At 35.0% G+C, this 72089-nt stretch overlaps 3 protein-coding genes and 1 non-coding gene across 4 annotated transcripts; 2 read left to right on the forward strand and 2 right to left on the reverse strand.

Moving 5' to 3' along the window:
- The first annotated feature begins 18640 nt into the window (after positions 1-18640).
- On the forward strand, positions 18641-20374 carry LOC113771788. The gene has a single exon (XM_027316352.1). It carries the CDS (start codon positions 18641-18643, stop codon positions 20372-20374), a length of 1734 nt encoding a protein of 577 aa, XP_027172153.1.
- A 2022-nt stretch (positions 20375-22396) lies between these two features.
- LOC113771797 lies at positions 22397-24121 on the forward strand. The gene has a single exon (XM_027316360.1). The coding sequence runs from the start codon at positions 22397-22399 to the stop codon at positions 24119-24121; it is 1725 nt and encodes a 574-aa protein (XP_027172161.1).
- Positions 24122-28977: 4856 nt separating this feature from the next.
- Positions 28978-39044, reverse strand: LOC113777627 (la-related protein 1A). The gene is made up of 14 exons (XM_027322781.1): positions 38525-39044; positions 37126-37636; positions 36805-36973; positions 36250-36340; positions 36062-36133; positions 35376-35920; positions 34318-34387; positions 33683-33787; positions 33265-33605; positions 32916-33059; positions 32743-32806; positions 30173-30318; positions 29849-29953; positions 28978-29513 (listed from the first exon to the last, which is right to left on the reverse strand). Exons 1-14 carry the CDS (start codon positions 38786-38788, stop codon positions 29363-29365), a joined length of 2778 nt encoding a protein of 925 aa, XP_027178582.1. The 5' UTR covers positions 38789-39044; the 3' UTR covers positions 28978-29362.
- Positions 39045-70216: 31172 nt separating this feature from the next.
- Positions 70217-70323, reverse strand: LOC113752897. The gene has a single exon (XR_003464924.1). It is a non-coding gene; the product is annotated as a small nucleolar RNA R71 (small nucleolar RNA).
- Between the last annotated feature and the right edge of the window lie 1766 nt (positions 70324-72089).

Genomic DNA, 72089 nt, shown 5'->3' on the forward strand with positions numbered 1-72089 from the left:
CCAAACCTAAGCCCCCATGAGTTTGGGTATTCATTTTGGGTATCTAACGAATACCCATGAATATTTGTCTGAACATACAGTGAATAACTAAAATAAAAATATTTTGAAAATATATAGAGTTAAAAAATAATATAAATACCATCCAATTCTTATTTTCAAATAATAAAATTAACATTCACGATGTTGAATGCAATATTATAAAGTCAAAGAAAGAACTATTATCAACTAAAACTATTTATTCTCAAAACTTCATCTGCATCTACACTTAATTTTTTATTTGTTTGCTTTTATTTTATCTCTATTTCTTGAAAAAGTTCGTACTATGGCAATGACATAGAATTTTAGATTATTTTGTGAATTTAGTGATACATACATACATATACATACATACATATATATATAATTTATTCATTTATTTATATATGGGTTTGAGTATGATTTGGTTTGGATTTGGATTTGGGTCTAGATTATAGAAAATCAGACCTTATCCAGATCCATAACTCTCTTGCAGGGTTTGGGTTTGAGTAGGATCTGAGTTCGACAAATTAAACCCAGACTCTACTTAAATATGTTGGGTTTGAGTTGGATTTGGAGAAGACCCGACTTATTAATATGTCTAAATAGACCTTAGACTATGAGATGAAAAATGTTCATCAAGAATACATTTTGCATCATAAGATGTTAAGAAGTGTAGATTTTGTTTTTGTATTATGAGTAAGTTTTTTATTGACTGTTAATGCACATTTTTTTTACACTAATATATTTAGATCATTGCCATATAGCATAAATTCAAATTTTTAATTCAAATTATGTACATATAGTATATATCCACAACTGTTAGTAAAAACAAAATCATTACACTGTCAGTGTATAAAAAGTTAATCCTTATATTATTATGTACTAGTTTTTTAGCCCTGACGCCATGCGTCAGGTAGCTGAGACTCATTATTTTGCTGTTATGTTTGTGTGTTTTTTTTATTTGTTAGATACAATAGTCATGTGTGTGAGTGTATGTTTTTTCCTAATTACACAAATAAATATGGCTTTGAAATCAGGTTATCTTACATTCTTAATATAGCATTAATTAGTAAGTAATGCCTAATATTAGGTAGAACTAAAAGGCATATGACTATACATGTAATGTGTAGCCTTGCTTATTAGTTACGTTGCTTCTCTAAGACAAGCAATTTGACAATTTCCATTTTTTTTGACACTTTCTATTTGTTAGTACTTCACATTTAACAATCTTTTAGAAGAAAGAAATAAAGCAAGGCAATTATAAAATGGGTTTGTCATTTTCTTTTGTTTGCTAGACTTGAATGAGCATTCAAACATATTTAAAAATATTTTCACACCAATGTAAAATTGAATTAATATTTTTTGTATATTCAGTGGCTTTTTTGTTTTACATTAATAGGTCTATATTCATGACACATAATTTTTATTCAACTCTATCCCTCCATGATCTCGGTTTATATATACTACCATGTCTCCTAATCAGGGTTTCATATTGGATCCTATTCTTTTTGTTGCAATTCAGATGATTGTTTGATTGATAGATTAAAAGTGTTCAAGAATGGAGGGAGCGATAATGGTTTTTTTGGACAAGACATCATCTATTGAAAATGAGTATATGACTCTCAATATTGAACAAGTTTAACTTGCAAGGGTGAATATACATATTTTCTTATTTTTCTTCTTTCTTCCCTTTTTTAGGCTGTCTATTTCCTTTTTTTTTTTTTTGAGATTTTAATGATTTTGGTTTTGATAATTTGTATTTATTGAATCTTTTTTTTCATGCTCAAAAGAAAAAAAATTGGACCTACTGTAAAAGTTCAAAAAATATAATCCATTTCTTAACTCTCAATATTGAACAAGTATAACTTGCAAGGGTGAATATACATATTTTCTTATTTTTCTTTCTTTCTTCCCTTTTTTAGGCTGTCTATTTCTTTTTTTTTTTTTTTTGGAGATTTTGATGATTTTGGTTTTGATAATTTGTATTTATTGAATCATTTTTTTCATGCTCAAAAGAAAAAAAATTGGACCTACTGTAAAAGTTCAAAAATTATAATCCATTTCTTAAATTGCATTTTTTTTTTTTGAGAAAGAAACTTTTCAAGACATTTCTTAAGCTGCCAAAGAAAACTAAGAAGAAGAAAAAAGCTAAGAGAAAAGAAAGAATATTGCTGACCGCAACCGCCCACTAACTAATAGTAATTGCTGACTACCAAAATCGAAAGCCACGTGGACTTGCAAAGTTACAATCGAAAAGAGCCAGCGGACAGAAGCAAAATGCCAGCAGAGCCACTGACACCCATCATCAAAGGACCAAAAGGCCCCTCAAAGCCAGACAAATCACGGCATAACCGGCTCATCCTGCACTGTTCACAAGGCGTTGGACGCTTTATATATGTAAGATTAGTTGCCTCCACTTTTTCTCAAAAAAGAATTGAAGAAAACAAGTTGGATGAGCCTTGACCAATTGACTGTACCTAGTTGCATTTCGAAACCTTCTATGGTTCCACCCCTTCAAAATCAAAGAAAAAAACGTTGAGGGAGTTGATAAGTGACTAATTTACGTAATAATTGTATGACATTTTATATTATTTTTAGTCACTTTAGTTATATTATTGGTAGAATATGAATCATTTTGGCTATAATTGGTGAAAAATGCTTTTAAGTGATTAAATGAGGTTTTTATCACTTTTTACTTGGATTTTGTGTATTTTGACAGTTTTGACACATTTTCGTATTTCGGCTATAACTTGAGCTACAATGATCGGATTAAGATGATTCGTGAACCAATTTGAAGATAAGAGATAGATCTACAACTTTGGTGAAGACATCTAAATCCAGTTTGAAGGTTTTCCAGGTCAAAATGCCGAATTACAATAGCAAATTTCTACTGGTCGAAACTGGAACAGGGCAATGAGCAGGTAAGGGTATTTCGGTCATTTCTCAGCCTACACAGATCCAAATGAGGTGATTCTTGATGCATTGGAAAGCTAACTCAAAGGGCTACAAGTTTTATGTTTTGGTCAAGAGATAAATCAGCTTTTATCATCAAGAAAAGATCGGTTGAAGTTGGGCCAAAAACAGAGCAAGTGATCCACACTCGGATCCACTATTCATCCGAACCCTCGGTTGTTTCTGGGTTAGTGGATCCGAGCTCGGATCCATACGGATCCGAGGTACTGTAGCAGCTCGGATCACTGGTCAGAAAAGGCTGCTCTGTACGCGTAAAAAATCAATTTCACCTCCACCAACTCACATTGGATGCTAGACATGTGAGAAACATTCCCAGCTGTAAAAGGGAGATGTAATCCTCATTTCTTGACCACCTTTCATCATTAAATAGCCAAATGCATTGCAAAAATAGGGAAGGGGAGTTCATAGGAGCAAAATAGAGAGAGACATACGGGAGAAAGCTTGAAGCTGCAGAAATGTAGCTCTTTCATCTCTCTAGTGTTAGTTTAGCTTAGTATAGAGTAGTGTTGCTTTTTCCATTCTTGTTTATTATCTAGATTAGGATGAAGATGGAGGATGAAGAAGGCAAGGAAGAAAGCTCATGTGACAAGGGTTGTATTCCTTCCAAATTCTTTATCTTTTGTATTTGATTCCAAGTTTAGTTAATATACAAGTTCTGGATTTTGTGTTTAATATGTGTATCTAAAGTTTAAGCCTTGGGTTTGGTTGAACTTTCTATAATTGTTAGTGTTTATTATTTGGTTATTTGATTGCTATGATTTGAGCAGGTTATTTAGCACTTTGGCTCTTTAAATCATGATTAATCTGGTACCATTAATTGTGATTATCTAAGGTGTTGTTTCTGCAATGAAAATTGAGATTTAACACTAGTTCAAGAAGTGCTAAACATAGGAAGTGCACTCACGAAAGTAGAGGTGCATCTATGTGGTTTTTAGTGATTAATTTCATGTAATTTCAATGAAGAAAGAACTTGTAGCTAATTTCATAACCATGAGAATAGGTATGGATTAGTTATAAGTATAATTGATTCACTACGAAAGTAGGATTCAAATGCATAAGGAAATTACACCATAATTAGCCTAGATGTAGTATTCAATGATCCAAATATAACACTTGCATACGTAGTTAGGGATACCACAACCCAAGGAGCTTTTATTTCTTAATTTCTTGTATAAGTGCAGTAGGTTAAATTTCTTATCATTAATTGATAGTCTAAATAATAGAGAAGCTTTAGTAATACCGGTAATTGTTCACTCTTCCCTGTGGGATCGACCCGATATATACCCTAAACTACTAGTTGATCTGTATACTTGCAGTGAACGGGTGTAATTCGGTATTTTTTAGCTTGCACGTATGTAAAATACCCGTCAGGAGTGTTTTCTAATACTTTTTGAATGCCATATATCGATGAGTATCGATTCACCTTTAAATGCATAAAAGAAAAATCATCCCTTAATTAATTTTAACAGTTTAAATTATTAAATAATATCACAAGAGTCTATTAGATTACAATCATTGGTAGAATTTTCCAAGAGGATTGAACCATAACATTTTGACGAAGTTTAAGATTAGTGGCTTGATTGAAAGGTTCCTTTACTACCTCCTTGCTTGATTGATTTCCTTTATTAGCTAACATTTTAATGTTTAAAGGTGGACAAATCTCAATTAATTTGAGAATCAATATCATGTTACTTGGTTATTTGATATTTTACTATTAAAAAGAAATCTATTGGTTGCTATTTTTTTTGCCTTTTTCTTTCTCTACAATCTAGATTTCCTTCTTTGTAGCTTTCTGTTACCTTGTAGCATCTCTGATTCCTGTTTTCTTATAACTTGTAGTTTACTCGTTCAACATGGCTCCTCCCAAGAAATGCATCTTCATCTTTCTTTTTTTCCCCCATTTTTCCCTCTATTTCTGGTTTATCTTAATAATTTTCATTTATTATCATTATCTATAGAATTTTATTAGTGCCCGACTAATACCGGACTTTAGTCTTTTTAGGGGTTTTCCAGAAAAAGCCCTTAACGTGTCTGTTACAATCTGTTACTCACCTGTAGATAAAGCTTTCAAGATCCACAATGAGGCAAGTGGAAAACAATTCGGATCAATGGAGGGAAAAAAGCCCATCATCAATAAGAGATGTCTTCACTATCCTGGACTCCTACTGTCAATCATGAAAGGTTGATAATGAAGTTGGAAAATCGACCCAAAAACCCAAAGAAGGTGAGATTGTTACCTTTGCTAGGAAGAATCATTTAGTCAATAAACTAACTTTATAACCCGTGCTATGAATAAGAATTATAAATTTTAAAAATAATTAAAATTTAAAATAAATATATAATAGCTAATAAAAAATTATAAAAAATCCTTAAAATGAGATAAAATTCAAGCTAAGAATGCATGACATTTTTGTACAATTATGAATATTAATTATGATCTAAATTTATGATTATGCTCGAAAGATGTAGGCATATTTTTCTCTAACATTTAAGTTTCAAAATTGTTTTCAATAATTGTTTGCTATGACTGAAAACTCTTGCATATATACTTAAAAATATGCATATTTGCTTTATTTCTGTATTTAAACATGGGGACGCATTTGATTGAACTTGTTGAAATAAAGATAAAAATCAAAATCTATTGTAATTTATTGAAACTTTCTATAAAAGGTACCTAATGTAACTTTGTTTAGATAATTTTTAATTCATTAGAAAATAAGAAGTCAAGAATAAGATGAATATTTGAAACGTTAAATTGTTATAACAATCTTATATGTTTAGGGAAGGGGTGGAGTTTAAGAAGTAGAAAGAAAGTCATATTTGAACCTAAAAACTCTAAATCTTAAAACCTCTACCTTAGCCACGGGACCAAGGTGTTTGTAAATATACTTATGTAAATACTTAACAGTTTATAACATGAAATGCACTTGCTCGCCCCATAATCTGATAGTATCCTTTGCAAATCATGCTTAACTTTAATATCCATTGAATAATATTTTCTTTTTTCATAGCTTGAACTCACAAAGAAATTATCATTCTTCACTTTCTTCAACCAAAACTAAAGCTGCCCATTATTATAGCATCAAAAAATACAACCTTACAAATTTACCAAAAGAAAAAGAAACAACATATTTTAAATTTTCACTATATGATACTCTTAAATGACTATGGCACAATTAAGTTATGAAAAATAATTAACATCTCAAAATTCATACTTAAAATACTAATGATTGTACCTTAATCTTATGATGTTATAACTTCTTTGAAATATGTATGGACTTTGAAAAAAGAAATAAATGGAATATGGAAGTTTTTCTTAAACTTAAAAATACAAAAGAAAAACATTGATAGTAATGTATATGGACGCGTACCTAAACGTAGTGCTAAAATTACTTTATCTTATCTTTAAAAGGCATTTGAATACCCAATCACCCATAAAAGATGAATATAAAAAAACACAAAAAAGAATATTGAAGGCTTTTTTTTGGTCATTTTGAATATGTGAATAAAAGTTGTATTGAAATATATAATTGTTAAATATTGTGCATCAAGTAATAGATAGAAAATGTCTATAACAAAAAAAAAGAAAAAAAATAAATTTATGCATAAGTGTTAATATAATAAAACTTACCATAGTTGTCCTTGAGTTATGGATAGGAAGTGAAAAGAAAAAGATGATAAATTAGTTAAATAGAGAAATCGAGAAAGGGAAGAGCTCAACCAATTGTTTGAACTTAACTTAGCATTTAAAGTAATAAAATTTGGATAAAATTTAGCAACTTTGTTGAATTTGGAAATAGATTGCCTTACTATCTTACTATATAATAAAGCGTGAGCAGGGGTTTGGTGTTAACAAAAAGTGTTAACATTTACCCTTCCAACATTTACCATCTATTCACATCTTATTTAGAAAACCTCCCACTCTTACATAACTACCATTACATAGCTATCACTACACTTTCTGATTAACTGATTAACTAGTCCATTAATGAATATTGCATCACCTCTCAAAAATCTCTCTAACTAATTAAGGGTCTGTTTGATAACATAAAAAAGTGCTGAATCTGAACTTTTTCACACATTCAGATGTTTTGAGTGTTTGATAAATGAAAATCTATTTGCTGAATTTGTTAAGTAGTGATGAACTTGTATGTATTATTTTCAGCACAAGAATCCTAACTGAATGCTTAATTCTGATAAGAATCAATAGAATTACTTCAACTATTTTATTTTATCTACCAAATCTTATCTTATCTAATTAAACAACTTAATATTCTCTATCTAATGATTTTCTATTTCTCTTTTCTGCCTTTTTAATGACTTTCACATATTCTCCATACTCATCATATAATATATTCATCTTTTATATTAATTTGATTTAAAAATAAATATTGTCATTTTTATACCTAAAAATTTTAAGCTAATTAAATCATAGGTTCTATTTCTTTTTTGGATGAAAAGATATAAGGGCAAAATTGTTAAATTTAACTTATTAAGTATTCAGTTATAAATGTTTATCAAACAGTATAAATAGATTCCACATTAAAATTCAGACATTCATATATTTCTTTTTAGTGATTAAAATTCAGTAAATTAATTATTTCAGTATTCAGATTTCAGAATTCAGAATTCAGAATTCAGACTTCAGAATTCAGATTCATCTTTATCAAACGGAACCTAATTTTTTATTCCATATTTTTTATATTATTTTCTTTTTTCTAAAGTATGCACACACATAGCGTGTGCCCAACCTACTAGTATTTGTTAATTTTGCAAGTAGATTAGATTTGGTAGTGGTATTTGAAATATATACAAATGAGTGTTAACTATTAAATCTATCCATTGTACTATTTAAATAGAACATAATACTGTAACAAAGTTTGGATAGACTTTAATTGGCAGAATTCAGATACTAAAAATTGTTAGATTAGAATTTAGACAATTGAATTATAAATTGGACATGTTAGCCTTATATAGCATAACATGCTTGGCATTGGAGACCTTTAAGTGACGAGTTTGAAATTTTTGGAGCATTCAAAAAAGATTATAAAACACATGCTAAACTGTTACTATTAAAAAACTTCTAGAACATCTAGATTTGGGAGGCTTATTGATAATTTGATTTAACTATGACTTTTACTACATATTGGAATCGTTAAAGTAAAGAATTTTTACTTAGTTTTTTGTTATTAAGTTAGTTTTGCCCAGCTAAACATTTGAACTAAACTAATAGATAAGCATTAGATAACATTAATCATCATTAGATAACATTAATTGAACTATTAAAGAATAAATAATTAAAAAATCTTGAAAAATGACACATGCCATATTATTGAAAATCTTCTACTCAAAAACTGGGTTTCGTATTTCTCGTTTTGCTTGACTTGCCTACTGACCAAGCCCTAATTCCTGTCGTATTCGCACTCAAGCGTCACCACCAAAAGTCGCACCCCACTTCCCTTCTTCCTCCTCTCCCACTTTGCCTCCTCCCTCCTCAGAGGCATGGCGGTAGCCTCATCTCCCTAAATACTGACGCGGGTGACTTCATCTCGCTAAGGTAAGTTTCTTTCTCTTCATTTGTTCTTTTTTTTTTAAATTTTTATTTATTGCAAGTATAAAAGTGTTAATTGGCATCTGCTTTGCTCTTGGGGATTGTCTGTGAAAAGGACACCAAATTGATGTTTGACTAAGCACTTCGATGTGTGGAATGATTCCACAGTAACATAGGCCTAACGTTTGAAAGATGGTACCAGTAATAGTTAAAAAAGTGCGTTAATATATGAGATGACTTATCTTCAACAAACAGCTATCTCTAGGTGAAAATTTAGTTAATCACTTCCATGACCTTCGAAATCCTTTGCAAAGTCCTCTGTGCACTCATATTGTTTGTTTTCATACAGTAGTAGATTAAAAAGTGCTTTAATATAAGAACCAGAATAGTACTAATTGATACTACTATCTGGGAATCAAGTTTTGTATTAGTGTTTTTTCATTTTTGGCATTCCTATTTCAGATTAAGCTTCGCATGTAAGAAGTAAGAACTTGCCAGAGATTATATTTTGCAATAATTTGTGACATATGAATTCTAAGAAAAAGAACTAAAATGTATATATTGGGCCTAGAAAATTTTTGAATAACTCAATGTATAGAAACTTAATATGTGTGAATATCTAAATAAATACTTTGTTATGTTTTCAACTAAACTAAACTTATTATACTTCAATTTGTTCTATTTTTGTTCTTTCAGATGATGATGCTGCCTCGAAGTTTTAGATTGAAACAAGTTATTACAGTATTTCAACTTGAGGGAGTTGATTATTATACATAAAGAGGTGTACTTTTCATATGTATTAGATTTCTATGCAGTTTAGTTTGTTAGTTTGGATGGATTTGGAGGTTGTTGTTCTTCATTTGTGAAGTTATTGGCTGGATTGTATGTATTTAAGTTTTCAAAGTTGGTTATACTTCATGGGTATGATAGGTAAGAAATGTGTAAGAAAAAGAAAAACACCAAAATGTATATATTTGTTATGGTATTTCAGGTTTTATATATTAAATATATATTTATGATATCATGATGACATTATTTGGTTCGATCATTGATCGAACCTATTGATCCCTGACCCCTGAGTTTGGTCGAGTCGATACCCGTTCCAAGTTTGAAAACATAGCTTCTAGAACATATCAACTAGTAAATGGTACATAAATATAGATATAGATACAACGAAGGACATGTTCAGGCTGGAGATCATCCCAAGAAGCTAAAACTCAATAATCTTAACAAGTTCAAAAGAGATGGATTTGGTTATGATCCAGTTAGAAGCAAAATTGCACAAATTTTTGTTTAATTTGTGGGAAGGATTTTCCGTTGATGAAGTCCTTGTTATACCACATGGTATGCCCTCCTACGAGGGATTGGAGAGCCATACAGCCTCCTAAGTCACCCCAGGAGACTTGTGATTTTTCTCCATCTATATCGAATGATAAATGCATCAAATTGAAAAGGGGTGGATCTACTTCTAATTTTGATCGACAAAGTCCTTGGAGATTTAACAGTTCAGTTTGTGGGAAAGAACTTCCATGAGTTAAGTCTTTGTTTTGTAACATGAAGTGCCTTCCTAACCGGGAATTGGAAGGCACGGCGACTTCCAATCAATCAGCATCTTTATGTGATGATACATTCATTGAAAGCAAAAGAGATGGATCAACTTCTGACGACGTTGCAACAAATTCTAGGAATATTGTTTGTTGAGTTTGTGGGGAAGATTTTCCATTATTTAAGTCTTCTTACCACATGAAATGCCTTTCTAAATTAGAGTGGTCTCAGAAGGAAGGAAAGGAAGATCCTAAGCAGATAGAACCTTCTAATCAACTCCAGGAGATTGTATCTGATGATGATGCTGATCATGATAATGATGATGATAATGAGTATTTGGAGATTGATAATCTGGTAGATTTAGCGGCAGCGACTATGTACACAGAAGTGGTTGATTTAAGTGAGTTCTTGAGTTGCTGGACCATGATTTAGGTAACACAAATAGTGGTGTTTCTGCTTGTATATCAATTTACAATATCTAGCTTTAATGCTGAATAAACTTTTCAGTTGATCTGTCTATCCAAATTCAATGTGGCTCCTGGATGAACTTACAATGTTTAGCTCTACTGCTGAATAAACTTTGCAGTTGATCCACCTGTCCGAAATCAAGTTAGCACCTTGGTATCTAATTCTCATTCGAATGTGGTTTGCTCTTTCCTCTAAACTCAACATGTTTGCTAATGTATATTTTTCACGTGAACTTTGCTGTGTTATATAATTGCTCACAAGCCAGAGTTCACTTGCAACCCCAAAATTCAAGTTGGTTTCAAACTTGTTTAAAGAGGCTTCGAATCTTCTGTCCCCAAATTAGTCTCTATCCCTCTGTACCTTCTTTATACAGCAGTCACGTGTCTCTAATTTTTTGATAACCCAAACTCAAACAAACCGATAATAATCAGTTGATAAGTTTACTCAAAACCAAAACTTGCAGTCTTCTTCTTCATGTAAACTAGAGTTGAAGAAATTCTGATTAAAGAACCACTGCTTGATTTATCCAAAGAAAAAAATAGTTTTGAGTTATTGGAACCGGAACTATTAGTTACATTCCTTTACCGTCCAGATTTCATTAGTTGTCTTTGATTTGGAGTCCATAAAACTAAATTAGCAGTACAGAGAGAAGTTACAGAAACCCATTTCTGTAACATTTTGCTTTTCACGTTTCTGTAACATTTTGCTTTTCTACTTGACAAAGATAGCAATGGCCAATGATGGAGGAAGATTTTACCTCACATCTAATCTAGTCATACGTTTTGATTGAAAAACGTAGGACGTTTTGTGTTTAAAGTTTTGTATGAAAGCTAGGAAAAATATTTAGTGATGACAGTAAATTTTACTAAAAAGAAGTTGTGCAAGTTCTCTCTAATCACTTTAATCAGATGATTTGTTCAGATTTGTTAAAAACTTTAATTAGATGCCTCACATTTGTTAAAAACATGCATCTTATTACCTTAGAAACTCATTCCATCAAATAATCACATACCTCAAATTTTGTTAAAAAAACATGCATCTGAACTGCCGATTTCTCTTGTAATTTCCCTCACTACTCATAATTCCATTCATCAAAACCAAGTGTATCTCTGATCTTGGTTAACGCATCTCCTGAAGAAGCTCAATAGTCAAGCCGTTCATCAAGGCAAGTGTATCTCCTAAAGAAGTTCAACAGTCAAACAAGCCAATCATCAAGCCAGGTGCATCTCCTAAACAAGCTTAGAAGTAAATCTCTTAAGGTTCATTCATCGAGCCTAGGAGTAAATCTCATAAGGTCCATCGACCCAAGTGCATCTCCTAAAGAAGCTCAGGTGTGAATTCGATTTTTAAGAGTAAATTTCATAAGGTTCATCGACCCAAGTGCGTCTCTCATATGGTTCATCGACCCAAGTGCATCTCCTAAGGGAGCTCAGTAGTCAATTCACCAAGTGTTGAGTTCGATATTGATGAGCTTTCTAAGGGGAAGATTCAGATAATACATAACTTTTGCTCCTACGCCTAGCAACTTTTAATATAGGGTGAAATTAAATGTTTGAGGCTTTTAACTAAAAAAAATAGATTACAAAAAACATCACTTCTATACATGTATAATTAGCTTAATTGGCAACTTTGAGATTTACATTTGGGGCCTCTATTTTTTTGGTACTACTTACCAAGAAATGGTTGATGTAAACACTAAACTAGAGTGAAACTAAACATACATTTTGAGATTTGAACCTAGAATCTCTAAACATTAAGGCTGTAACTTTGGTTGTTTAACATTGTTCTGTTGAGGCCTTATTGGTTTTTTTTTTTTAATAAAAAAAGCTATATATGTATGTTATTCATCATATTAGAACAAATTTGAGATTTCAACCTAAAACTTCTAATTTTTAGACCTTCAATTTTAGTTATTTTACCAGCAAGTCAATGTCTCGTTGGCAACAAAACAATCCATTCAATTTGTTATTTCTTGTATTATTGTACTATGATTTTCAATGTATTTAGCTGGAATCTATTCAATTTGTTATTTCTCGTATTAGTGCAGTTTGATTTTCAATGTATTAAAGTGGAGAATTGGTTTAGGTACATTGAGGCAAATGGTAATGGGTACTCGAATTATTGCACAATGTATTGAACTTGGCAAATGATTATAGGGAAGAATTGCTTTACCACTAAAGACCAATCTTTATCATCGTTTGCAGGTTCTCTACTGAATTATAAGGATAGTGCTGCAGTACCGATGCCACTAGGTGACTTAATATAAAATAATAGCAATTGACATGAATATCCGGTTTTCCTTGAGCAAAAAAAAATAAAAAATAAAATCTGGTTTTCTTTCCTTTTGTGACAGTTGACAGCCTTTTGCGTCCATTTTTTTATGAATTAAATAATTCATCTAATGGTACATGTAACTTTTCTAAATAAATCAGTAAGATTGTCTTGCAAAATGGTAAGTTTTAAGTACTCAATAAAATTTAGTTTTTTAATATTGAATATTACCATTTATGTAATGAAATTTACTATATTTTTTTTTTGTCAAACTTACTCACTTTGGCAATAGGTAAGTTTCCAAGGTAAATTAGTAAGTCTGTTCAATAAAGTAGCAAATTTCAAGAGTTACATTTTTATTAGTAAAACTTACTATTTATCTAACAAAACTTACTATTATTTTGACTAAACTTACTAGTTTAGTTGTATGTAAGTTTTTCAAGTAAAATAGTAAGTTTGTGCAATAAAAAAGTAAATTTCAAAAATTACCTTTTTATTAGCCAAATTTACCATTTATCTGACAAAACTTACTATTGACCTCAGTAAACTTACTAATCTAGCTGTATGTAAGTTTTTCAAGTAAAATGGTAAGTATGGACAATAAAGTAGTAAGTTTTAGTCATCCATATAAGTTACCTTTTCAATGCACAAACTTTCTGTTTATCTTCCAAAACTTACTATAATTATAAAGAATTTACTAAACTAGCTTTAAGTAAGTTTCACGAATATATTGGTAAGTTTGTGCAATGAAGTAGTAAATTTTAAACACTTGTAAAAAATACCTTTTTTATTAATAAGACTTACCATTTGTCTTTCAAAACTTACTATTATTGTAATTAAATTTACCAATTCAACTTTGTGTAAGTTTCACATAAAATAGCAAGTTTGTACTATTAAGTAGTAAATTTGACAAAACTAATGCTGACCAAATCAATATTCAAACTTACTATTTTCATAGCACAATTTACCCTAGCTATAGTAATCTAATGTTACTGTTTTTCAAGTAAATGTCAGATGGGTCGGGTCTCGTACGATTAATTGAGAATTAAATGTGAGAACTGGGCCTCTTTGGATAGGTAAAAGGGTCGGGTCTTAGACTAAAAAATGAGAATTACGCGGAGAAAAGCTTGATAGGGTTTATCAGGGGTTTTGCTCTAACTAGCCTGGCAAAATGTTCATTGATTTACAAAATCAGAAACTTAGTTCATTAATTTATCATGTGAATATATAAACACTCATTTATTGTCCCCCGCATTTGGTGAAAGCTTTCATTCAACTTCTGAGACAAAATTTTTTTTATAAAAATTGTGAAACTGATAATATGAAAAAAATTAGAAATAAAGAGATGCAAAATTAATCAAGCTTTGTGAATCAATTCATTCGCAAATCCCGATCAGAGGCAACTTGGAACTTGGAAAATGGGTTGTCGGTCCCTTGGTATCTGGACATTTTACAGTGAAGATAAGTTGTGGGCACAATCTCCATCTCTAGCAGTCATTGAAAGGGTTTAGGGAATTAGAGATAACGACTGGACAAGAGGTGGAACGACGTTAGAAACTGGGGGTTTAGGGGATGGTGCGGGGCTTCTGGACATTTTTTTAAAAAAGTTTTGTAATGATGGTTTAGGAGGAGATTTCATGGGATTTTTGGTAAAATTATGTGAAGAACTGGTAAGTTTCAATGTAAAAATGGTAAAATTTTGGTATTGAAGAAGTAATTTTTATCACAATCATAGCTAGACTTACCACATTTTCATTTTGTATTACATTTCAAGTTTTTAAATACCGGAAACCTGAATCAACAGTAGTAGAAGCGTCCCTAAAAGTGCCCATATATGGTGCGAGGTCCACTAATGACCAGCGCCACAAGTATTTTAATGTAAAATATTGACAAGACATGGTAACTTATCGTTACCAAAGCATTTTCCCTGAATTATATTTGGATTTGTAGTAAAACAACATCCTTAGAGTTCCAAAACCTTCAGTCTGTAATCGCATTAATCCTCTCTAAATTTACACCCAAACATAATTTTGCAAAACTCGTATTTGTAAACCAAGCTTAAGCATCGTACTTTGAGAAACAATTAATGTACATGTACATTAACCTTAAGTAATCTTTGAGGTACGTAATTTATTGCTAGTTCAAGTTTTGAAAGTAAAAGAAGGAAATCATAATGGGAAAGAGTGGGACGTTTCTAGTTATACAATCGATAAGGTCAAGATTTAAACTTCTGCAATTCAATACATTATTATATACGGAATCGATATCTCTTTTTTGGATGGTTCATATTATTCTGACAAGTATGCAATGCATTGTTATACACGGAATCAATATTTCGTTTTTTGGATAGTTCATATTATTCTGATGACTAAAGAACAATTTGGAAGGAAAATCAAGTATTTATGAAAATTCTAAAACAAAAAGCCCTAAAAAAAAAGAAAATCTTCTGAAAATAACACCATATCCAATTCCAGAAAATACATAGTTCTTATTTAAACTTACAATTTTCCAAACTAAATGAATAAAAATGGTAAGTAATAAGGAAAGATAATAAAAGATCTTTACAATTAATTGCACCTAAGACTCAAGATAGGTGAGACCAGAAGAAGAATGGTAACTTACTTATAAAAATTGAAACTAGAATCCCGAAACAAAAACAATTCATATCATCATTCTTGAACATTATTCAGTCAATTCATCCCTCCTTTTACAAAGATTTTATAGCTCACTCGTGAGGAATCCTTTTATTGTGCCCATTTTACAGATTATTTTTTTTATCTGTCTTCTTCCTTGACTTATTTAACTATTTCAAATATAAAGTATAGTGCAATGGTGCACATTGAAATAAATATATAACATATGTAGACAAACACACCAACTAGACATTGAAATAAGTATATAACATATATAGACTAACGCATCAATGTCTATATATTTAAACTAGTATTTTGACCCATGCTATATACGGATTTATATTTTGACTAAAAGAATAATATAGTTTTGTAACAATTTATTTGTAAAAGTCCAAAAAGTTCAAAGTGGTGTTAATTTTTGAGTCAATTTGTACACTAAATATGTTTTTATAAATAAAAGCATGAAAAAACATCTCCACAAATGGAAGGTCGGCAGTGGCTACACTAATCAATGGAAAAAAAAACTAGAAATTGTTTTCAACTGATTTTTACAATTTCATGTTGTTTCTCTTATTATTGAAAAATACCTTGTTGTACCCTAAATATCCAATATATTCTTAAAATATCTATGAATAGTAGAAAAAAAAAGAAATCATTTTTTTCAACGACTACATTTTTCATAAAAAAATTCCAAAAACACCCAAAATAAACTAAAAAATCCACAAAAAAACTAAAAATACACAATTTCCTTTCACACATCATGACCTTCCCTTCCATTCTCCTTACTTTGTATCCCCACCTAACCACCCCTTCCCTTCACACATACAGACACACATCATGACCTTTCCTTCTATTTCCCTCTCTGTTGCCTATCCCATATTGTAATTGCATTTTTCGTACTGCTCTTTCCTTCTTTCCACCATACTTCCCTTAACTTGTAGCATCACCTCCAACATTCTCTGTCGCCACTAATATTCGCCTCCATCTATTACCCCTCTTACACTGTAACTCTACTTTTCTCCCTCCTTGTAATCCTTCATCTATCTTGCAAGCGCCACCTCCTCCATTTCCTATTCAAGAGTCTCATATTCCTACCTATCCTCATATGCTTACCAGTCTCTTCTCTCACCCCGTCCCGTCAATCCTACAGCCTAACCACCTTCTCGATTATAAATCGTTCTCCCTAACCTCCATTATTACTCATCCTGTTCCTGAATCGCTGCATTACTTTCGAGACATTTTTGAACAAATTCAAGGATGAAATCATCATTTATGTTCATACAAGAAAAAATTAATTCGCCTTAAAGATCACCCTTGTTATAAGATTATTATATTGGACATATTCCGAAACAAAATTATTTTGAGCACATGATATACAACAACAATGTAAGAAAGAAAAGCGAAAGAAAAACTCACACGTTATATTTCAGTTTCAGTTCATTATCATATTTTCTTTTAGCATTGAAATGGCATTTATTTTTTCTTCATAATTATTCAAATTTATAAAGGTTAGGTTAAAAAAGAGACTAAAGTTCTACTTTTATTTGGTACGAACCATATTTGGTTTAAAGGTAAGCTAATTTCATTTTGGTTCTATTTCATTATGCTACAGATTAAATGTATTTTTTAAATCTCCTTTATTTATTCGATCAGTGTTATATATACTGTCAATATAAAGATTTTTATACTAACAGATATATGACACATAGATAAAATGCGAATTTAAAATTTGAACAGTGATGATGTGGTATTCATTTAAACTTGCTTGTGTAAAAAAAACTTTACATTGACAATGTATAAATATTAATCCCTTATTTATTATGGAATATGCAGTCTATTTGGGTTGCATTAGTAGATCTAAAAAAAATGAAATAGATCTAAGTTCTAATATAGATATTAAAATTTTTGGATTTGTTTTATATGTGTATAGCAAAACAAAAAAGGAATAATTTTCCTTATGCTCAATATCTAGATTAATAAAGTGAAAAAAATTAGATTTGAAAATAGATATGGGCATAATAATTTATGTATTGGTTTTTCAAGGGTAAAGCTTATAGATTATGTTTTATAGTTCATTTTCATAATTTCTTTTAGCATAGATTTTAATTTGTAAAAGTTAGGCAAAAAGAGGAACTAAAGTTACGATTATTTGATATAAATCATAGTTAGTTCAACAATAAGCTAATCATATGTTGTTTTTATTCTATTTGGTAACTGATTGAATGGGTTTCTTTAATCTCCTTTATTTATTTTGAAAAATATGGCCCATTTGGATTTCATTAGTAAATCTTTCCTTGTCCGCTTTCAAAAATTTTCAATTTTAAGTAGTCTATTAGGTTATGGAATCATCATATTTTAGGTAAATTGTAAGAAGTAATGAGTGCTAAGTATTTAGTATCCATTTAAAATGTTTATAGAGATTTATTGTATATAAAAAAATTCAAAATTGTAAGAAAAAAGGATTGAGAGTAGGAAGCTTCAAGATTTGCCATAGGTGAAAACATCTCTCATAATACATACATACATAAATGCACACATATTATATACATACATATATACATACATATATATATGTGTGTGTACATGTATATGTATATATATGTATATATATATACACGTATGTGTATTAGAATGTGTACATGCTGGCTAAAATTTCGAGCAAGTTCCCTTCTTCCTCGGTTCGTATTTAGCTACTTCCTTCTCACCTATAGTTTCCTTGTTAAATATATATCTATGCGTGTATTAGAATATGTACAGGCCACAGCTAAAATTTCGAGCATGTTCCCTTCTTCCTCGGTTCGTATCTAGCTGTATCCTTCTCACCTATAATTTCCTTGTTAGATAAGTAAGAAGCACTGCGATTAAATCTCTTTTATTTTTATTTTCTTATTTTTGTACTTTTTTATCCAATCACAACTTCCAATTATTTTCTTTAGTCTTTTTTTTTTTTTTTGAAATTAGGCTGGCCAAAACTCACCTTTTGATTGCGGCAGTGCCCTTCTGTCATTCTTAAACTACCGTCCCTTTTGTCTTTCTTTAGGGTTTATCTCAAAGTGGCCTCTGATCTGTCACTCTCAAACTATTACCTCTAGCTTATATACAGATAGCACCCAAGATCTCAATATACACATCTACAATATCTTTTCAAGATTTTCTTCTCCCCTTCTGCTAATCTTCAACGATGGAGGAAAATAAAAACAGTAATCTTGGAAAAGAAAAGCAATCCAGATTAGTCGAGGAAGAGAAGAATCATCATGAATCAAAGACTAATCCTGTTTCCATGGATGGAAAGCTGCTAGTGAAGCTGAAATTTCCGAAAGGCGCCGAAGAAACTGAAGAGGGGGCTGAGGTGGTAGTTAGCCCTGTTAAGAAGAGTCACTTCTGCCATGAATGCAACAAAGGTTTTAGCTCTGGGAAGGCTCTTGGAGGTCATATGAGCAGTGCTCATGTTCAGGCTAGGGAGAACCTCAAGAAGCTAAAATTCAATATGTCCGTCAAGTTTAAGAGAGATGGATCTAGTTCTGATGCTGCTGCAAGAGAAACTATTTGCTCAATCTGTGGAAAAGATTTTCCATCAAGGAAGTCTTTGTTTGGACATATGAGATGCCATCCTGATAGGGAGTGGAGGGGCATGGAGCCTCCCAAAGAACAAGGAAAGATCCCTCGTGAACATCCTCAATCTTTATCTATTCTTGATGATGATGATGAGGAGGAGGAGGAGGAAGAAGAAGAGGAGTCCTTGGAGACTGATAATCAGGCTGATTATCATGTTCATGTGGCGGCTGATAACGTAGCAATTTCCACCGTTGCAGAAGTGGTTGATTTAACCAGGTCTTTGAGCAGCTGGTCGGTGAAGGGCAAGCGAGGCCGCGAATGCCCTAGAGTTCTTCTGGATACTTATCCTTATTGTGAGGAAGAAGAGCAGAAGATACAGGATGCTGTAGATCAGCTAATTAGCCTAGCTTACAAGCAGAACAAACATGATGGTTCGTCGACCAGGAGAGGTCAAATCAAGGAGGGTAGGAATAGTGCTTCTGGCTTGAAGAAGAAAAGGGTTGATGATCCAGTCCATCCAGCTAGAGTTAGAAGGGATTATCCTGTGAAGAAACGACGATTTAGTGAAATAGACACAGATTCTGAAGAAACCCTTGATGGACTATCGGACAAAGGTAAAAGAAAAAATCCAATGAAGCCTGAATCGAGTGTTGAAATATCACCAAGTAGTCAATCCAGGCATACTGTAATAGGTAAAATATCTGGTAGGAGCAATCATTTCTCAGCTCATGAATTGGATAAGATGGAACTTGAGAAGCAAAATCGTTGTTTCTATGATGATTGTAAGAAGGGTAATGTGGGGGTCAAGAACAAGAGAAGGGGGCCAAAGATGACACCCAAGAATTCAGAAACTGAAGGGGAACTTACCCCTCTAGATCAGAAGCTGGATGGTGAAGAGAGTACCCCAGAAAAATTTAGGTGCAGCACTTGTGACAAGACTTTCTCGTCTCACCAGGCTCTTGGGGGTCATAGGTCAAGTCACAACAAGTTCAAGGCAACGGTTCAGAACACTGCTGATGGATCTTCTCCGTTTCCTTTTGGACACGAAAATCGTGCTAATCCTGTCTCCCAAACTGCTGTTGAAAATGATGAAATTAAAGGGGTAGAGGCTTCAAAGTTTCCAGAAAATATTCATGAATGCACACTCTGCAAGAAAACTTTCCCTTCCGGTCAAGCACTTGGGGGTCACAAGAGGTGCCATTGGCAAGGTTTATCAAGCCAAGTTGCTTCTCCAGAAGCAGAAGAACCTCGCCCATTGGCCAGAAAAGGTTTGCAATTTGATCTGAATGAGCCAGCAGAAGAAGAAGATGCAAATGCAAGTGACTTGGGAAATTCTAGTGGATACGCTTCTTGCTCCTAACATTAGGTGCTTAGTTACCCTAAATCAATTCCATTTTCTTCAGCCCCAGCTAGGCCTTATTTTTCATTTGATTAATTTTGCTCTCTTTTATTTGGTCTTTTTTTTAAGTACATTAGAGCAATGGCTGGCAGTGGAATTAATTGATTGTCTTTTGTGTTCTTAGTGTATTAAAGGTTTTTTTTTCCCTCAACCTTTAGACGCTGCAAATGAATGTGATTTATGTTTCATGACATTGTTGTATTTATCTAGTGATGTTAGTGACGGAGCCAGGGTTTTTTTTTTTCTAGGGGGCCAAAATTTTCTTAATATGCTATATTCAAAATAATTTCCATCCATTTAAATATATGACATCTAAAAAAATCAAATATTAATTTTAATTATACATATATATATAAACTCTCATAATAAAAACTAAAATTGTAAAAAATTGGGGGGTCAACTTTGTTTTACGCATATATTTACACACTATAAATTAAAATTTTCAAAACTTAGGAGGGGATATGGCCCCTATCAGCCCCCTCTTAGCTCCGTCATTGATGATGTACAAGAAAGACTTTGGCAGATGTTAGAAGTCTACTTTTGTGTGGACAAAAGGGGATAAAGGTGCAATTTGGTTAAAACTCTATAATACAGATAATTAACTTGATACTTATTTAATTCTAAAAGATTCATGAATATTGCGCTTCAAAAGGGAATATTCACTAATAACTCAGAGATATTTCAGGTTCCAACATCAGACGGAATTATCTAGAATGCTGTGTTGAAATAGTTAAAAATGAAAAAAAAAAGTGTAGAAATAGCTCAAGCACTTTCTTTTTTAATACATGAGAGTATCAAATTTCATTTAAAAGATGGAGACTAAAAATTTCGATCAGGAATCTCTCTCGCATGTCCCATCATTAGATAGTCTTATTTTGTTTGGGTTTTCTCAGGAGTTGGGGTTTAATTCATAACACCAACACATATTGAAATGTTGTGTTGATATTAGGCTAAATTCCACTTTGCACCTTTAAACTACATAGGCACTCTCATTTCAGTCCTTGAGTTTTAATTTCAGATAATTTATCTCTTGAAGGATAAAATGTATCTCACTTTAGTTCTTAAAGTTTAAATTTGATAGTTAGACACTTTACATCCTAAAGTATGAAATCCGTTCTACAGAATTATCAACATTATTGTAATAGCAGGCAAGTGAATCTTTCCTTGTCTGCTTTTCAAAATTTTTAATTTTAAGTAGTCTACTAGTTTATTGAATCATCACATTTTAGATAAATTGTAAGAAGTAATGAATGCTAAGTATTTAGTATCCATTTAAAATGTTTATAGAGATTTATTTTACATAAAATAATTCAAAATTATATGAAAAAAGGATTGAGAGTAGGAAGCTTCAAGATTTGCCAAAGGTGAAAACATCTCATAGAATACATGCAGACATAAATGCACACATATTATATGCATATAGATATATATATATATATATATATATATATGAATATGTATATATGCATGCATATATATAGGATATGTATATATGTATATATACACACGTTTGTGTATTAGAATGTGTACATGCTGGCTAAATATGCAAGCAGGTTCCCCTCTTGCTCGGTTCGTACTTAGCTATATAAACACACACATGTATGTGTGTGTATTATAATGTGTACATGCTAGCTAAAATTTCGAGCAAGTTCCCTTCTTCCTGCGTTCGTATTTAGCTACATCCTTCTCACCTATCGTTTCCATGTTAGATAAGTTAGAAGCACTGCGAATGAATCTCTTTTATTTTTATTTTCTGATTTTAGGCTTGCCAAAACTCACCTTTTAATTGCGGCAGTGCCCTTCTGTCATTCTAAAACCACTGTACCTTTTGTCTTTCTTTAGGGTTTATCTCAAAGTGGCCCCTGATCTGTCACTCTCAAACTATTACCTCTGGCTTATATACAGATAGCTCCCAAGATCTCACTATAATCATCTACAGTATCTTTTAAAGATTTTCTTCTCCCTTTCTGCTAATCTTCACCGATGGAGGAAAATAAAAACAGTAATCTTGGAAAAGAAAAGCAATCTGGATCAGTGGAGGGAAAGAATAATCATCATGAATCAAAGACTAATCCTGTTTCCATTGATGGAAAGCTGCTAGTGAAGCTGAAATTTCCGAAAGGCGCCGAAGAAACTGAAGAGGGGGCTGAGGTGGTAGTCAGCCCTGTTAAGAAGAGCCACTTCTGCCATGAATGCAACAAAGGTTTTAGCTCTGGGAAGGCTCTTGGAGGTCATATGAGCAGTGCTCATGTTCAGGCTAGAGAGAACCTCAAGAAGCTAAAATTCAATAAGTCCATCAAGTTTAAGAGAGATGGATCTAGTTCTGATGCTGCTGCAAGAGAAACTATTTGCGCAATCTGTGGAAAAGTTTTTCCATCAAGGAAGTCTTTGTTTGGACATATGAGATGCCATCCTGATAGGGAGTGGAGGGGCATGGAGCCTCCTAAAGAACAAGGAAAGATCCCTCATGACCATCCTCAATGTTTATCTAATCTTCATGATGATGAGGAGGAGGAGGAGGAGGAAGAAGACGAGTCCTTGGAGACTGATAATCACGCTGATTATCATGTTGATGCGGTGGCTGATAACGTAGCTATTTCCACAGTTGCAGAAGTGGTTGATTTAACCGGGTCTATGAGCAGCTGGTCGGTGAAGGGCAAGCGAGGCGGTGAATGCCCTAGAGTTCTTCTGGATACTTATTCTCAGGAAGAAGAGCAGAAGATACTTGATGCTGTAGATCAGCTCATAAGCCTAGCTCATAAGCAGATCATACACGATGGTTCCTCGACCAGGAGAGGTCAAATCAAGGAGGCTAGGAATGGTGCTTCTGGCTTGAAGAAGAAAAGGGTTGATGATCAAGTCCATCCAGCTAGAGTTAGAAGGGATTATCCTGTGAAGAAACGACAATTTAGTGAAATAGCCACAGATTCTGAAGAAACCCTCGATGGACTATTGGACAAAGGTAAAAGAAAAGATCCAATGAAGCCTGAATCGGGTGTTGAAATATCACCAAGTAGTCAATCCAGGGATACAGTAATAGGTAAAATACATGGTAGGAGCAATTATTTCTCAGGTCATGAATTGGATAAGATGGAAGTTGGGCAGCAAAATCATTGTTTCTATAATGATTGTAAGAAGGGAAATGTGGGGGTCAAGAACAAGAGAAGGGGGCCAAAGACGACACCCAAGAATTCCGAAACAGAAGGGGAACTTACCCCTCTAGATCAGAACCTGGATGGTGAGGAGAGTACCCCAGAAAAATTTAGGTGCAGCACTTGTGACAAGACTTTCTCGTCTCACCAAGCTCTTGGGGGTCATAGGTCAAGTCACAACAAGTTCAAGGCAACGGTTCAGAACACTGCTAATGGATCTTCTCCGTTTCCTTCTGGACACGAAAATCGTGCTAAACCTGTCTCCCAAACTGCTGCTGAAAATGATGAAATTAAACGGGTAGATGCTTCAAAGTTTGCAGAAAATATTCATGAATGCACACTCTGCAAGAAAACTTTCCCTTCCGGTCAAGCACTTGGGGGTCACAAGAGGTGCCATTGGCAAGGTTTATCAAGCCAAATTGTATCTCCAGAAGCAGAAGAACCTCGCCCATTGGTCAGAAAAGGTTTGCAATTTGATCTGAATGAACCAGCAGAAGAAGAAGATGCAAATACAAGTGACTTGGGAAATTCTAGTGGAGATGCTTCTTGCTCCTAACATTGGGTGCTTAGTTACCCTAAATCAATTCCATGTTCTTCAGTCTCAGCTAGGCCTTAGTTTTCATTTGATTAATTTTGCTCTCTTTTTTTTTTTGTCTTTTTTTAAGTACATTAGAGCAAAGGCTGACACTGGAATTAATTGATTATCTTTTGTGTTCTTAGAGTATTAATGCTCTTTTTTTCCCTCAGCCTTTAGACGCTGCAAATGAATGTGATTTATGTTTCATGACATTGTTGTATTTAGCTGGTGACGTACAAGAAAGACATTAGCAGATGTTAGAAGTCTATCCTTGTGTGGAGAATAGAGGATAAAGGTGCAAGGTTAAAACTCTATAATACGGATAATAACTTGATATTTATTTAATTCGACAAGGTTCATGAATATAGCGCTTCAAACGGGAATATTCACTAAGAGCTCGGAGATATTTCAGGTTCCAACTTTAGACGGAATTATCTATAATGCTGTGTTGAAATAGTTTAAAAGATGAGAGTATCAAATTTCATTTAAAAGATGGAGACTCAAGACTCCGATCAGGAGTCTCTCTCGCATGTCCCATCGTGAGATAGTCTTATTTTGTTTTGAGTTTTTCAGGAGTTGGTGTTTAATTCCTAACACCTCCACATATTGCAATGTCTTGTTGATATGAGGCTAAATTCCACTTTGCACCTTTAAACTACATATGTACTCTCAAATTTGATATTTGACATTTTACATCCTAAAGTGTGAAATTTGTCCTATAGAATTGTCATGTGTTCTAAAGTTGAATTTCAAATTCAAATTTTACATAGTTGTCAATTATCTAACGCTGATAGTGTATACATTGTCAGTATAAAAAAGATTAATTCATACATATAAATATATATATATATATATATATATATATATATATATATGTCTCAAGGAAAGCTTATGTAGTGAAAGTCAAGTTAGCAAGTTTACATAAGTCAAATGGATTATTTACGTGAATCTTATTTCAAGATAAACGAAAAATTACATATTGATTTCTAACATTCTAGTTTTTGTACTTTTCAGGAGGAATATTTGGTCCCTGCAAATAATATGTTCCAGTAAAATTGCAGATTATTTGATCAGCAGTAACTACATTCTATCTTTGTGGTACAGAAGCTTTTTACTCAAGTTTACTTGATCAAGTTGTACCATACTATTTGAAAGAGATGAAGCATAAAAAAGAATTGGTGCAAAGATTGAAGCTTGTTAGGCACTTGTTTTTTCCTAGATCCATTCAAGTCCTATTAAATGAAAATATGGTTTTTTTTTTGTTTTTAGAATATTCGTCTTGGCAAGTTATTATCTCAAACGGAATTTCTGAAAAGATTCTTTAGTCACCTGAATTAATTAAAGATATTAACCTGTTGATTGCAACTCCAGTTTGAAACTTGAGACCTCAATATAAAATTTACTAAATCATTAATTCCTTTTCAAAACATGCTTGCTCAAAGAAAAATGGAAAATTAAAAGTTATATGTCCGGGAAAGCGATTGGAGGATTCTCAAGTTATTAAAATTGCAATTGTAACAAGCAGACAAAAATATAATTTGAATAATGGCTTAATTTTTTTATTTTGATCCGAAACCAAAATAGAGTCCATCAAGAAAGGAAAGAAAGTCACAAACTCTAGGGATTAAAATTTCAATTGTGTCATTTTCTTTTCACAAATGCTAGGGATTAAAATTGCAATGTTTTCATTTTCTTTTTTTTTTTTATATGTACTTATCCCTAAACCAATTTCAATTTGTTTCTGTCATATACATAATCTGAATAAATAAATAAAGAATCATCCAGGTTGGCCCGATGGCCAGGAGCTCGTAAAGTTCTTTTCATATTAGGTTTAGGTTTGAATCTTATACTTTGCCAATCAGGGAAGAAAGGGGGTTGAGAGAGGTGGGAGGGTAAAAAAAAAAAAAAAAGAATGAAGTTATTATGACATATGACACAATTGCTTCGTATAAATCTCATGAAGGATTTCTCCTCTGCATCAAACATTGACAAAAATCTCGAGAATGCATTTAATTTAGTTTGAAGAATATAATGCACAATTAATATTAACGATAACTGTATGACTTCCTTTTGCAATAATATAAAGTAGGGTTATTATCACTTTACCCCCTTAACGTTTGGTGCTACTATCAATTTCCCCCTTAACGTTATCTTTTAGTCATTTTACCTCCAAAATTAACGGTCAAATTTAACAGAATTTGTTAATTAAAGTGAAAAGACATTTTTAACCCTTAAAATTATTATTACTTACCCCCATAAAATATAGTCTCATTATCAATTTACCCCCTAGAGTTATTTTTTAGGCAATTTATCCTACCATTAAACCAACTTAACAAATTAAAAAACTTTAGAAGAAAATACCCTCCTCTTTGTATAATAAAAATAATAAAAAATTTAAAATGACTCTTCTCCCTTTTAGTATCAATAAAAAAAGTCAAAATATTAATTTCTTTCTTCTTGGCAATTTTATTAATATCGAAAAAAATAGAAAGATAGAGAAGGGGAGGGGGAGGGGGAGAGGGAGCTCAATTCTTTTTTTTAAAAAAAAATTACAAATAAAAAAGAATTAAATACTTTTATTATTTTAAAATTATTTCACTTTTTTGTTTACCACCAAATTCCAATTCTAATCTCGACAACCTTAAAGTAATACGATCATGTTAAACTTTTCTTTATTTTATTTTTTTGCAAAATCTAACTTTTCGTCTCCTTCTTTGCTTTCTCTTTTTCTTTTCCTAGTATTAATAAATGTGAAATTTTTTTTGAGAAAACCCTTTATTTTTATGTTTTTCGATCTCTTAAAGTAAAAAAAAAAAAGAAGAATAACCATTTCAACTTTTTTATTTTTAATTATATATTAAAAAAGGTAAATATATTTAAAATTTTTTGACCATACTAGTTAGATTAACGATGAGGTAAAATGTCTAGAAAAAAATGTTAGGAACTAAAGTGATTGTATCGCTATAATCTAAATGAATAAAATGATAATAACAATGTAGTAATGTTATAAAATAAAAGGGTATTTTTGTCCAAAATTTCTTAACATGTTGAGTTGAAATACTTATAGGGGTAAAGTGACTAAAAGATAACGTTAAGGGGTCAACTGATAGTAGTGATATAGTTTAAGGGGGTAAAGTGATAAAACCCTATAAAGTATAAATCATATTTATGGCCAAAAAATGAATCATATTTAAGTTAAGAATATCAAATTAGGAATGGATCTCATGACACTCACCAACATTAGTTAATAAATTACTTGACACGTGAAATTTGATGCATGCACATATTATATGAAATTTATTTTCTAGGAAGTATGATATAAGGTTACTCAAGAGAAAGAACATACAAATATAGTGCATATGTAAATTGATTAATCTTTCCTATATTGACAGTACACTTTCAGTATTGGATGAATGACAACTATGCAAAATTTGAATTTAAAATTCAACATTTACATACATGTCATGAATTAAACGGTGATAGTGTATACTTTTTTTTTTGTTCCAAAAACTATAGATAGATTTATTGATAGGAAAAAAGCACTACACTCAACAACATAATTGGTTAAAATTTCCCAGTTGATAATCGTTTCTGCGTTGAGTTTAGACCAACCTGCCTAAGCCTTTGGAAATTTCCAGCAATGCAATTGCCTCTCAAATTAGAATACCTCTCAAATAATCCAAATAATGTAGAGATATTTGAGGCAATTTCAAATGCTTCTTCAAATATCTCAATCCAAACCAACCATCGTTGATATCTTTGGTTAACAAGAAGGAGTTGCCAAATTTGAGAAGCCCAACCACATGACCTTTTTGCATTAAGGGATAAATCCGAGTAATTAGCACGGCCCTTAGTTACTACATTGCCATCAACAATAACATCATGGACCGGAATAGAATTAACAATATCAAAACACAAAACTCAACTTGTCCACAAATTGATAGTTTATTAAATTAGTGCAACTTCCACCATATAGGGTGGACAAATCATTTTTTGCATTGAGCATTTATTTAATCATTTTACATCCACTTTCAATCCATTTTGGCAACAAGCGATGTGTTTTCCGTCCACGGAGTGCAAGAGGCACCACACCCATGTGTGTGCAATTTAAGAATAAATTAACTTTTATGAAATTTTGTTTAATAAATTGATAGTTATTTTAGTAGCTATATCAATTGGTAGTTATCTTGATAATTAAGAATTAATGGACAAAATTAACACCAAATTAACTAAAAGTTAATGGATAAAATTAACACCAAGTTAACTCCAGAGACGCTTTATTATTGTGTAGATAGCTAGGTCGGTCCCCTTGGCCGCAACCCTTTATAGTTTGTACTAAGCATTCCAATACTCCCTTTTTCCAATACCCTTTTACCGGATGATCCCTAAATTAGCTCAACTGCACGAGCGCTTTAAGGCCCTCTTGTCAGATCTACATTAAAAGACCGTCAAATTATTGAACCAAACTTCCTTCCTCGTAACAGCAACAGGACAACCATTTGGATCTCCAATCCTGTCTGCAAATGAATCTACTACCCACAAATTATTTTATTTAATTAGGATAGACCATCCGTTCTGTCTAATAAAGGTGAAATGAACCAATGAGTGAAATTTATTCTACAGCCAAAGATTAACATAATTGTCCAAATGCAATTTGCATCCCAAATCTTCTAAACTTTGCTGCAGCACCAAACACATGCCAAAGTAACTTTCACCAACATCAGGCTACCAATCTTCTCCCTGGCCAGCACTTCTAACTTTTTCTGTGGTGGCAACAATATTTGCCAAATGAAACAGGCAGTAGATCATCTAACAACCAAAAAAGGCAATTGTAATCTCCAAAACAGGTTTCTCATTTCATTGATTCACTCTCTCTCTCTCTCTCTCTCTCTCTCTCTTTAAGGTTAGGGACATGTTTAATTTCACAAGATGCAAATTACAATTGATGTCCATTATTTTTTTTTTATTTTTGCTCTCCCTATTTACAAACTATAATCTGGAAGGGAAAATGGATGCGTCACTGAGGTAGCAGACTTCTTCAATCTTAAACAAGATCTGCATTCAGCCATCAGAGGTATAGACAACCCTATCCAGATCCTATGTACAATATCACTATCACATTCAAAATGGATCACGAACTTGCTTGCAAAACTGTTACAACTGGCTTTCCAAAATTGACGATGTCAGACAACTGAAGCTGCAACCTGTCACGCCTGACAACTAGCCATCCTCTTTTACTGCTGGAAACTTCCCTTTGGCACGCTTGAAATCATCCAAACTACGATATTCTTCCCTTAGCATTCTATCCAAATCTGGGTGCTTCTTTAAAGGAGATCTCTCACCATGCTCCTCACGGTAATGGTGAAGTGCCCTGCAGAAGACAAAAAGCAGAATAATATTAACTGTGTTGCAACATCCAGTGTAAGATTGCCTAACCATGGCAGACAAACTGAAAACTCTTGAAACTAACAAGAAGTAGAATTTTATTCAATCGCTATGTCATGCTAGATGTTATATGCTCCATAAATGTAAGATTCGAGAGCAACTCAGGCTCTTCAAGTCAAAAGTTGCTCATTCTTTTTCAATTCCAGGAGCATGTAAAATTGTAGATAATCCCATTACTCTACCTTTTTCTTACTTTTTTGGTTTGGGCGCATAGGAGATGCGGATTAAAGAAAGACACAGCAAAAGCACAAAATGACGTACCAATACTTTTCCAGACCGTACAGACTGCCTTTATTGTAGAAGTCGAGCGTCAATTGTTCAAAGTCTGCATAGAGGTCCTCCCTAAACTCCTTCTCCAAACCATAACTGCAAATTTGAAAAAAAAAAAATAGAGAGCAAAGGGAAGTGTCCACCGGAGTTTAGATGGAGCATATACAATGCTGAATCAACTAGATACGTCGGGTTTAAGGCCAAGAGAGAAAGCATGGACTGAAGATGTCATTTGATGTTTTAAGGCCAAGAGAGAAAGCATGGACTGAAGATCTCATTTGATGTCCATCAGAAAAGGTAGCTGATAAATCATACCTGTAGAACCTGAACAGGCACTCCATTCCGTAATTATAATTTGCAGCAGCATCTTCTAGTGCCAATTTTCGGAATTCATTGTACATAGATTCTACAAATATGCTTCTTAAAAAGTATGACCAAAACCTATAAAGAGTATTCATTTCCTGCATAAAAAGAAAGCAGCTGTCCTTCAGATATCATAGCATGCACAGAAATAATGGTATATATTATGAGCTTGCATCACATAAATAAAAAGAGATGGACTTAGTGAAACATGAACTGATGTAAATGTCAAATCAAAGAAACTGCATCATGAGCATGTACCAAAATCTCAGTAGTTCTTGCAACTGAACATCTTGTAAATATCATAGCATAATTTATCAGAAGCACTATTGTACTCCCTCTAGGTCATTTAAAGAGTGCCCCATTATCTGCAATATCTTAAACTACCTTGGCTTTCATAAGATAATCCATGTGTAACTCAAACGAGAAAAAACAGTCAGCAGCATGATGAAGAAAAACATGACACACACAATAAAAAGGTAAAGTCGTAAAAATGGTGGATTTCATGGAAGAAATCATATAATACAGACATTTCCACTTAAAATGAAGAGGCACAGAATCTGTCAAAAAACAATTTAATGAGATATGCATCAAGCTTAAGTATATGTATGTCTACCCAATCAGTAGTAGACATGAAAGATGATGAAAATGCATACAAACATGTGTTGAATGTTCACGACAATATAAATATCTATAACTATGACACAGCAACACAGACACAATATTAGCAACCTACACATATACAGATATTTCTGCCATACAGCCAATTATTTATTTAATCGGTCCACCAAATGATGCAAGTTCCATGTCAAGCAGTGCATACTGTGTCATATTATGTCCTCAGTCTACATCTACCAAACTGGCGAAAGGATGGCTTTACTCAAGTGTGCAGATACACACACCTAACATGCACATTGAAGCATCAATTAGTATTTATTTCCCTTTCACCACCAAGGTCTTCTGATGCAAGTGTATATACTTAAAAGGTCTGCTGCTTTGTTATGACACCTAGATTGAACATTGTCATTTATAATATTGCTACTCATGTATTCTTTATAAATATTTTAACAAGGGCATCAGTTAAGATGTTCTCTTCCAAGGACTCTAAAAGTCCCACCTACAATGGCCAATAAAGATAAGCTTATAGCATTATATCATTGAAATGGAAATAAAAAGCTCAGGAAGAGCTAAAAATCATTGAACGACATGGAAAAAAAAAGGCTAGGAGTAACAATCTTTCAAAAATATAACATATTAAATTTCATTATTTGTGTAATCTAGTATACTATAACTGTTTAGCAGCAATTACCAGATCTATAATTTTAACAATTTCTCCTTTAAGCCTCATACATTCTTCTTATCCTATTTCTTAGCAACCTGACAAGCAGGAAAGTCAAACATCTAGGACTTTAGAGCTGGGATCTGTTTGAGTCTTTTATTTTTTAGGAGATCGACATTAGGCTATAGCCAAATACTTATATCTTGGCTACATTTTGCCATTCAGGAGTTGATGAACACTAAATCTCAAAAAGATTGAGCAAAATCTGTATATATCATGCACCAAGAATACATCATATTTATTATGCTTTATTAGAAAACCTTATCAGAAATTTGGAATTTTTTCAGAGTCAATTCCTTGATGTGATTTTTTTGACAGACCATCTCCATAAAAAAGTCCTATTAGAAAGGCATCTCAACATACTTGCAATACCAGTCAGTTCTCTTATTCTAGAACATAAGTTGGTCTTTGTTTCAGTCTTCAAACACCAAACAAAATTTTCATTCATATGTTCCTATCATTTCTTGCTTTCCGACACGTCATCTCAAGACAAGTGAATTTTTTAGTTAAATAGGACAATTCATGTTCGTGAAAAAAAGAATAAAATTCTGGGATGAAAGCTTTTTCATATTGGCAAAATCAGGTATATTTTGTTGCAATTCCTGGAACATAAAGACTGGGAGATATATTAGTTTTCTACCGATCCTTCCCTTCAACTTCGAAGGAGCATCCAATCACATAAGATTCATAATGCATGAACATAACAAAATGGAGGCCTAAGCTTATGCAAGGACATGCCATAGCAAAGGCCTATGCAGAGAGAGAGAGAGAGAGAGAGAGCAAAATACTCCTACATGAGCATGTGATATTCTTGATTACACATGACCTGGATACCTCACACAAATATACAGAAATCTAGTAATGAACCATAACGAAAGCCATTTTTTCCTTGCAAACTTCAGTATCATTAAAGGAAGGCAGTTTTATGTTTGGAGGAACGATAAAGAAAGTGTAGAAAGTTAGAAATGACAAACAACAGAATGCGAAAATAGATTATGTGGAAAAAAAGTGAATAAAATAGAGAGATGAAGAAAAGTCTTTGACATGGTTGGGAATTCCTAAACAATTCTAGCTGAAGAAAACATCACAATCCAAGGGATTGCCAAAAAAATTTCCAGAACCAAAATTTCAGCATTTCAAACATCAAAGGAAAAAAAAGATGAATATGTAAATAGGCATTACACACCTCACTGCAACCAATTCCCAGTTTCTTTCGTTCACCAAGGCATCGCTTGTGATACTTCTTGTACCTGCAAAAAAGACAAACCCATAATTTTGGGTGAACCAAGAATCCTGTATGAATGCAGAATTGCTAGCTGGCACATTAGAAACTACCCATCCTATGGGTAAAGTCCTTACAACTGTTGCTTGAATCCGTTTTCCTCTAGGAGTTTATGACTTGGATGCTGGAAAGCTGGAAAAGACTTTGGCACTGAACCTACAGGTGGACTACCGACAGAACTATTGCCACGAGGAGATGCATTCAGCTTTGAAGGCCTTATCCTGAAATTCATGCAGTTTCAGAAAAAATTTCAGTTATATATTATGCAAAACCCAAATGTAGAGTTATCTGATTCTAACAGCGCACAAAATTACTCTCCATTGCCAAAGTGATGCATAATTAAATTCTTATACCATAAAGAGCAGTCACTACCTATAAAACTAGCTCCAGAACGCAAAGGAACAATTTAAAACTTTAACCACTCACCCATGACTGTCAGGAGGTGTAGAACCAAAAAAGAATCCAACTGACATGCTTGGAGGACTTTCAGATATAGTTCCAAAAGAGTTCCTTCCAGTTCCATGATTCCTAAAGGTGCTGGGAAACAGCCGCTGCATGAAATTTGAATGCTGCTTAGGAAATCCTTTATTCTGCTTCCTTCGAGAACTGGAACTACCTGTACTTTCACTGCTACTGCCTCCAGCCAAGGTATTGACAGCCCTTGATTTGGACATATTTGGAGCAGCCACAGAAGATTTGGAACTGTCATCTCTATTTTCATGGCTTGAGATTTTATTTCTATTATTAGAGCGCCTAGCTTTTAGCTCCTGAAATGTCATATAGTCATATATAATTCAGCATGGCTTCAATGAGAAGTATATCATAAAAAGGTAACTCCACGAACCTGCTCATAAAATAAGAGGCCATCATTTATGGCCGAAGCAAGCTCACATGACATGGAATTTGGTCCCTTTACAACACTTCCAGATTCATCAACCATGCGAGTATTCTGCACACGTATACAATTGAAAAATTCAAATAACCACCAATACTAACATAATATGTCTTACAACCAATATAATCTATTGCTTTAAGTGAAAGTAAAGGCAGAATGACACTCAATTAATACAGTAACTAATGAATGTCAAATGCTTTAAGCATTAACAGGAGTCAAGCTTAACGATTGAGCTCTAAAACAAATTTATTTCATGATAGTCCAAATATTGATGTTGAAATGAATTTCACAAAACTCTGACCAAGTACAGATAGTCTCAGGGATCAGTGTAACATTAAGACTAAGTCTACTTGTACTATGAAAGGACTGGTAACCTTCAGAAGAAACTGTATAAAAATTAGAAAAAATAGAGAGACAGAGAAATGGGCAAAAACTACCACTTCCTCCAGCAAATTTATATTCCCTCAAGATTAGGGAAAAGACAAGCTCGATTTTCCCTTGAGTAATCCCATTTCTGCAAAAAGCTGAGAACAAAGAAACTCAAATCCCCCAAAGATACGGGATGGAATGATTGATATCTTTACCTGGGTAACAATTACAAGTCTGTCAACAGCCTGATCATTAACAACCATCTCTTCATCTTCATCATCAACCCTGTTGGCACAACTCCATCAACAATAGAAAAATAAAAGCCAAAAAGCACATGAATTTCCGATATTTAATTCTCAGAAGCATTTAAGAAATACATGCAAACTGGCAGATTTATACTCCTAAAATAGTGGGAAGAAAAATCAGCTAAGGTAGTTAATTTAAATGACACAAAACAGTATCACGTAAAGTAATTTAAGACACTACTTTGAGTTATGCAAGTTCCAGTGACTAGATAAACTTTGTTATGAGGGCCATCTTATAATGTTAATGTCAGTACGATGTTCAAGCCTGAACAGATTAGTCAACCATTACACTAAAAACAACAGGTGCTGACATAGACATCTATTAAACTTTCAATCGTCTCTTTCAGGCATGTTTATTGTGTCCTTTCTATTCAAAACCAAGCAGATTAGGTACATAAAATCTGGCTACATACCTCATACACCACCATTTAGATATTATCATCAATCAGCCAGGACATTGATAGAATAGGAAAGGATGACACAAACAAGAATAGGCTTGCAATTACCCAAAAAAAAGGAGATTAACTAAACCTTGACAAAAGATAACACTGCCAAGAGTTGATTGGATAACAAATATCGTAAAACTTAGTCTAGCTCTCCCGGAAGAATCACTGTACTAACTCAATTGAAAACAAAATTGATTCAGTTCTCATTTTCTTTCCACACTACTAGGCCATCCCAAATAAAATAAGAATTCTCAGTGTGTTAGAATTTCCCAGTTCTGCATGTTTCTTTTTTATTCAAAAGGACTTAATCAAATCACATAAAATAAATCCAACTTGCACTGAAGATGCATGCAAATGAACTCTGTTCAATCAAGAATATACATGAATGTTAGAGCTACCATTCCACAACACATGGTCATCCACACAATTCCATCACCCAAGAACAATTGCCTTGGACATTAGCAAGATCAAAAAGGCATATAAACCTACAGCTCATTCAGTAAATCTAAATAGATGTAATACCTTCCTGTGGCAGATGTATGCTTACTGTCTGTCTTGTGCTCAAGTTCTAACTCTTCATCAAGCATAAATGTGCTTGAAAAATCATTTGACAAGTCCTCTACTTTCTGTTTAGTGGCATCTGAAGGCAACTTCGCACATCTATTTGCATTGCCTTCATTGACATCAGATTTTGCTGAAGGTCCTTGTGAGCATTCTGGCATGGCTTTATTAGGACAAAAACGGGTGGACTGTCTTTTTGATGGAGAGACCAATTCTGGCGCAGAAACAACATTTCCTATTTGAATTGCTCGATAATTCTTCTCCGCATCATCATTAACTATCACATCTTGAGTACTGCTTCTTGAAGATGTGTAATCCACTACCCTCTCATTTCTTATAGATATCCGATTTGCCTTGTCAAAGCTGTCCTTATCGTGATTCATCTCGTTAGTAGCACTTAGAGAACTATCATTATTCTCCAAAGTTTTAGGGGAAGACCAAACTAGAGAGGACAATTTATGATTAATCCACTTCGACCATTCATCGCGTCTTCTTACCTTGTCACCCTATCAGAATAACACAGATAGCATCACATCACAGGTTATTAGGGCAAAGAAGTGGAGAGTTAGATACAAGATAGGAGAAATTTTGTCTAAATTTTACCTAGAAAGAGAATCAAAAAGGTTGATACATAAAACACATCCAACCTGAATTTCTATAGTAGTTGAAGCCTGCAGTGCATCCAAGATAAATGATATGTCTGTACTCATTTTCTTAACCTGAAACATAAGATGTAACATTCAAAATAACAAAGTTTTAACAGTCCTATCATCACCATACCAATATATGTCTTAAGAACCATCATCAAACTATGCAATAAATCCATCAAACATACCCTTTTGAAGTCAGCAACGATGGATATTGGAACCCAGCCATGGTCATCCATCAAGGAAAGCAAGTAGTGATCATGCTGTAGATTCTCATCACTACAAGAAGGAAAAATGAGTTGGATTAAAGATTAGATTCCTCAATGGAGGCAGTCCAACTTTCAGATAATAATATACCTAAACTTATTCATCAAAATTCCCAAGGCTAGGCTTGAATTTCACTGCTTACATATTTTACCTAAAACAAGAAAGAACTAATTTTGACTTAATCAGAGGCCAAGAAAAATTGTAGGCTTTGAAAGCCCTGAAGATCCACAGATGCCCATTCACACTTAACATAAAGTTGGACTTCTACTATAAAGTTAGAAAAGGATACTTAACATGTAGATTAAGATAGTTGATACATTTATTCAGAACCAAACATGATTCTAAAATAATTATATTATAAAGTTAGAAAAGGGTACTTAACATGTAGATTTAAAGATAGTTGATACGTATATTCAGAGCCAAACATGATTCAAAGAGAAAAAAAATCAGCAGCAGTTAAATCCCATGCTATTTACCTGAAGTAATATTCAATCTGCTTTACAATACTGCCTCTTAGTGATACAGTTGCGGAAGGTACCATAGGAGGCCCAGGGCTCAATGGATGCAGAGGAAAGAAAGGTGGATAAGGCATTCTTGCAGAGCCAGGAGAAGCAGGGCGGATATAGTAGATGGGTCCTGCAGGACCTGTGTCAGGGGTTATAATATCAGATTGATTAAAAAATAACCCATAAGGAGGGCCTAAAATTCAAACCAATACCAAGGATGAGAAAATCTGAAGGAAACCATAGGCAGAATACTCATTCTTCAAGGTAATAAAAATGCTGCAAAACAGTTACCTGGGAAGCCTGGCCCATCAATGAAGCCTGGAGCTGGAAAAAATGGAGGCCTCATGAAAGGCCTTGGTCCCATAGGTTGTTGGGATTGAACATTTTCTTTAGAAGTAACTGGTTGCTGATTTTGCCTAGGAGTGGACTGGAAATTCTGGTCCTGTAGCTCAGGTCTTCTTTTTAATGATTTGGCATCATATGCTTTAGTACCAGGTCGTGGTGAAGGTCTATAGCTACCATCTACTGGAGTAAAAGCTTGCATTGGGACATGAGTGTCTGCACTGGGAAAAGGTCCAGGGGCAGGCTGATAAACATATCCATGAACAGGTATGTGTGGCATAGGTACCATAGTATGAAAAACTGGAGGCATTCCTGGTTGATGGTAAGGTAAAGGTACAGCAAAATGGGGTGCACCATTTGGGTAGTGCTTAGGGCCCATTTTTTGTGGGCGAACTCCAGAGGATTTATGTGAAGCCTTAGGATTTCCACGGCCATTTGATTTTTGCTGCTCAGCTGATCCCTGTAAAACCACAGCAATGTACAGATAACACTGTCACTTAAGCTGAATAAATACAACTATCTACAAGCACAAGGATCTTTATGTAAATTTGCACCACATCGCACTTGAAATCAAAGAACATGAAAATCTCCTATAGCTTCTCTATAAAGCCTCCATCCTTTCACTGATAGCTGATGCTGAATGAATTCATAGGCAGTTGACAGGCAAAGCACCTAGTACTATGTGATGGTTATGTTTTGCATTTCTTCATCCACTGAGAAGGAATTAAATCAAGAGAACTTCAAAATGTATAAAACAGTCAAAAGTAAGCATGCAACATATCACACTCATCTTCCTAATAAATTCATAAACAGATCAAAATCAGCTTTTAAGTACATATTCTTGTCCTTGACCAAACAAAATTTCAAATTTTTCAGCTGTCCAGCTGGATTCTTCAGCTTTAGTATTCTTCCCTGAATCTTAAGTCATCAATCTTCTATAAGATGCAGAAGTATGAAAACTGAAGCATAATATCTACATAACTGTCATTGTCTGTGTTCGTAAGTCTTAATTCAGGTCGTATGATGGTCGAAACACATTACCCTTTCCACATTTGGAGCAGTATTCCTTCATTATACATGTGGCATTTTGGCAAATATTTGTTTGCCAAATCTGGAAAAAAGTTCATACACAAAAGTTGAGATTTGTAAACAATAAAGCCGCTAAATAAAATATAACCACTTTTAGCAGCTTAAAAACATATAAAACTCATTTGAAGCGACCAATTAAAACCAATCAAAAGCCTACACCAACTCCACAAAAGCTACATTTTCGCAACTATTAACAAGGGGAAAAAACAATCAACTTATTCAATAAAAGAAAGAAGAACAGCCCGTAATTCTAACTAACCGGAGGAGCAGGTGAGGAAGGCTCAGCTCCGTCAGCCGGAGCTGACTGTTGCAGCGGAGGAGGAGACTTGGGAGAGCGGGAATCAACGGAGATACTCTTGGGAGTGCGCTGCTGAGCATCGGAAAGCGCCGGCCAGGAATCAGAAGTCACCGGAGATGAGGAAGAATCAACGGCCGCCGTAGTTTTCCAGGGAGACTTGGGGGGCCCACTGGCCACCTCCTTTTGATCATCTCCTCCAGTTCCCTCATTCTCAGCCATCGCCATTTTCCCCCAAAATCAAAAACAACAAACAAATAAACTCTAGAAAAATATATATAGATATAACTCAGTTAACCAAACTTTTTTCTACGAAATTATTTATACTCGAGAAACTGAAGAATTTGAATGCTATTGTAGGAAAGGACAAGTTTTACGATGCCGTTGAAGTGCGTGTTGCCATTAGAGAGAACAAGCTGCTGGCGGCGGCGGCGGCGGTGGTGCTGGTGGTGGGGGTGGTGGGGTGGCGGTGGTGCTTTTGGGGGGGAGACAAAGAGAGAAATAGAAGGAAGGAAGGCAGGGTTTTACGAAAGAGAGAGCAATTGTACTAGGGTTGGTTGGGGGAGGGTACGGACAAAGGAAGATTTTGACTAATTGACTCGCTCACTAGTCACTGCTGGCGCTGGGTGAGTAGGGCAGCGGGTGGGACAAGGAGTGATATTGAGTCGAATCGAACTCCAGTATTAACGTCTAATGATACTATTCACATTTTAAGTTTAAAAGTTCGAGTAGGAGATTGAACGAATTGTTTGAACGAATCTTGAGCTCGACTCAACGTAATACTAGAATGGCGCGAATTTAACTTGATAAAATTCGAGAAGTTGTCAAGCTCAACATCAAGTTTGATTACTTGAATTTGACAAATGATTAGGATCAAAAATATTATAAATAATCAACCTAAAAGGGTAATTTAAATATTTATAATATATTAATTAAATATTATATCAAGTACTTCATAAAATATCATAAATTTTTCAATATATATTATACATACTCGAATTTACTTCAAAAAATTCAATTGAGTAGTTCAACCGCGACCTGTCAATCCCGAATGAAATAGTTTATCAAATTACTCGTGAGTTTGAGTTAAGCTATTCGTTTGAATTACACCTTAGGTGTAGACCTGTCAACGGGTCGGGTCTAGACCGGGATCCGGATCGGATCCGTGAAATTATTGCGGGTATGGGTAGGGATTTAATTCCGTTTTTCGGATCCGGATCCGGATCCGTTTTGTCAAACAAAAAAACGGATCGGATACGGAATATAGTATTCCGGCCCGTATTAGACCCGGATCCGGATATAAATGAATTAATAATTTAAAAAATATATATTTATCAATATAATTTGATTAGGGTGATGTATTTGAATAAAGTCAATTTGATTTCTTTTCTTATTTGGTTTTTTCTTTGCATTAGTTAGAAATTAGTTTACAAATATATTTTTTTCTCATTTTTATTAGAAATTATAAATTTTGCTAAATTTGTCCGGGTAGACCCGACCCGGATCCGGAACCCGCCGGATCCGAATCCGGAATATAGAATAAAAGACCCGTCGGGTAAACGGGTCGGATCCGGGTCCAATATAGTAATTCAGGTCCGGATCCCGAATAATGAATTCCGACCCGAACCCGACCCGTTGACAGCCCTACTTAGGTGAGAGTAAGGGGGCACAGTCAGTGTGGCTAGCGTGTGAGCGTGTGATTGTGAGAATGGGGCGGGAGGTGAGAGTGTGTGTGACTCAGTGTGAGTGTGTGTGGCGACTCGGAGTTTTACTGTACTAAGGAGCGGTAGCAGTGTAGTCGCATCTTGAAGTGCCAAAGTGTCGGGGGTTGAATGTCAAACTCAACATGGTTTTGCGTACTGTTGTGATTTAGGATAGGACCATTTTGGTATAGAACATGTGTCTTTCTTCTTTTGGGTTGATTACAGCTAATACTAGACTAGAATTCTTTTGGTTTGTAAAATTAAAAAAAAAAGAAGATAAAATACACTGACCTCTTGTGATTTGCCTACTACCCACGAAATCTCCTCACATTATTTATAAAGGGTTAATTCCACTTTGTCCCCCCAAACTTTGAACGATTACCCACTTAAATCCCTAAATTTCAAAATGGGACACTTAAATCCCTAAACTTATAAATATCTCCTACTTAAGGAAAATTATTAAAAAATCCTGAATGCCGTTGGTAGTCGAAGTGTCCCATTTTATAAGGGTTTAGGGATTTAAGTGTCCCATTTTATAAGTTCAGGGACTTAAGTGGGAGGTATTTATAAGTTTAGGGACTTAAGTGTCCCATTTTGAAATTTAGGGACTTAAGTGGATAATCGTCCAAAGTTTGGGGGGACAAAGTGGAATTAACCCATTTAAAAACACCTACATAATTTCGCTGTCCTTTGGATTTCTTTGAAAAATGGATGGAAATCATCTAATTTGACGGAAAATAAATAACACAATCTCGACAATCGAGTGTGGTAGTATTGCTTGACAAATAATTGGGTAATTCCACGTTTCATTGTTTTATTTTTTTCCTCCATCTTTTTTTCCTTCTTTTCTAGGAATAGCAATTGGGTCGGGTTGGGGCGGGGAGTATACACCCGCCCCGTCTTTTAATTTTTTCCATTAATTCCTTGCATCTTTTAAGTGCTTGACTTGTAATTCAATCCATTTACATCACCACATGAGAGGTTGCATAAATGTCCTCCACTATGATCGTAATCTTTTCTTTTGAGGAAACTATTAACATGCAAAAATTAAACAAGAATTAATATGGAATGAGTACCCTGCAAGAGTGTAGTATAATTGTGAAACAAATGTAATGAATGAACAGGAGGAAAGATTGGGTTGGACAGTAAGAGGGAGGATGGATTATAAATTGGGGGTTCTGAATTTAAAACCTCCAACTTATAAAAGGAGATATATATATATATATATTATGAACAAAGTCTAATTCTTTGCACTAAGATGAAATGGGCAAAGCAGTCACACGAATTAATGCACTATTATAAAACAATTTGTCCACTTTTTTTTTTCTAGTTATTAGTTATCAAAATTTATTCTCTTTGACAAGGAGAAAAGGCAGAGACAAATCAAGAAAAGTATCTCGTAAATAAGTTGGCAAAAGGAAAGCGATGGAAAGATTGAATTATGTTAATAAGCTCCAAACAATAATTTAATTAACGTTAGATTTTACAGCAACACGAGATTTCTATGCATTTAGCTTCTTGATGCAAGACTTTAAATTTTCTTTTAGTATCAATCATCCACGACATAGGAAGGCTGGGCAAATGACTAATACCTCATCCGAAAATTTGTCAAAACTTCGCCAAGGATGGCTTAATTTAGTGTTTAAAAAATTTAAAAAAGTTTTGTAGTGTTTTTCTTTTTGTTCCGTTTGGATTAGCTGTTTTTTGGGATGTTTTTGAAAAATTTTACTTTAACAACGTATATAAAAAATTTTTACTATAAAATTTTTTTGAAATATTGTATGGATGAGATGCTTTTTGAGTTATTTTTAATTGTGTATTACTGTAAGATTGTATTTGAAAAACTTGTTTTTTTTTTGGTAAAAAGATTTTATTTCAATTGATATTGATATATAATTTGTGCTCGAGTGTAATTAAAAATGTTTCTACTTTGCTTTGCAGTACAATTCGTTATTCTTTTTTTTTCTAATTACTTTAAATTGACTTTCGTGTTGTAATATTGTTGCTAATCTGATTTTATGAAATACAACTGCCTACTTGTTTAACAATTAGTGCTGCAAGTTTCGAGAGTTCACCTCTTCAAGGAAACAAGCATCTGAATCCCACAAGAAGAAGGAGAATATCTCTCGAACTGTTTCCTATTGCCGCAAGAAAAACGCTTTTGAGAAGGTTATTGTAGACACCAAATTTTGAATAATTTTATGTAGCATCTATTTCATGATTTTCATTTTAGATTGCTTGCATTTTAGTTCGTTATTGTGTGTTTTGCACTATTAATTGTTATGATATTTTAGTTTTATTCATTTTCGCCCTTTTAGTTGACCTATTTCATTTGCTATTTATTCTTGTTTACTTTTAGTTTTAGTTTTTAGTTTTAGCTTTTAAGCTTAAAATTAGCATAGAGTTTTTAGAAAAAAGAAAAGGAAAACATAAAAAATATGTTTTAGTCATTTTGTTTTTATTCAATGCTTTCTTGAAAGAAAAATGAAAATGAAAAATCATAAAAAAGGAGAAAAGAGAAAATTAAAGAAAAAGAGGAAAAAGAAGAAAAATTCAAAAAATAGGCTTTAGTTGGATTGGAAAAATGAAAAAAAGAGAAAAAAGAAAAAAGGAAAATTTGTTCACAAAAATATGTTTATTTCTTTTAAATTCAATCTTTGGGCACTTTAGTTATTTTTATTAAGTTATTTTGAGAAAAAGAAAATGATGAAAAATGAAAAAATTGAAAAATTAAAAATGGCCTTTGTTGTTTAGTTTTTTGTTTAAAATTATTTTTGTTTTGTTATTATTATTATTACCTGGTTTGTGTAATTTTGTTATTATTATTATTTATATTTTATTTTATCATTTCTGTAATTATCAAGTTGCGGAAAAAAAAAAAAAAATATTTTATCGCGGCATGCATGCTGCAATTTTTTGCAGCGTGCAAAGGACATTCACAAGAGACGATCGGAGGGTTGGATTTCACAGGGGTAACAAGCCCCTCATCCTCATCGTTGAGATGAGGGTTTAGGAGGTTGAGAGCTGGATATAAAAGGAAGAGAAAACCACAGCCGCGAGAGGGTTTTTCGGTGAGCAAAAGAGGATAGAGTGAAACAGCGAAAGCAAAACTAAAGGTGAGAGCTGGGGTTTGGGCCTAAAAAATCTGGGGTTGAAGAGAAAGAGGGACGGTCGGCTGTGGGAAAAGGCTAGGGTCTTGAGAGAGGTAAAAGCTGAGGAAAAAACGAGAGCTTGAGAGGAGAGCAACAAAGGAGTACCGAGAATTTCATCGTCAAACATTGGCTGAGGTGGTGACGCCGCCGTTGCTGGTACTGTTTTCTTCCCACCGCCGTTGCACTTGTCGCTGAGAGTACGGGTTTAAGGCAGTGGAGCAGTTTGGGCGATCTGGGATATCCACAACATAAGAGGAAGAATTTTTGTTCAAAGATATTTCTGGAAATGATACCAGGAAGGTGTCTAAATCGCGGCTCAAACTAAGAAGCTCGAACGCTCCAGGTCTGCTCAAGGGAAATTTCTTCCTCTCGTTCGTTCGATCGTTGGAGGTCTCCTGTCCGTGCAGCAGCCGAAGTGCTCTCAGGTATAATGGATCCCTTTCAAAGCTAGTTTAACACAGTTTGCACAAGACTCGGGCTTCATGCATAACTCTTTTCATCTTCTAAGTTTCAGTCATTACCCATGCCTGATGACTATGATTGTGATTGTGCTCGGTGTCGTTGTTTCTGCTGTTAGTGGGTTGTGGTGTTACCCTTTTGTTCATCTAATGCACACAAACACTTGGAATTTTCATACAATTGCACACGTGCACCTTTTCATACACTTGCACACAAACACTTGGAATTTTCATACAATTGCACACGTGCACCTTTTCATACACTTGCACACAAACACTTGGATTTTTAATTTCTTTCATACACTTCCACACTTGCACATTTGAGTCTCATTTGCATTAATCGACCTCTATGGGGGTTTTCCTTTGTTGGCCGCCACAATTCATGTGGTTTGGGACCAAAAGCCTCACGAGAGACATCGTAGAATTTAGGATTGCATTTTCCTTTCCGTTTTGCATTCATATAGTCATATCCAACGTGCGAACATACATTGGGTAGAAAAATTAGGAAAATTGGTTTAAGTCACGCAACTAGCCTTGGCTAGGTCGAAGGGGTGTCTTGGATTTTTATCCTTGCCTTCCCCTTCGTCAAATGTGACCCCCGATCCCTCTTTTGGTTACGCAGACCCAAAAGTTCTCAAAAAGGGTTTATTTACTTTTTTTTCAAAAACAAAAATCATTTTTGGGTGACTTGGTACACCCTAACTCTATACCAAGTGGCGACTCCATTTTTTGATACCAAAACCCTTTTGAACTTCACTTGGCCAAATCGTCGCATTCTAAGTCCCATGGCCTTTTACTTTTCATTCCGCACACGTTCACATGTATATCACACACACTCACACACCATCACAACACACACATTCGATTCAAAAAGTGGGGCGCGACAGTTGGCGACTCCACTGGGGACTTCCTAAGTGGGTCCAAGCATTTGACTTAGCCATTCGTTTCCTTTTTCTACCCTTTTTATGCATTGCATTTGGATATTAGGCTTGCATTTTCCATTTTTAGGGCCTTTTTGCCTCGCGCGCGTATCCAACTATTCCCTCACTCACGTATGTGTGATTGGTTGATTGGATGTGTGTTTACTTGTTATCTCGCGCTTGCATTGCATTTTGGGAGGTATGGGTCACCCTAGAGCCTCGCGCTGGTTCTTGACCCTTCCCCTCCAAACGAGCACTAGCATACGAGCATACGCTTTACTTCTTTTATCCCTTTTATTTTTCTTTAGTGGCTTGTCACGCCACTCCACCCTATTAGGATTAGGTGACTCACTTGGGCATGTGATCACGACACGATGTGTGTGTAGCATGTTCCAATGGGTCACTCAATCTTCCACTTAAAGCTATTGGTTGATAGCCTTTAGCTTTTGGTCGAAGATTGAGGTTTTGATAGATTCACTCAAACACGTAGCCGTGACACGATGTGTGCGTAGCGGTGTTTGGGGAATCGCTCGAGCCACCGACAAAGAACCTTGGGATTGGTGACCCTTGGTTTCTAAGTCTGAAGGCTCGGGGACCTGAACTTATCGAGTCTAGATGCATTAGCGAACCTCAACCTCATGCATCCATGATAGCTTGCCTAGGGTAGAGTCAGCTTTATCCTAAGCTAGGGACACTATTCACGAGGGGAGGGGTCCAACCCCTTTTTCATTGCTTTATTTCTTTGATTGCTTTACAATGTGTTATGTGTACTATCAATTGCACTAACCATTCTTTTGTTTCTTGGCTTGCATTCATATGCCTTAGCGATAAGAGGCCCTTTTGGCACTCTTTTAGTGACTCACCTACTAGATAGCTCACATGTTTAAATTTCAGTCTTTGCACTTACTTTTCAGTAAATACATTTCATTTTTAGACCTTTGCCCCCCGTTGCATTATTTATGTCATTTAGGTCATATTTGTCACATATTTACATCGCTTTGATAACTGGCATCACGCATAAACCCTAGAAAGGGAATGCCATTTAGGGGATCCCGTGTTAGGAATGAACCACCCCATGTCTCGGATATATAATCCAAATGAGACTTGCACGTTTACCTTTCTCGTACCATCCGAAGGGGTAGTGCACAAGGTAAGGTAAAGATCCGATCATTTTCATAAAGTGATCCTTGGAATATGAGCATCTAATAATCACTTTTTGGCCGTTTTATCAAAAATTGGTAAAAATCCCTTGCGTGAAGGACATTAATTTGAAGAAAATTCACAAGTGATTCCTCATGGTTGAAATGATAAATATGGAGGCCAAATCTTGATTTTAGAAGGCTCATAGACTAATTTTCTGAAATCACTAATAGCCGGACAATTCAACCAATCCATTTTGCCAATGCATTCAATAAATCATCAATTTGACCAATTTACCCTTTTTAGGGTCATTCGGTCGATTTTGAATAAATCGTCAAATCATTTGACCAATTTACCCTTTTTAGGGTCATTCGGTCGTTTTTGAATAAATCGTCAAGTCATTTGATCAATTTGCCCTTTTTTAGGGTCATTTGACCAATTTACCCTTTTTTAGGGTCATTTGACCAATTTACCCTTTTTAGGGTCATTTGACCAATTTACCCTTTTTAGGGTCATCCGGTCGATTTTTGAGAAGTCATCCATTCATTTGACCAATTTACCCTTTTTAGGGTCATCCGGTCGATTTTTGAAGAATCATTCAATTCATTGGACCAATTTACCCTTTTAGGGTGATTTGGTCGATTTTTTGCATAAATCATCAATCTCTCTTTCATTCATTTGGCCAGTTCACCTATTTTTAGGGCAATTTGGTCATTTTCAAATAAATCATCAATTTTATCCAATTTATTTGACCCGTTTTTTCCCTTTTTAGGGTTTAAGTCTAAGGGTCACCGAATAAATTAATTGAGACATTGCAATCTCTTTTACACATTATTCAAAGTAGCAATCCATGCGGACTTTTCCCTCATTTTAGGACAAATGTCTCTTTTCACTTCAGTGGGCCAAATTTTTCAAAATTATTTTTCACTCCATGAGCTGATTGGATCCATCAGGTATTGTATAGTGCCTGCTCTGGAGGATTGCATTTTCATGCTAGGCCTACCATTGGCATAAAAGGGTTCTCCCATAGGACATGCATACCGATTTTGCAGTTTTGCCTACTAACTCGGGGTATTTTTCTTTTGTTTCCCCCCTCCCCTGCATTCATAAAAATATTTCAATAAGACGAAAATGTTCTTCTATATCTGATGATAATTTTAATCCAATAAAGTTTGAAGATTACAAGTGTTATTTGATTCTTGGGCGGATCCTACGATGAAAACCCTCTGAGAGATGTTGTAATTGTTTTCCAAAGGGAAATTTTGTATATTTGAAAAGGAGACAAAAGTGTATATGTGGAGCTCTTTACAAGTTTCTCCCTTCTCACTTGTATCGTAATTGAATGAGAAAATTTGTTTCAAACTTTTTCAGCAATAAACTGTTTGGACAATCATTGTTTTGTGTATATTTATGTACATTTCATTCTTTATTCTTATTCATTGGAGATTTCATGATGAATTTTAAGAAATAAGACTAAATTGGGATTTTTTCAACCTCCGACCTGAAAATTCACAATAAGAGTGTTCAGAATTAAAAGAGGTCATTCAGAAGGCCCAATGAGATATCTTTTTTCCTTCACTGAACCCCAAAATAAAATCAGTCACATTGATTGATAAATCGCAAATTGGGGCCATCTTTGCTTGAAAATATCCATTGTGTTTAATCGATTCAATTCACATCTAAGTGAAAGCAAAAATGTGCATTATTCTTGTTTGTTTTGAAAATTTGGAATGATACTTCGAGCATTCTTTTCTCTACCTATACAGATTTTTATCACTTGCTCTCCCATTTGAGCCTATGAAAAGAATAATTTCGTTTCAGATAAGAGCCCTAATGATCACTACCCTATATTGGAAAATTTTCAAATATCAAATAGGGGAATGGATTTTCAATAACCGTTTCGTTACTTTGGTTGTCATGAGGTGTAAGAATGATGCTTTGGCCGTCGTTTCTACAACCTAAACACTGATCACCCCTTGCATCCCCATTTTGAGCTAAAATTGGTGGTTCTTTTCTAATGCACTCATGGTCGTACCCCACATTGGGGAGGGAGATTGGAGAATTTTCAAAAAAAAACAAAAAAAGAAAAAAGGAAAAAGGGAAAAAGCAAAAATGCTAGAATAAGGAGGGAACTGCAAATTGGGGAAATTTGATTCCACTTGGGTTCCAAGTTTGAAAAAAGAAAAGGAAGGGTTTTTGTCCATGTGAATCGCCTATGTTTCACAAATATGGATGAGCAAGGGTCTTCCTCAGTCAATTAATTCAGATACACGCAAAAAATTTCGCATTAACGAAAGTTTTCTTTCAGAGTTGTTGTAAGGAATGGAATACAAGTCAGGCCATCTTCTTTTCCAATCAAACATTCTACCCCTCGTTATCCTTTTTGAGCCTTCAGAATAAAATACTTCGTTTGGCAACCCCTGAGAGTCGCAAACCCCACACTGGGGCAAGTTTGAGTTGAAGAGGAAAATTTCAAGAAGTGAAAAAGTGAAAAGCCACAAAATCAAAAGGCAAAGGAAGAAAAGAGAGCCTCAGTTCAAAAATAAACTGGGGCAAATTTTGTGAAAGTTCAAAAAATGGCAGAAGGCCAAAAAATCGAAAGAAAATGAAAGAGAAAAAGCCTCAATTGAGCAAAAACCGAGGCAAATTCTGATTTTACCCTAAAATAGGGTTTGGCGCAACAATGCGATCTCAGATTCTTCAAACCACTTTTGAAATCCGTTTTCAGGCCTTAACTTTTCTAAGCACCCCACCTGACCCCATTACAAAGCCGAAAGTCCTGACTCCTGTTCTTTGCAATGGCCCTGTCAAGAAAATTTCTGATGCCGGAAAATTTTAGCTGTATTTCTGAATTGCTTAAGTATGAGGTTGACGCTACTCACCATGTGAAAACCCATCAGCTCGAGGGAAAGGGAAAAGAGGCAAAAAGCAAAGAAAGAAAAGTATATGCAAGAAAATGCAGAAAATTCGGCGCTGAAGTCTCTGGTGAGTGATAAGAAAAATGCAAACAAAGTCTGAGATCTTTTGATTTCAAAATAGGGGCAATTTTGGAAAAATGCGATCTATGGTGCAATATCCTTGAAAGTCTTAAACTATCGTTTTCAAGCCAAATTACAAGCTAATAAAGTCCATCGTTGACTTATTCTTTCATGACAATCCAAAGTGAGGATCATGCTCATAAGAAATTCATCAAATCATTTGTGATCATAAGGGCATAACCCGTTTCCACATGTTTAGCTATCACTTCTGTCCATACGTTACAAGCCTAGAAAGCTTGTATGTTGACTAAGTTTTCTTGAAAATAAGGGTAACAAACTCTTTGCTTTCACTAAGATGTGACATTGAATGGATTACATACAACTGGGGCACAAAAATGAGACAGATTCTTATCTCCCATTTCCTTAGCTATTTCAAAAATAAAGTCACTTGATTGGTCCTGAAAAGATGAGTCAACCAGAAGTGGTGACCCGTTACCCTAAGCACCAATGCTAAAAGTAAGGAAGAAATCTTCTTCTTAAATTTGGTGTTATTTCGAGGAATTCATCATGAAATTTCTGCATGAGTTCAAACTTGACGATTAAAGTTTCTTCACAATATTGTATATGTGCACTCTTTTCTAAATTTTAGAAAGTGCGGTTTTTCTTTGTTCAAGTAAATGGGAAATCATCTAAACCAATTTTTGCAATCAAATGGGCCCAAACTGGGGCAAAATTTTTATTTGCAAAATTTCGCAAAATAAGCCCACACAGGGGCAAATATTTGTGTAGTCCAATTGAGGATTTCGTCCAAGAATCAAATAATGTATTTTTCAAATCAATCACGCTGCCCTTTTCATGAAAATTTGAGTGCATGTAAGCCCCCTGTGCAGGTATTCATATTTGACATCGACGAAAGAACATATGGTGATGTGGAAGGCCGATGCCGAAGAAAGAGAAGAAAGAAGGGAAAAGGGCCCTACACTTGGGGCAAATTATTTTGAAAAAAAGATTCTCTCGAAAAATCAGAAAAATTTAAAGAAAAAAATTCAAAAGTCAAAAATCAAATCCAATTTCTTATTTCTTGAAAAATCCAATTTTCATTTCTTGTTGGCGAGTCTCAACGTCCGCCGCACACCCTTCTACCTCCTTTCTTGACAACCACTTTTAATTCACTAACTTTAACCACCGTTAGCATCGAGTCTATCTCACTAACGTGTGCGTTTTTTTTACCACCGTTAGCATCGAGTTTATCTCACTAACGCGTGCGTTTTCTCAACCGCCGTTAGCATTGAGTCTATCTCACTAACGTGTGCGTTTTTACTCCAACCGCCGTTAGCATCGAGTCTATCTCACTAACGTGTGCGTTTTTTTTACCACCGTTAGCATCGAGTTTATCTCACTAACGCGTGCGTTTTCTCATTCTACCGTCGTTAGCATCGAGTCTATCTCACTAATGTGCGTGTTTTCATTCTACCGCCGTTAGCATCGAGTCTATCTCACTAATGTGCGTGTTTTCATTCTACCGCTGTTAGCATCGAGTTATCTCACTAATGTACGTGTTTTCATTCTACCGCCGTTAGCATCGAGTCTATCTCACTAATGTGCGTGTTTCATTCTACCGCCGTTAGCATCGAGTCTATCTCACTAACGTGCGTGTTCTCATTTCTACCGCCGTTAGCATCGAGTCTATCTCACTAGCGTGCGTGTTCTCATTTCTACCGCCGTTAGCATCGAGTCTATCTCACTAACGTGCGTGTTTTTTATTCAACCGCCGTTAGCTATCGAATCTATCTCAAGCTAACGTGCCGTGTTTTCATTCTAAACCAGTCGTTAGCATCGAGTCATATCTCACTAACGGTACGTGTTTTCATTCTACACCGGCCGTTAGGCAATCGAGTCTATCTCACTAACGTGTGCGTTTTCATCCTACCGCCGTTAGCATCGAGTCTATCTCAGTCTAACTAATGTGCGTGTTTTTTATTCAACCGCCGTTAGCATCGAATCTATCTCACTAACGTGCGTGTTTTCATTTCTACCGCCGTTAGCATCGAGTCTATCTCACTAACGTGCGTGTTTTCATTTCTACCGCCGTTAGCATCGAGTCTATCTCACTAACGTGCGTGTTTCATTTCTACCGCCGTTAGCATCGAGTCTATCTCACTAACGTGCGTGTTTCATTCTACCGTCGTTAGCATCGAGTCTATCTCACTAACGTACGTGTTTCATTCTACCGCCGTTAGCATCGAATCTATCTCACTAACGTGCGTGTTTTCATTCTACCGTCGTTAGCATCGAGTCTATCTCACTAACGTACGTGTTTCATTCTACCGCCGTTAGCATCGAGTCTATCTCACTAACGTGCGCGTTTTCATCCCACCGCCGTTAGCATCGAGCCTATCTCACTAATGTGCGTGTTTCCATCCCACCAACACTCCATCTCACTTCAATTCATCTAATTTTACATTTCTGTCCGGGTCTATCCCGTGGGTCTATCCCAAATTTAAATTTCTGTTCGGGTCAGTCCCGTTTAATTTCATATTCGGGTCAATCCCGTTTTAGAATTCCTGTCCGTTCGGATCATTCTGCAGCCAATAACACAGGTAAGTATTTGATGTCTATTTCTTTGTCTCAAGTTTTTTCAAAACTCAGACAAAGAGGGGCAAACTGTAGACACCAAATTTTGAATAATTTTATGTAGCATCTATTTCATGATTTTCATTTTAGATTGCTTGCATTTTAGTTCGTTATTGTGTGTTTTGCACTATTAATTGTTATGATATTTTAGTTTTATTCATTTTCGCCCTTTTAGTTGACCTATTTCATTTGCTATTTATTCTTGTTTACTTTTAGTTTTAGTTTTTAGTTTTAGCTTTTAAGCTTAAAATTAGCATAGAGTTTTTAGAAAAAAGAAAAGGAAAACATAAAAAATATGTTTTAGTCATTTTGTTTTTATTCAATGCTTTCTTGAAAGAAAAATGAAAATGAAAAATCATAAAAAAGGAGAAAAGAGAAAATTAAAGAAAAAGAGGAAAAAGAAGAAAAATTCAAAAAATAGGCTTTAGTTGGATTGGAAAAATGAAAAAAAGAGAAAAAAGAAAAAAGGAAAATTTGTTCACAAAAATATGTTTATTTCTTTTAAATTCAATCTTTGGGCACTTTAGTTATTTTTATTAAGTTATTTTGAGAAAAAGAAAATGATGAAAAATGAAAAAATTGAAAAATTAAAAATGGCCTTTGTTGTTTAGTTTTTTGTTTAAAATTATTTTTGTTTTGTTATTATTATTATTACCTGGTTTGTGTAATTTTGTTATTATTATTATTTATATTTTATTTTATCATTTCTGTAATTATCAAGTTGCGGAAAAAAAAAAAAAAATATTTTATCGCGGCATGCATGCTGCAATTTTTTGCAGCGTGCAAAGGACATTCACAAGAGACGATCGGAGGGTTGGATTTCACAGGGGTAACAAGCCCCTCATCCTCATCGTTGAGATGAGGGTTTAGGAGGTTGAGAGCTGGATATAAAAGGAAGAGAAAACCACAGCCGCGAGAGGGTTTTTCGGTGAGCAAAAGAGGATAGAGTGAAACAGCGAAAGCAAAACTAAAGGTGAGAGCTGGGGTTTGGGCCTAAAAAATCTGGGGTTGAAGAGAAAGAGGGACGGTCGGCTGTGGGAAAAGGCTAGGGTCTTGAGAGAGGTAAAAGCTGAGGAAAAAACGAGAGCTTGAGAGGAGAGCAACAAAGGAGTACCGAGAATTTCATCGTCAAACATTGGCTGAGGTGGTGACGCCGCCGTTGCTGGTACTGTTTTCTTCCCACCGCCGTTGCACTTGTCGCTGAGAGTACGGGTTTAAGGCAGTGGAGCAGTTTGGGCGATCTGGGATATCCACAACATAAGAGGAAGAATTTTTGTTCAAAGATATTTCTGGAAATGATACCAGGAAGGTGTCTAAATCGCGGCTCAAACTAAGAAGCTCGAACGCTCCAGGTCTGCTCAAGGGAAATTTCTTCCTCTCGTTCGTTCGATCGTTGGAGGTCTCCTGTCCGTGCAGCAGCCGAAGTGCTCTCAGGTATAATGGATCCCTTTCAAAGCTAGTTTAACACAGTTTGCACAAGACTCGGGCTTCATGCATAACTCTTTTCATCTTCTAAGTTTCAGTCATTACCCATGCCTGATGACTATGATTGTGATTGTGCTCGGTGTCGTTGTTTCTGCTGTTAGTGGGTTGTGGTGTTACCCTTTTGTTCATCTAATGCACACAAACACTTGGAATTTTCATACAATTGCACACGTGCACCTTTTCATACACTTGCACACAAACACTTGGAATTTTCATACAATTGCACACGTGCACCTTTTCATACACTTGCACACAAACACTTGGATTTTTAATTTCTTTCATACACTTCCACACTTGCACATTTGAGTCTCATTTGCATTAATCGACCTCTATGGGGGTTTTCCTTTGTTGGCCGCCACAATTCATGTGGTTTGGGACCAAAAGCCTCACGAGAGACATCGTAGAATTTAGGATTGCATTTTCCTTTCCGTTTTGCATTCATATAGTCATATCCAACGTGCGAACATACATTGGGTAGAAAAATTAGGAAAATTGGTTTAAGTCACGCAACTAGCCTTGGCTAGGTCGAAGGGGTGCCTTGGATTTTTATCCTTGCCTTCCCCTTCGTCAAATGTGACCCCCGATCCCTCTTTTGGTTACGCAGACCCAAAAGTTCTCAAAAAGGGTTTATTTACTTTTTTTTCAAAAACAAAAATCATTTTTGGGTGACTTGGTACACCCTAACTCTATACCAAGTGGCGACTCCATTTTTTGATACCAAAACCCTTTTGAACTTCACTTGGCCAAATCGTCGCATTCTAAGTCCCATGGCCTTTTACTTTTCATTCCGCACACGTTCACATGTATATCACACACACTCACACACCATCACAACACACACATTCGATTCAAAAAGTGGGGCGCGACAGTTATCATCCTGGAAAGTTGATTCTGTATAGGATTAGGAGAAGCGATCTTCTCTAGGGTCTGCAACATGATATATAGAAACAGCCCATAAACGTTACTTCGTGCTTCTCATTACCATTAGTCCTCCTCCTGTTTTTCCCATTCGTTTATCAGATTCCCATCCTTCCTGACTATCAATTGTTGATCCCTACCACCGTCCAGCGAATTCAAAACATGGAAAAGAAGATGAAAAAGACAATTAAGCTGTTCGGAAAGGTTATCGACGTCGTTGTTATGGTCGAGGATGGCCTGGCTGATGACGATCATCTAGTGAATCAAGAACAAGGAACAGAAACTGCTTCAAGCAGCCGTGCATCAATGCCTCCTCGACGCGAGCGAGAACTTCCTCATGGAGCACGTTGGATACTCGAGAAAAGATTGGAAGCGTCCGATGTTGCTTCAACTCAAAGCAGATTTCTCATTCCAATTCGCGAGGAAATCATGCAAGTATTGACTGAACCAGAAGTGATGCTGCTGAATCAGAATGAGGCTCTTAAGGTCACGGTGGTGGATTGCTCACAACGCTGTTTCGACATGAATTTGAAGAGCTGGCCGAGCGTGAACAGGTTGGCTCTCAACAGCGGGTGGAATAAGCTTGTTGATGACAATCATCTTAAGAAAGGTGATGTGGTAGAATTCTGGGGCTATGGGCAAGATGGTCTCTTGCGTTTTGCTATGAACATCTGCAAGCGAAGGAACATCTCCGTTGCCCAGCGCTGATTTATCAAGAACATTAGAACACTGAATTAACTTTAAGACTGAGGGCTTTATTTTTTGCACACGCTCCAGATTTATGCTTGACTGTAACTATTTTTTTTTCTTTACTCACTATTGTTGTATAATTCGTTTATCCTCTTTTGTGTGTTAAATTGGATTTCGTGTTACAATTAAAATAGTGCTTGTTTGTAATTTTCTTTTCTCTTGCGACTAAATCTGACTATATGAAGTTATAGGAATTGGCTCGGTTTTTTTTTTTGGTAAATTTCATAACTATATATCTTACTCATAAATGTAATTTCACAATAAATAATAAAAAATCATATTGTACAAGATAAGGCTCGACGAATACTTGAGTTTTGGTTTTCCTATTTGTACTCGCTTAAATTCCTTATAAGTAGGCAGAACCCTACTTGAACTCAATCAACACTAAATTGAAATCGAATCTTTGATCGAGTTACTCACGAGCTCAGTCGAGTTGTTTGATTAATATACACTCTTATGATTAGGTTTCATAAAAATTTCCCGATCACATGCCAAGGAGTCTCATATTTCTTTTATTTTTTTTATTTAAATACAATGAAAGAGAAAAGGTTGCAAAATAGGAAGAAAGTCCATCTGTTTTGTGTTCCATTATCCAAAAATGTGCAAAAATGTAAGTTCCATTATGCAAATAAATTCTATCCGCCTTGAAGATTTGTCTGCTCTGTGACAACAAGAAATTTCAAGTCATAGAATTTTTCCCCTTGAATATCCAGAAAGGCTAAACGTTCTACAGTATCATCTTCAATCAAAGTTATGTGAATGTACCCTTTGTTTGGCCCCAATGGAACATTTGACACAAAGATGGGATCACAAATTCGTGTATCAACCATAGACATCAAAACCCAATCAAAGGAAAATCTTGCCCTTCTACTTCAGATAATTTGAAAGTCACTAATCCCTCCGAATCCTATGACCAGCTCTAGGCAAAAGCTCCTGAAACAAAGCATTACTCTCCCCTCCTGACTCAAACATTGCTTTCACATTTTTTGACAAAATTGGATATTTTAGCTTTGAATTATTCACAGCAAAACTGTTTTGATAACCTTTAAATGAGTCCATCACCAAGACAAGACAGTAGTGAAAGCAACAAACTCCACTTTGACAAATCACCAAGATTATATCCATTAGCATCAGAAAGCAAAATCTTGACAAAGGATGTCTCAATCTTTCTTGCACAACATCATATTCTTTTCTGGTTAATACAATTAAAAACATCCCAAACCTCCTTAGATGAAGTGTGGACACTCTCTAAATGTTATATCTAGGCAAACTCTGAAAATTATCTAGAGGTTTTCCCCCATATTCCAAAAACAGGGATTCCAAAAACAGGGGATTAGCTCGCAATCCTGTTATGTGAAAAATCTTGTCCTTCACAATTCTGATCATAACATCTTGACACACATCAAGAGTAATTGTTTTGAAACCATCCTTAACAAGTATCTAAATATTCTGCACTAACATCTTTAAGATGGATTCTGCAGCAATATGATAAGAAGATAGGACCTTTGAATCATCAAGTTGTTGTCCATCACACATTAGGCTCTGCTCATTCACAGGGAAGCCAACGATGCTCTCCACGATTGCTTTAACATCGCGAACAGTGTACAACGACTTGACTTCCCTCTTCAACAACTCTTCATTTTACATTTTCACAGAGATTGGCAATACATCTCTTGGCCAAAGCACCATATGAAGAGTTGATTCACCCTGGATATCGAGAGAGGCTAAGGTTTCATGATCATCCTCAAGGGGCTTACCGGAATAAATTAGACTGAACTTATCACAAGGGATCCTGACAGGTGTCGAGCCTGTGCAATAATAATTACCTACTCAAAAAAAATACAAATTTTATATATAGGCGAGTATCGAATCCACAGGGACTAGGGATAATTTATTTCTTTTAGAATTCAGAGATGGGGGTTTTTACAAAAATATAAAAATAACTAATTAACTAAATAAAAGCAACTCACAAAAATAAACAGGAATTAATCAACAATAGATACGATTCTAGGCAAAGGTGCAACTTTTTATATACGGTCCATTCAATTGATCATCGATGTAAAGATAATTCAATTACTCGTTAATAGATTGGTTATAGTTGCTATACACGCGATAAACAACCAACTTTTCCTTACTTTATTGATAGTCAAGATACAACGTTAACTATTTGCCTAACCAAGAAATAACCCTAGGTGCGACCGTAGGATTTAATTCCTCGATTGCATTAAGAATTAGAAAAGCCCAACTTTAATCAATAAACACGCTACGGGGATTTGTTTAAATTAGATTATACGTTTTCCTAACATGGGACCAATCACGCTAGTCGCCACTAGTATTAACCAATCAAACAATTACAGATTTAATCGGTTAATTTGGCGGTAGATTATTAAGTTAATTCGAATATCGGGCCCTTGACATTCAAATAACAAAACAATCATAAGAAGTTAAACCAGAAAACATACGAATACCAATGAATAAAATAAATAAATAAAAATAATTCGATCTCACAGATGTTTGGAACCGAGTCTTCAAGTTGACTTTCGACTAGAAAACGAGAATTTAGTTCTTCATTGTTGGGAAAATTCCCAACGTGAAGACATGCGGCCAACCGAAACAAAGATAAAACCTAATCTAAGTGACTAGTCTGCTAATATATATAGCTGACTGACCCTTTTCCTCCCTAAGAAGTACTAATCAAACGGGACTCGGCGGACTTCCCTTATTCTTTTGCTTCCTATTTGATATCTACTACTCATAACAAAGGCCTATTGTCTAATTAGAAAAAAGGAAATAAAAACAATAATAACTCATGTTTTCTAATTCAACTCTACAACTAACAAAGGTAATTAAAGTCTTTCAAATTCCACCAAAGATGTCCATATTTGACTCGAATTAGGAAATCCCATGCGTAGTAAATTCCCGAATCATCTGGACTTGACAGTAATTCTTGAAAAATCACCTCTTTTGTCACTTTTACTCCACCTCCCTACAATTAACACAATTAATCAAATATAGGTAGAATCTATTAATTAAAATAATATTTGGTTAAAATCAAGGGAAAAATAATTATAAATTTAGCAACAAATTACATCCTATCAGATCCCGTCTTTGGCCTCAATTAAACATTTGATATTAAACATTGTGGTTGGTATCAGAAGCCTCTGCATCAATCTGGAGGACTTTCTGATCAGATGCTCTCTTGATAAACAGTCTCGTTGACAGCAAATTTTGAACAAAAAAATGGAGATTAGTATTCTGCTGAATCCCAACTGAGCCCAGATTTTGATCATCCTCCCATGACCAGCAGAAAAGAATTCCAGAAGACATTCACATATTCTTTTCTTTTCTTTCAACATTGCTTTCACTTTTCTAACTGTATCTGATTTCTTCACTTTCAAAGCAACCGGTTTCATAACAGGCAAGCATATATTTATCTGCAAAACAGTAACAACAGCCAAAAAAAGAGTACTCAGAAAATCTACTTAATTCAAATTTGAAAGTGACACCCTGGATTGCTTGCTTTGCAACTAAGAATTTTGACGCTCCAATTCTTTTAGCACTTGTATTTAATCAAAAGAAAAAAAAAATCTGAAGTACATGAATTCAAGTAAAATTCAGGAGGATAAAGGGAACAATGTGTAATAATAAAAATGATGTCACCCCTCGAACCTATTTGATCATCTATTTGGTCTGTAGATCCTGTACATGACTTTCAATCTTCCCTTTTTTCTTGTCAAATTGGTGATTTTCCGATGGACTTCCCAAATATTTTTTTACAAAGACTTCATCCTTTTTATATTGCTTCTGAATAACAATAACAAAAAATTGCTCACCATTGCTTGGTCTGCTAATTTAAATATTGAGTGCAAAGTGTAGCTAAACCCAAAGGGGGAGAAAAAAAATGTCCAATGTATGAAAAGAAAAGGCAAACCAATAATCTCAAAAAAAAAAAGAAGTTTTACACTTCTACAACTTGAGCCGGTATAGAGGTATTGTCTTAGAATTTGCACATTGAATTGAATTATGTTAGACAAAAAAGCTAAAGTAATTATTCAGCTACATTGCACTGGAGGAAAAGAAACACAACATATTACATTAGAGACATCGTCATCTGTAATTTTATTTGTTTTCTTGTCCAACAACTAGGGACTTGTTCAGTCACATAGCATGGTAATACTTCATCTGTAATTTTATTTGTTTTCTTTTGTCAGGCTTTCCCCATATGCAACAAGTTTAAAGGAGGAATAAATTTGTTTTAGCTATAAGAAGCCCATTTCCAAAACAAATACCAACAGTTTCACAAGAAAATTAGAAGAAATGAAAAGCTATGATCAACACCCCAATTTTTTTAACCACCAGCCTTTGGGCTAATGGCCACCACTAAGCCATTTAAGGCTCCTTTGCCTGCCATCAATTACCACATTAAGTGGTTTCTTAAAAAAATCCAGACGGGTGCGTAGTGCATCTGTCTAGTCCGGTGGTGGTTCAGTCCCTACCGGCCCCTCTAGACCCAGTTGGGTGACTTGTGTCTCCCTCTTAGATTAGGATAGTGTAGGATACTATAGACAATGTGACGATTAACTAAAAAAAAAACACCCCAATATTTTTCTTTACAGTTAAAAGTAATCCAAAATGCAAAAAGACTGTAAGACTGTAGAGATTAGCATCATAAGTAAAATCTTGAAAAATGACCTTTCAGTCTTGCACAAAGAAGATGTTACTTTCTTAGGTAATTCAATTAACGGGCAAGATTATACAGTTGAATTATGGACTTTCTCTGAATGTTGTAACTAGCTAAATGCTGACGACTGTTTAGAGGTATTCCTCTACATTCCAGAATCTGGGAATCAACTGGGAATCCTAGCCTATCAAAAATCTTGTTCTTCACAGCTTTGATCAAACAATCTTGATGCACGTCAAGATTAAATTGTAGTACCCGACAGATATCTGAAAAAAATTTTGCGCTAACATCAGTAAGGTTGATTCTGCTGTAATATTGTGACAAGATTGGACCTTTGAATCATTAAGTTTTTTGCCATCATAAATAAGGCTCAGATCATAAAGAGGGAAGCCAATGATGCTCTCCACGATTGCTTTAACATCACGAACAGTGTACAACATCTTAACTTGCCAACTTCATCATCAAGTATCAAACTACCATGTTTCCAAAGATGTGAGTTTGGAATTTCTTTCTCCGGACTTGAATAAAACTTCTGACTAATTATGTTTGACCTTAATTATACTTTTGGACTTAGTAATGTGAATCTTCAAATGTGTTCTCTGGAACTCTTGCAGAAATGGTCCCAAAGTAAGTGGAATATATATATTGTTGGCATGGATATGCCCAAATTCCATGGTTTTCACTTTCTTATGGAGAATAACAATGAAAAGCTTAAATGATTAAAATCACGAGTAAAAGAATTTTTTTTCCTTTTTTTAAAATAAAACACATCATAATTTTATTAAATGACAAACTCTACGCTAATGGCAAAAATTACATTGGATAAATACGAGTTCCGACCTTGGCATATTCTTAAGAATCTTTGTACAATTCTAATTTGTCAAGCTTGACATTATTCTCAAAATTCACCATAACGAACAAAAGGTTGAAGGATCTTCTTCATGTAAGGATTGTCCCATTTCAATGACTCCCAACCAAGTAGAGATATTTGGATCACTTTAAGTGCTGGGGGTGCAGAAGGTTGTCCATTGATGGAGGGTAGGAAGGGAGGTAAGCTTTCCAGATTTCGGCAGCTTATTACCTCAATTCTCTCAATAGAGTTACAAATCAGGAGCCCCTTGCAAATATTCCTTAGTTTAGGATTTCCTAGCACAACCAATTTCTTGAGATTTGGGAGGCAACTGATAGTGGTCCTTGAGCATGAATCTTTGTTGCTTGAAGTAAAACTAAAGTAGCCTTCTTCATCGTTTGATACTATCTCCTCCAATTCATTACAACACCAGACCTTAAGTACTTCGAGACTTTGCACGGATTGTAGCAGCCTTGGTGTGACCAACTTCTTGAGCTTGCCACCACGATCAATGAACAAAGATCTAAGACAGGAAAAAGTGCTAGATGGAGGAATTGCGTTCGTTATGGTGAAGTTTGATTACTTGAGTTCAACAAATGATTAGGATCAAAAATATTATAAATAACCAACCTAAAAGAGTAATTTAAATATTTATAATATATTAATTAAATATTATATCAAGTATTTCATAAAACACCACAAGTTTTTCAATGTATAATATATATACCCGAACTTGCTTCAAAAAACTCAATTGATTAGTTCAACCGCCGACCTGTCAATCTCAAATGGAATAATTTATCAAGATACTCATGAGCTCGAGTCAAGCTATTCAAATAAATTGCACCCTAGGTGAGAGTGAGAATGGGGCGAGAGGGGGCACAGTCAATGTGGCTAGCGTGTGAGTGTGTGATTGTGAGAATGGGGCGGGAGGTGAGAGTGTGTGTGACTCTGACTCAGTGTGGCTAGTGTGTGAGTGTGTGTGGCGACTCGGAGTTTTACTGTACTAAGGAGCGGTAGCACTGTAGTCGCATCTTGAAGTGCCAAAGTGTCAGGGGGTTGAATGTCAAACTAAACATGGTTTTGCGTACTGTTGTGATCTAGGATAGGACCATTTTGGTATAGAACATCTGTATTTCTTCTTTTGGGTTGATTACAACTAATATTAGACTGGAATTCTTTTGGTTTGTAAAATTAAAAAAAAAAGATAAAATACACTGAACCCCTTGTGATTTGCCTATTACCCATGAAATCTCCTCATTATTTAAAAACACCTACATAATTTTGTTGTGCTTTGGATTTCTTTGGAAAATGGATGGAAATCATCTAATTTGACAGAAAATGAATGACACAATCTTGACAATCGAGTGTGGTAGCACTGCATTGCATGACAGATAATTGGATAATTCCACATTTCATTTTTTTTATTTTTTTCTCCCATCTTTTTTTCCTTCTTTTCTAGGAGTAGCAATTGGGGTGAGGGAGTATATGCCCTCCCCATCTTTTAATTTTTTCCATTAATTCCTTGCATCTTTTAACTTCTTGACTTGTAATTCAATTCATTTACATCACCACATAAGAGGTTGTATAAATGTCCTCCAGTACGATCGCAATCTTTTCTTTTGGGGAAACTATTAACATGCAAAATTTGAACAAGAATAAATATGGCATGAGTACCCTACAGGAGTGTAGTGTAATTGTGAAACAAATGTAATGAATGAACAGGAGGAAAGGTTGGGTTGGGCAGTAAGAGGGAGGAGGGATTATAAATTGGGAGTTCTGAATTTAAAACCTCCAACTTATAAAAGGAGATATATATATATATCCTTTATATATTTAAGAAGCACTTTGCGCTTCTACTATTGCTGGATTTCGAGTGCATCCGACTGCTTCAGGCTGTTGTACGTTCGAGTGCATTGATCTGGCTTCGTGCGATGTACATTGTACTTGGGAAGGTTTTGCTTGTGGTCCACTTTTCCTTTATAGGGAGGACTCCTGCTCAATTGGTTGTGGACTGTGGACTCCACTTTGATTATTTGTATAGATATAAAACTATAGACATTATGGAAGAGTAATGAATCTATTGGCTCCATTGAGTTAGCAAATTGACATATGAAATTAAATTCTCATACTGGCCTCATGAAAAATTTCCTTGGCTAGGAAATTGAAGTTTTGGAATTAACGCTTTTATTTCATAAATGATATCATTCTGCAAGTAATTGAAATTACTCAATTATGGTATATGTGCATTGCGAATTTTCTCTTTTCTAAATTTCTAAAATTTTTTTAAATTGACATATGAAATTAAATTGACAATCTTTTGGGTTTCATGTTTCGCAATTCCACGAAAAATCAAGAATTATGTTTTGGGTTTCATGTTTTGATGATTTTTGCGTAACTAGACTGTGTTATGTAGACCTAAGAATCATGAAAGAATCAAGAATTGTGAAAAAAAATAACAAGAAAAAACATATTTTGAAAATTCGAATTTGGGAATCAATTTGAACGCTTGATAGGATGTTAATTGTTAGTAATTTTTATTGTTAATTTTCCACATTGTCCTTGCCAAATATCGTTTAATTGTTAACATATACTTATATTTGGTATTTGGACCTATCTACAGGAAATGGGACTGAAAGGTGCTAAAAAGGGGGGGCTTTCTGAAGCAAACTACTTCACACGTGGGAGTCTTCTACAAAGCTTCATCAACGTGGCCCACAAGTTGGGACCAAAGCTGATTTCCTTTTCCTTTTGGACTGTTGAAGAGATGGCTGGTACGGGAAGTCCTACTAGCAATAGGAAACAAGAGAAAATTCGGAGTGCCCCGCTTTTGCACCTTTTTCTCTAAATTCGACAGAACCGCTAGAGGGTTAGAGGTTGTTTTGAGTCGTAGGATAGCTTGGAGCAATAGTTTAGTTTTTCTTTCTTTTTCCTTGTCATGCACACGCCTACTGTTCGACAAAATTTCCCAACGGGAGAATCATCTTTTACTTCTTGATTAATTAGTTAAAGACGGTTTGACGTTCATGAATTCAATCGCTTTGCGTGGAGATTTATTTATGCGGCGTGGCTAAGCTTTTCGTCTAGCCAAGGATCAACGTGACGACGCAGTCTTGAATACCTGTGAGATCGAATTAATTATCATGCGTTCCTTAATTTATTAATATTTGCACGTCGTCTGTTTGAATTTCTATGGGATTATTTAGTTAATTGAATGTCAAGGGCCCGATGTTCAGTGCGATTTATTAATCTCCTGCCAAATTAGTCAATTAAATCCGTAATTATTTAAATTGATTAATACTAGTGGCAACTAGCGTTTTTATACACTAGGGGAACGTGCAATCTGATTTAAATAACCCTCGTAGCGTGTTATTGATTGGGGTTAGATTTTTCTAGTCCTTTATGCAATTGAAAAATTAATTCCTACGGTCGTACCTAGGAGTATTTTCTGGTTAGAAGTAATCAATAGTCGTACCTTGGTTACCAATAAATTAAGGAAAAATTGGTCGTCAGAGCTCGTCGGCGACTATAACTAACCTATTAATAAATTAAGTGAACTTACCTTGCATCAATGATCGGATGAGTGGACTGTGTCTGAGTGGTTGTATCATTGACTAGAATTTATTTATTCTATTCTTGATTTAATTTCTGTCTATATTCGTGTTAGTTAATTATTTATTTTTAGTTGAATTGCTTAACTATTTTTAGTTTCATTCCGATAAAATCCCCCTTTACCAATTGGAATCTCAAAGAGACAAATATCCCTAATCCCAGAGGAGACGACCTTGCTTGCCACTGTCTACTATTTAGTAAATGTTGTCAACTAATTAATTCTGGTATATCGGATTAAGCAAACTCTTCGGGAACATGGTGAATCAAGTAACCCATTGCACACCTAGAGTCCCTGCTCCAATACCTAGGATTAATTATTGACTGCTTTTGGTGGTAGTTAGGTTCTATTTTTATTATTACACAAGTTTGACACTTGTCAATTTTTGGCGCCGTTACCGGGGACTGGTGTCAGTTTTTTGTTTCTTTGTTGATTCACCTTTGTTCTAATTTTCTGATGCTTTTCGAGTGTATGCCTCGTTCTTCTCATACAGGTGAATTAATTTTCGACCCCGAGGTAGAGAAGACTGCACGTAGAACAAGAAAAGAGACCAGACAACTCAGAGAAGAGCACTCAAGTGCTGCATCTCTGAGACCTGAGTGATAGGTTACAATTTTATTATTTATTTCATTATTAATTTTCCCTATTACCTGACCCGATGTGGATTAATTGCTAGATTCTACTCATTTTTAGTATTTTGCATTTATTTCAGGGAGTAGAACGAAAACATGGTAACAAATGTCAATTTGACAGAAAAGAAATCCAAATAATAGAGCTTATTCCAGGGGCATTTTTGGAAAAGAAACACTTATTCCCATTTTGGTAATTGCTGCAAAAGAAAAAGGACGGCTGAAGGGCTTCTTCTTCTTGGTAGGAGCCGCCGCACAGAGGATGCTTAGTTAGTAATTAGATAGACTAGGAATTGAGAGCAGAGGACTAGCACTATCTTGTTTCTCTTTAGCTTTTCGTCCTTTAGCTTAGCTTCTGACTTGTCTTCCTTTATAGCTCTTATTAGTTCCTTTCCCTTTTCCGTATGTCAAGACAAGTAGGAATCAAATAGTCAATCGATCATCCTCTGTAACTTTATTTTTCGTTATTCCTTCGATCGAATTGAAGTTTCCCAAATTTCTAGAGTATGACCGCGACTGATGCTTCGATTTTGTATGAGTGTTTCGCATCAAACATGAACTAATTTCTTCACTCTAAGCAAGGAACAACGGAGGTTTTGGTTCGCCTAAAAATTGTGAGATCGATTTAGTTTTATCTTTTTCTTTTATTTACTGGTATTCGCATATTCCCTGATTGCAGTACTTATGATTATTTAATTAATTGATTATCTTAGATCCGGATAATTAGTTAATTTGGTAATCTATTGTCAATTAGAACATTAAATCCGTAATTCTTTAATTGCCTTGAAATAGTGACAATTGGCACAATTAGATTCGTGTCAGGGGGATACGCGGGTTAATTTGAAATAACCCTAGTAGTGCGTTATTTGGTTGGAATAGGGCTCCTCTAATACGTAAGGCAATTGGAAAATTAAATCTTACGGGCGTACCTAAAATTATTTCTCAATTAGAACAGTGATTAACAGGCGTAATTTAATCACCGACACAGTAAGGAGGGGTTAACTGTCATCACTTGTTTGGCAGTTATAACCTATTTATTAATAAATAATTGAAATTGCCTTTGTTTTAATGATCAATTAGATGAACCATTACTGAAGTTATTTCTTGGCTAGATCATTAGTTATCATTTATTTGACTTTCGTAAATTGTTATTTAATTTTTAGTAGTTTCTTGAATTTTATTTGCATTTATTTGATTGTCACCTTCTACACAAAAATACCCCCTGGTTACTGTGAATTTGAAAAGAAACAGTTACACTCAATCCCTGTGGATTCGACCCTACTTACACTATTTACAAAAATTAACTTTAGTTGAGTAGGTTTTTGTTATTGCACAGGCCCGACACCCTGTCAATTTTTGGTACCATTGCCGGGGACTGGTGCCAGATTAATTTGTTTCTTTTTGAGTTCATCTTATTTTTATTTATTTATTTAATTTTCTCTTATTTTTTAATATAGTTTATGACTACTAACATTCCGTATTTTGATGATAGACTGGACTTTATTCCTGAATGGGGTTATGAGACTCGTGTGTTTCCTAATGATCAATGGGTTGTTACAAATTGTGAAATTTATTTTGCCTTAGGTTATTCAACCGACACATGCCCCGCATTTCAAGATAATCTAAGTGTTCCAATCGATACTTTTGAAGATTTTTCACCTTGATTTCAAACGTGGTATGACCCTTACCCAAACAGGTATGATCAAGGATGGTAGGATAATTTCAATTTTACTTATGCGACCGGACCAATGAATTTTCAACAGCAAGAGTCTCAACAACAATCATCCATGTCAGATACGTCTCATGAAAAAATGATTGAATTACTAGCTGCTAATACATATCGATTTCATCAGGAGATACAAATGAGTATTCGTAACATGGCAGATCAAGTGCAACTTTTGACATCCGGGATGGCAGATCAAGTGCATCTATTGACATCCAGGATAACGCAATTGGCTTATCACATTTGTGAAGAATTGCCTTCACAGACCAACATCAACCTTGAGGAAGATGAGGGTGCAATTATCCGGCCAAATGATATGGAACTGCAAGAGTTTCAAGGAAACGAATCTAAAGATGCAGTTGAAAATGAAGTTAATGTGCAAAAAATAAGCCCCCAATATCAACTCGTCCAAGTGAATGAATCCAGTGAACAACCTCTAAATGCGGTGATATCTCCTCCATTCCTTAATCAATATTCTCCTGACTCTTATTCTTCAATTCCTATTAATACAATTGACTTTATTATACCCGAAAATCTTGAATTTCATGATAAGAATAAATTAAGAGTGGCGATGGTAAGATATCTTGGACCAATAAATGCATGTGTGGGAGGAGTGAATGGAGAATTCAAATTATCGTTGACTTGTTTGGCGCCATTACTAGTCCATGAAAGACGGTAGCTTGTGTGCTCAAGAATTACTCTATTTACAAGGGTTATGAAGACTATATAGAGGATGAATCATTAAAACGAGCCACAAGATTTTATCCTCCATGAACAAACATGACAATGTCTAGCCAAAAATGTTAAAGAAAGGCGCTCATTAGGAGGCAACCCAATTTCGTTTAGTCATTTGTTCATTTTTATTTGTTAGTTTAAATATGTTTTCCTTGAGTTTGACTGATTTCGGGTTTCAATTTTCATTTTTGATGATTCGTAGGTGTCTCTCTGATTCGACGCACCCGCGTCAAGTCATTTGGAGAGCTCATGGTCAGAAGGGTTCCTGCCCTCTTGACGTGCCCACGTCACGTTCTCGGGAAAGCACGCCGCCGCCTCTGTCTACTCACCACTCAGGCGCCGAAGTTCTCCCACAGCCGATGCCGCCAGCTTCTCCTCTCCCTTTCAGTTCGCCACTGTTTTGACGACTTCAGGGAAGTCTCGTTGCCCTTCTTCTTGCTATTGCTGTTTATTTGTCACATTGAGGGCAATGTATCATTTAAGTGTGGGGGGGATCAGTTCGAGTGCCAGTTTTCCTAGATTTTAGATATTTTTCCTTTATTTTTAGTTTGTTATTTGTTCATTTTCGTTCCGTTTCTTTCTTTCTTTCTAGTGATGAGCTCTCATATGAATGCCAAAGTTTGATATTGGATTGTTGACTCTAAATCTACTTTTGCCAAGTTTTAATAATAAAAGTGTATCGAGTTAATGTGGTTGAATCCAAAACATCTCTTTGGTGAATATCGATGACTGCTTGATTCTTTTGATTTCTTTGTTAACTTTTCTAGGCATAGAGAATGACTGTTGGCATTTTAATGTGAATTGGTTCAATATTGACTTTAGTTCTCCATGTTTGAAAAAAATGAGGCTAGCTGCTTTTTCTTGTGAGATATTGTGTTATCTGGCTGTGAAATAAAGTTGGATGTACTCTACTATTTGTTATTACTGAGTAACCGGGGATCTTCACCTAAAGTGTCGATTCTCGCGTCAAAAAGTAATAATGTCTATGAGTACGTGGTCGTATAGCGATAGGAGTTGAGTAATCGGGCTCCTTCATCTGGTAAATATTGGAGTTTGCGTCAAAAGACTTCGATGGTTAGACACTAAGTCTTTTGTACTATTGAAAAAAAAAGAAAAAAAATAATAAATAAATAAATAAGGAAAAAAAAGAAGTGACAGTTGTGTTAGTGTGTGATAAAAGTCAGCTTGCCGATTTATGGATTTATTGTTGAGATTTTGGTTAATAATTGGACCATTTGCTGATAAATATTGTGTGCCATTCCTTTTTCTTAGATTAGTTAACCTAGAATTGAAGGAGTTTGTGGTTTAGAAGCTAATGGGGGTGATGTTTCTCGGATTTTGATCACTAATGCTTGATATATGATTTTTCTTGGTATCTTGGCAATTTGGTAGATAGAACAATAGCCATTGTCAAATATTGGTATTTGTTTATTGTTCTTATGCTTGAGGACAAGCATGATTTAGGTGTGGGGGAAATTGATAGGTTACAATTTTATTATTTATTTCATTATTAATTTCCCATATTACCTGACCCGATGTGGATTAATTGATGGATTCTACTCATTTTTAGTATTTTGCATTTATTTCAGGGAGTAGAATGAAAATATGGTAACAAATGTCAATTTGACACAAAAGAAATCCAAATAATAGAGCTTATTCCAGGGGCATTTTTGGAAAAGAAACACTTATTCCCATTTTGGTAATTGCTGCAAAAGAAAAAGGACGGCTGAAGGGCTTCTTCTTCTTGGTGGGAGTCGCCGCACAGAGGATGCTTAGTTAGTAATTAGATAGAATAGGAATTGAGAGCAGAGGACTAGCACTATCTTGTTTCTCTTTAGCTTTTCGTCCTTTAGCTTAGCTTCTGACTTGTCTTCCTTTATAGCTCTTATTAGTTCCTTTCCCTTTTCCGTATGTCAAGACAAGTAGGAATCAAATAGTCAATCGATCATCCTCTGTAACTTTATTTTTCTTTATTCCTTCGATCGAATTGAAGTTTCCCAAATTTCTAGACTATGGCCGCGACTGATGCTTCGATTTTGTATGAGTGTTTCGCATCAAATATGAACTAATTTCTTCACTCTAAGCAAGGAACAACGGAGGTTTTGATTCGCCTAAAAATTGTGAGATCGATTTAATTTTATCTTTTTCTTTTATTTACTGGTATTCGCATATTCCCTGATTGCAGTACTTATGATTATTTAATTAATTGATTATCTTAGATCCGGATAATTAGTTAATTTGGTAATCTATTGTCAATTAGAACATTAAATCCGTAATTATTTAATTGCCTTGAAATAGTGACAACTGGCAAGATTAGATTCGTGTTAGGGGGATACGCGGGCTAATCTGAAATAACCCTAGTAGTGCATTATTTGGTTAGAATAGGCCTCCTCTAATACGTAAGGCAATTGAAAAATTAAATCTTACGGGCGTATCTAAAATTATTTCTCAATTAGAACAGTGATTAACAGGCGTAATTTAATCACCGACACAGTAAGGAGGGATTAACTGTCATCACTTGTTTGGCAGTTATAACCTATTTATTAATAAATAATTGAAATTGCCTTTGTTTTAATGATCAATTAGATGAACCATTGTTGAAGTTATTTCTTGGTTAGATCATTAGTTATCATTTATTTGACTTTAGTAAATTGTTATTTAATTTTTAGTTGTTTCTTGAATTTTATTTGCATTTATTTGATTGTCATCTTCTACATAAAAATACCCCCTGGTTACTGTGAATTTGAAAAGAAACAGTTACACCCAATCCTTGTGGATTCGACCCTGCTTACCATTATTTATAAAAACTAACTTTAGTTGAGCAGATTTTTATTATTGCACAGGTCCGACACCCTGTCACTGAGCTAGAAGTTGGACCAGCTGATTCATTTGGTGACACTTCGAGTGACTCGGATCAAAAGAAAGTTACCATGGCAAATGCACAGACACTAAGGGAGTTGGCTGCTCCTAATTTAAATCAGCAACCTTTATGCATTACTTTTTCAAGTTTGAATTATAACACTCTCTTTGAACTAAAATATGATCGAATTCATCTCTTGCCATCTTTCCATGGTCTACCAGGTGAGGAGCCCTACAAACACTTGCAAGAGTTTGACGTCGTTTGCAAGCCCTCGGGAATCACAGAAGAGCAGATAAAAAAGAGAGCATTTCCCTTCTCTTTGAAGGATTCCATAAAAGACTGGTTATACTACCTAACACCTAGTAGTAGCACCACGTGGGGTCAGCTGAAAAAAAAATTCTTAGACAAGTACTTTTCGGCGTCTCGAGTTGCAAGTCTAAGGAAGGAGATATGCGGTATCAAACAACACCTAGGCGAGTCTCTCTATGAGTACTGGGAGAAATTTAAGAAGCTGTGCATCCAATGCCCTCAACATTAGATAAGTGAGCAACTGCTCATCCAATATTTCTATAAGGGGCTACTCTTCAGGGATAGAAGTATAATCGATACTGCAAGTGGAGGGACATTAGTAACTAAGACTCCTCGAGAGACGTGGGAGCTAATTGAAGGAATCACTGAGAATTCACAACAGTTTGGTACGAGGGAGGATGTCTCAACGCGTAGGGTGAATGAGATAGAAACATCTTTTATCCAACAATAAATCTCTGAATTGACGTTCTTCGTGCGACAACTAGCTGTGGGAAGTGCCTCACAAAGCAAAGTATGTGGGGTATGCGCTGCCTTGGGTTATTCTACGGAGATATGTCTGCTAGTTCAAGAAGAAAATACAGAACAAGTGAACATGGTTGGTCACGCGCCTGCGCCAAGAAAGCAGTACGACCCATATTCAAGTACCAACAATCCTGGTTGGAGGGATCACCCTAACTTCAGCTATGGAGGAAATAGGCAGCCCAATTTTGCACCAAACAGACAGCAAGGGCATCAACAGCAGTATCAGCCTCGCCCACCACCACCCTCTTCGAACTCAAGTCCGTCCTTGGAAGAGATGATGAAGCAATTGATTGCAAATCAACAGAAGGCAGATTCGGATCTACAAAGTATGAGAAATCAATTGGGACAGATGCAATCCATGCAAAATCAAATGAATCAAATGGCCATTACGATCAACCGTTTGGAGTCCCAAGTTCAGGGGAAGTTGTCATCTCAATCTGAGTTGAATCTAAAGAATATTAGTGCAATGACCTTGAGGAGTGGCAAAAAAGTCCGAGGACCAGAACCGGTGATTCTTAAGGACAAGGACGAGGAACAAATTGAGAAAGAGTTGGAAGAGGAAGACAGAGACAATAAAGATCAAAAGGTACTCCCGGACCTAATCACTAAATTTAAGACTAATCCACCTCCATTTTCTAGTAGGTTAGAGAAACCAAAGAAGCAGGACAAGGATAAAGAGGTACTGGAGATCTTCCGTAAGATGGAAATTAACATTTCCCTACTGGACGCGATTAAATAAGTGTTGAGGGATTTGTGTGTCAATCGAAAACGGTTGAAAGGAGATGAACGAGTTATAGTGGGGGAGAACGTGTCAGCAATCTTACAAAGGAAGCTTCCATCGAAATGCGGGGATCCAGGTATGTTCACCATTCCCTTTAGGATAGGTAATACCTTGATTGGAAAGGCCATGTTAGACCTAGGAGTTTCGATTAATGTCATGCCCAAGTCTATATATGTTTCTTTGAACTTAGGTCCTTTAAAAGAAATGGGAATAATAATTCAATTAACTAACTGAACCAATGCATACCCTGACGGGTTGATTGAAGATGTTTTAGTAAAAATTAATGAATTGGTTTTCCTCGCTGATTTTTATGTGTTAGACATGAAGGATGAACACTCCCACGACCCATCACCTTTACTGTTAGGTAGACCATTCTTAAGCACAGTTCGAACCAAAATTGATGTTAATAAGGGCACCCTGTCTATAGAATTTGATGGTGAGATTGTTCATTTTAACATTTTTGAAACCATGAAATATTCTTCAAAATCACATGCTGGCTCTGTTTTCTCTATAAATGTTATTGACTCTACTGTACAAAAAGTTTTTGAAATTGAAGGTAGGGATGAGTTAGAAGTCGCCTTGACCAGGCATTTCGAATTAGAGATGACCCTTGGGGTAGAGTTGAGTGAAGAGCTCAAATGTGTGATTGGAGCGTTGCAGACGTTGTCAACCACAAAAAGAAGGTATGATCTCG

This window comes from Coffea eugenioides, chromosome 1 (genome assembly GCF_003713205.1).
Source record: "Coffea eugenioides isolate CCC68of chromosome 1, Ceug_1.0, whole genome shotgun sequence".
Taxonomy (NCBI): Eukaryota; Viridiplantae; Streptophyta; class Magnoliopsida; order Gentianales; family Rubiaceae; genus Coffea; species Coffea eugenioides.

What these genes read in the sequence shown, in the direction of transcription:
- LOC113771788 (XM_027316352.1), top strand. Translation starts at nt 18,641, where the DNA reads ATGGAGGAAAATAAAAACAGTAATCTTGGAAAAGAAAAGCAATCCAGA.
- LOC113771797 (XM_027316360.1), top strand. Translation starts at nt 22,397, where the DNA reads ATGGAGGAAAATAAAAACAGTAATCTTGGAAAAGAAAAGCAATCTGGA.
- LOC113777627 (XM_027322781.1), bottom strand. Translation starts at nt 38,788, where the DNA reads ATGGCGATGGCTGAGAATGAGGGAACTGGAGGAGATGATCAAAAGGAG. An exon ending in TGATGGGCCAGGCTTCCCAG is followed by an intron (nt 36,974 to 37,125) that starts GTAACTGTTTTG and finishes CCCCTGACACAG; the next exon opens with GTCCTGCAGGACCCATCTAC. An exon ending in CATACATCTGCCACAGGAAG is followed by an intron (nt 34,388 to 35,375) that starts GTATTACATCTA and finishes TTGTGCCAACAG; the next exon opens with GGTTGATGATGAAGATGAAG.